Source organism: Bos mutus, chromosome 5 (assembly GCF_027580195.1).
Source record: "Bos mutus isolate GX-2022 chromosome 5, NWIPB_WYAK_1.1, whole genome shotgun sequence".
Classification (NCBI taxonomy): domain Eukaryota; kingdom Metazoa; phylum Chordata; class Mammalia; order Artiodactyla; family Bovidae; genus Bos; species Bos mutus.
Window position 1 is genome coordinate 44924361 of NC_091621.1, and position 69668 is coordinate 44994028.

General features: G+C 49.0%; 4 protein-coding genes across 4 annotated transcripts in view; all 4 read right to left on the reverse strand.

Annotated features, from left to right (window-relative positions):
• The window catches only part of KRT84 (keratin 84), a 6804-nt gene extending 3309 nt beyond the window's left edge, over nt 1-3495 (reverse strand). The window contains exons 1-4 of the mRNA XM_005906991.2: nt 2974-3495; nt 1560-1768; nt 896-956; nt 334-429 (exon numbers count right to left, since the gene is read on the reverse strand). Coding sequence (XP_005907053.2) covers nt 334-429; nt 896-956; nt 1560-1768; nt 2974-3495 — 888 coding nt within the window. The remainder of the gene's footprint in view (nt 1-333; nt 430-895; nt 957-1559; nt 1769-2973) is intronic.
• An 8884-nt stretch (nt 3496-12379) lies between these two features.
• Nucleotides 12380-24511, reverse strand: KRT82 (keratin 82). The gene is made up of 9 exons (XM_005906992.3): nt 24107-24511; nt 22253-22461; nt 19630-19690; nt 18967-19062; nt 18435-18599; nt 15800-15925; nt 13818-14038; nt 13577-13608; nt 12380-12609 (listed from the first exon to the last, which is right to left on the reverse strand). Exons 1-9 carry the CDS (start codon nt 24509-24511, stop codon nt 12380-12382), a joined length of 1545 nt encoding a protein of 514 aa, XP_005907054.2.
• A 4579-nt stretch (nt 24512-29090) lies between these two features.
• Nucleotides 29091-41690, reverse strand: LOC102267824 (keratin, type II cytoskeletal 5). Its single transcript, XM_005906993.3, has 9 exons — nt 41211-41690; nt 38660-38868; nt 35986-36046; nt 35060-35155; nt 32681-32845; nt 31779-31904; nt 31112-31332; nt 30475-30509; nt 29091-29293 (listed from the first exon to the last, which is right to left on the reverse strand). Exons 1-9 carry the CDS (start codon nt 41688-41690, stop codon nt 29091-29093), a joined length of 1596 nt encoding a protein of 531 aa, XP_005907055.1.
• A 2123-nt stretch (nt 41691-43813) lies between these two features.
• Nucleotides 43814-53549, reverse strand: LOC102268102 (keratin, type II cytoskeletal 75). Its single transcript, XM_005906994.3, has 9 exons — nt 53064-53549; nt 52316-52530; nt 51337-51397; nt 50890-50985; nt 49926-50090; nt 47863-47988; nt 47501-47721; nt 45918-45952; nt 43814-44040 (listed from the first exon to the last, which is right to left on the reverse strand). Exons 1-9 carry the CDS (start codon nt 53547-53549, stop codon nt 43814-43816), a joined length of 1632 nt encoding a protein of 543 aa, XP_005907056.2.
• Between the last annotated feature and the right edge of the window lie 16119 nt (nt 53550-69668).

The window sequence follows — 69668 nt, forward strand, 5'->3', positions numbered from 1 at the left end:
AGTTCATTTGACTAATTAGGTAACACATCTTACATGTCCCAGCAAGTCAGTTTTCCAGAGTCTTCTCATCAGAAGATAGAAGTGACATTCCTAGACCCAAACCTTTCCTGGCCATCAGTAGATTGGCCAAGAAGGAGTTGATTCATAGACCTGAGTCAGGCTCCCCTTACCTTCTCCACTTGTATATTTATCAGCATTTACAGAATATAGATTTGATGGGAAGAAAGATGTATGATACCAAATATTAGAAAATACACTAGTCCAATGAATCCCCCAGGGAGTCCAGGCCACACAATGATCTCCTTGGATGGCTCAGAGGGGATGAGCCCTTACCGCCTCATATAGGGTTTTCAGGAAGTCGATTTCCTGAATTAGGGTATCCACATTGGCCTCTAGATCAGCCTTGCTTAAGAACGCTGTATCCACATCCTGCATCAAAGAGAGAAGAATAAAACGCTCATTATCTGTGTACTGTTTAACCTCCCCACCTTGGCAGGGTCTGGAGATGGCTGGGAAGATCAGACTAATCTCCACAGGGGCAGGCCAAGTGGGAGAGGTGGGAGAGTCATGGGGTGGAAATACAGCTTAATGACTCTTGTTCTCCCTTGGGCAACGTCAAACCCCCAGGGATGCTGGACCTTTCTCGATGCTTATTTAGAGGCAAGAAGAATCTGGATAATCCAAGACTCCTCAAATGTCATCTCTTCAAACCTCTCTTCTCATGAAGACCTTAAGTCATTGGAGACCAAATCAGAACTTCGAAGGGAAGCAGTTGTGGCCTTCGGGGGTCCACTGTGTGTGAGTAGTCACAGGGCTGCCCGGGCAGCATCCTGGGATGTGGAAAACATTTGTCTGTCTGGAGGGAAAGTCTGCCTGTACCTGTTATTCTCCTTACCTTCTTCAGAGCCACGAACTCATTCTCAGCACTGGCCCGAAGACCCACTTCCTCTTCATACCTGAGTGGTAAAGATGAAGAGGGTGCGTTCTCCCCCTGAACCCAGAGCTGATTACTCCCAGCTCCCCAGTTATCACCTTTTATGACCTCTCTTGCCCCAGCCAGGAGCCTGGCTCCCTGTTTCCATCCTCATGTTCTCCACTCTGCCCCATCTTTAAGACCTTTTAGACTTTGGTTTCTCCAAATCCCTTTTACTTTCTCAAATTGGGTGTGGGATCTGAAAATCTGATCCTTGGCTGTGGTTCTCTGCTGGAAATGCCTTAGGGTCACTGCACTTGACCTTAGAGGAAGTAGCATCCTGCTTGTGGCTGGACCTGGGCACTGTTTACAGAACCAGAGGTTTCCTTTTTCTGGGGTCAACTCACCCATGTGCACAGGCAGGATTAGGGACAGACTGTGCCCAATCCCAGGTCTCTTTATTCCTCAGGACCCGAAGGGGCCTCACCCTCCCGTACATATCACTGCCCTGCTCCTGTCTCCAGGCTGGGAACTGAAACCAGCATTCAACTCTGATCCTTCCAGGGGCTCCAATCTGAGCTTGGCTGCTGCACTGGGGACCAGCCCTATGCCCGTCTTTGGTCCATATGGTCCAGATGCCACTCACTTCTTCTTGAAACCCTCAAGGACATCCTGCATGTGGTTCCTCTCAGCCTCCAACCGGGCCTGATCACTGTTCACTACATCCAGCTGCCTGCGTAGGTTGGTGATGTAGTTCTCGAAGAGGGGCTCCAGGTTGCTCTTGGCACATTTCTGCTCTTGGAGGAAGTTCCACTTTGTCTCTAGGAGCTTATTCTGCTGTTCCAGGAACCGCACCTAAATCCACAGAGGCAAGGACATGGCAATTGAGTGCTCAATATGATCACCTATGTATGGACTAGTTGCTCAGATGGTCAGAGGTGACAACCTCGTGGTGACCATTGTTCCCTTTTTTGTTTGACTTTCAGTCCTTCAAACTCAGAAGAATCTGGCAGAGCAGGTCTGGGACTCCTCCTCACACCAGGCTGAGCTACAAACAGAAGCTTTGAAACCAAAATCTTCAACCATTTCCCCTTTAACACTCAGAGAGGGGAGGGCCAGCTCACTGGGAATTCAGAAATCGATTCTACCTGAGCCGAGTTGGCCTACATCTGAAAACCAATGTCAGTTATCTCTGGCAGGGAATGAAGAACAGAGTAAAGTATATTTGGGCTGGGATGTGGCTTTAGGAGGTGGGAACTCTCAGGTCGTAGGTCATACCCATCACCCTAAATATTCCATCAGCTGAGACTTACAGAGCTGGAGGAGAATGCAGAGACCATTTACTCCAACCCCTCATTTCACATGAAATGAAGCTCACAGAGGTAAGTTTACAATCTCAGGCACAATCAGAGAATCCCCACTTCATGGAGACATAAATCCCCGCTTCTGGGATGTCAGTTCCACCTCTTTGTTCCTCTCATCAACCTGAAGATCAGTGACCACTAGTGATCATTCCCTACTCAATCTAGGCGACTTGGCTGAATCTGGATATCCCTCTTGGGGGGAGGGGTATGAATTCCTTGTTTTGTATAAATTTTGTACAAATTACTCAACTCCATTCTCCATTTCTTTAAGCCTGAACAGGTGTGACCACTCATCCTCAGAAACCATGAAAACTTCAAAGAGAGCATGAGGATATCAAAGGACAAAATCTTTTAAACCTGTCCCAGCCAACACCTGGCGGAGGTGTTCGTGTTTCTAACCTGTTTGGAAGATATTTCTAAATGACTAGGTTGTTCAGATCCCTTTAGGCATCTAGTCAGTGGCTGGATGTTCCACCACCACTGTCAATCTCTCCCTCCATGTAGTGCTTCCTCAGGCTCATCCTTGCTCTGCAGCAGAGTGACCCAGAAATCGTACTGCATACCTTTGGTTGATCCCAAAGGATGTGGGGTCAAGATCTGTGTCCTGGGTCTAGAGCAGTTCTTCCTGAGGGAAAGTAACCCCAGTGCATTTAGCTCTCATCATCCCAGACCCAGAGGCTGAGCTGTCTCAAGTACCTTGTCGATGAAGGAGGCAAATTTGTTGTTGAGGGTCTTGATTTGCTCCTTCTCATCCCTCTTCACTCTCTGGGCATTGGGGTCAATCTCCAGGTTGAGTGGGGTCAGGAGGCTCTGGTTAACAGTCACTGCTGTGATGGATGGGGCTGCTGGCCCTCCAATTCCTCCAACTCGGTAGCCAAAGCCAGGGTTGCAGAAGCCATAGCCAAGACCACTTCTGGCTCCAAACCCCAGGCCAACACAACTGCCGACCCCAAACCCTAGACCAGCACCACTCCCATCACCGAAGCCAACTCCATAGCAGGTGGGTCGAGGGCACACAGCTGCTATCCGGGGTGAGCATGATCCAAAGCTGATGACGCTCCGACTGCCAAAGCTGCTAAGACCCCGGAAGCTGGGCCCACTCCTGCAGGAGACAGAGCTGGCCCGGAAGCGGTTCAGGTTCTGAGGTGTCACTGCTGAGCAAGAGCTGAAGTTGCCCACAGAGCGACCAGAGCTGACTCTGTAGGAGCGGCAAGACATGATGGTGCCCTGGGCAAGAGCAGAGCAGCAACTGCAGAGCGGGGAGAGCTGGAGCTGAGAGTCCTCTGGGGCTAGTGGATCCCTCTCACCCCTTTTATGTGTGTGGGGATCTGAGGATTGGTCCCATAAAAGTGAAAAAAGCCATTTGGAAGCATTTATGAGCTTGGGTAGTTAGCAGAAACTCTCTATGCCTGTAACCTCCTTCACAGTGAACTAATCTCAGACACACCTATTCCCCTCAGAATCAGAGCCATAACGTCAAACCTATAAACATTAAAAACACATAAACACATAAACATTATTGTCCTATTTTTCCCGCAGGTCCACCATAATTGCCATTATGGGGACATTAATTTTCTTTGGTCTTAAATCCAATAGACTTTCCATTGCAAGTGCGGCTAACCACCAGAAAGTTAGACTGGTAACAACTCCAGCAAGAGGCTTGCAAGGAATGCAGCTGCACAGATAACCCCTAAATAGATGAGGAGTGTATAGAAGAGAGGCAGGGTCTTCATAGCTCCGAGTAAGAAATGATATGTGAGAATACAGTTTACTGCATCCCTGTAGATGGATTAAGCAGTCCAAAACCCTTTTGCAGTGTTTCATCTATCTTCTGTAATCTGATTTGACTGTTTACATAAGAATTGAATCATCAGTGAAGCTCATCTGGGTTAATGTAATACATGTCTGATTTGAGACTCTCAAAGGACATTCATTCATTCATTCAGCAATTACCAAATACTCTATCTCAGGTAATGTGCTTGGTGTGGAGGTATAGAGATAAAAAAGATGGTTTCTGTATTCCTGCTGGTGTGGGGAGATTATCTTGAAGACTTCCACCAACCAATAGTTTTGTGACATAATTTGAGGCCAAAACATGCCAATGATTTGGCCATGTATCTGTGTGGAAAGTTAACCACATGATTTTGAACCCCTAAAATACACATTAGGGATATCTGCAGTAGTACCTATGTGGATTCCTTGCATTATAGATGGAGAGACAAATGTTGACCTTTTCTGTTCTAGAAAGTGGCATGATTTGTCCTGCTTGTCTGGGTCTGGGGGAACTTGTGCTTGCTTGGATGCTTACTCGGGATTCTATCCATACTTTGGAAGGGAATATGAGCTTTTGACTAGAGGCATCCATCTCAGGTCTTCACTATTTCCTTCCTTCTGGTCTCTATACCTTTTATTTCTTTTTCTTGTCTTACTGTATTAGCTAGGATACCCAGTATGATGTTGAAAAGCAGTGGTGAGAGAGGGCATCTTTGCCTTATTCCTGATTTTTGGTGGAAAAGCTTCAAGTTTCTCACAGTTAAGTACAATGTTAGTTGTAGGTTTTCTGCATATATAAATTTTTTATCAAGTTGAAGATGTTTCCGTCTGTTTCTAGATTACCACTGTACTCCATAGATCCAGGTATCAGGTGCATGTCTCAAAGGGAGAAGTAGAAAATAATAATAACACAGTAGTTCTTGTGAAGATAGCCAGCAACCTCCATGTTGCTAAATTCAGTGGTCCATTCTCGGCTATTATTTAATTTAGCAGAATTTGACATAGTTGATCATTCTCTTTTCCTTGAAATAATTTCCTTTTTTGGTTTCCAGACACCCATTCTCTTGATTTTCTTTACATATTATTGACTGCTTCTTTTCATTTTTCTTGACCAGTTTAGCCTCATATCCCTGATCTGCACACATCACAGCATCCTTGGGCTCAGCTCTTGTACCTGTTCATGTCTTTACACTTGTCCCCTATGTGACATCATACAGCCTCATGACTTTAAATACTATCTGTCTGCTGATGGCTGCCAAGGTGTATCTCTATCCTGAACATCCCTTTGAATGTCCCTTCTGTGCCCCCATGCACGTATTTGGATCAACATCTCTATTTGGTTATCAACTATGTATCTCAAATTTAATCTGTCCAAAACTGTTCTCCCGATTGCTTGTTCCTGTGAAATTCATTCTACTTGCCAGGCTTGCTATCTCTGTACTGGCTCAGGCAAAAAACTTGGGGGCCATCCTTTGTTCATCAACTTTTTCCATATCCCACATTCAGCCCATTGACAAGTCCTACCTTCAAAATATACCTGGAGCCTTACTGCTGCTCACCACACCATTGCTCCCATATTGGTCCAAGTTCACCACTCCTCACAGGGTCTATTGAAGTATCCTTCCAGCTAGTCATCCTGCTTCCTCCTCTGCCCTCTCTGTCTTTCCTTAATACCCTGCTCAGAGTGGTCCTTTAGAAACAAAACATGTCAGATCATGCCATTTCTAAGTTCAAACATCCAGAGTAAATGCCATACAGGATTCTACATAGTCTGCCCTCCTCTTTCATTGACCTCCCTTCCATCTGTCTGTCCTTTGCTCACTCTGCTCCAGCCACTCTGTCTGCCTGTATGTCCATCAGACAGGTAGGAAAGCTCCTGCTCAGACACTTTTCGCATTTACTGTTTTTCATTTGTGCTGGGAAATCTTTTTTCCTCAAATGGCCGCATGGCTGGGTCCCTCAACTCTTCCAGGTCTTTGCTCATAGGTCCCTTCTCTTTAAATTCCCCTCCTCCACGTACTCTCCATCTCCTCTCCCTGCTTCCTCCTCTCCCTGCTTCCTCCTCTCCTTAGGAGTTCTCACCATCTGAGGTCCTTGCCTGCATGGGTTTGCTGTTTAACATCATCATCCCAGGCTGTAATGTAAGCTCCAGGAGGCAGGCACCCGTGTGTGTGTGTGTGTGTGTGTGTGTGTGTGTGTGTTTCTCCTCTTCATCCCTCCTTAGGAGAGTGGAGGCAGGTGGTAGGCAGGATGTGTGTTTTTGCTGAATGAATGGAGACACTGGAAAGATTAAAAGCAGGAGGAAAAGGGAGACAGGACAGGGGGTAAAATTTTATTATCACTGTGCAAACACTCGCCCTCCTTGGTACATAAATGACCTGGGGAAATTTTCTAACCTCTCTAGCCTCAGTTTCCTCATCTGTAACATGGAATTATACCTACTGCATAGTATGTGAAGGACACATGTGGAAATGTTTGGGCGGGGTGTACGTTGTGTGGAGCCTCGTGTGGTTATCCATTTCTCTCCTCTCTTCATCCCCTTCTTTTCATCTCTGCCTCTTTCCCCCTTTTTTGCCTCCCTTCACCTGTAAGCTGTCATTCCTGGTGTGGTCCAGAACCCCATCTCATTCCTGCTCCAGTGGTTATGGCATCATTACCCCACCAGTCATTACTGGGGCTGACCCGTGTCTCAGCTTCCTTCAACCCTAACAGCTGGGGCGGGATGGGGGTAATTGAGACCAGTCATGCTTGACCCCTGTTGTGAGATGAGCTGTCACCATTAGCAGTTTATAGTTCTGAGGTATTATTTCACCAGACGATGCAAAATACAGTCCTCAGCCATTTTTAAAGGGTAGCAGGTGGGGAGAGGGGAGGAGTAGCCCTGGAAACTCTGGGCTGGGGCTTTTGCTGCTCTGACAGTTTCTTCTTCCTGTTGAGAGTTGGTCTGGATGTAATCCTGAGATCTGCTGGCTGAGCTAGTGTAGATAGATTGCTGGCTCATCTTGATGCTAATTGCCCTGGGAGGAAGGGGAACTGCTGATGAGGGAGGGGGCCATGCTGGTTGGCTGGGCAGAGCCTGGGAACCTTGGCTGCTCTGTGTGTGTGTGCATGCCTGTGGGTGGGGAGGAGGGTGACAGGGAAATCCCAGAGGATGAGACGACTTTCTAAAGCCACCGCCTCCTTCAGAGTGTTTCCATTCTGCCTGGGGACAAGTCTGCACTGGAGAGAGGCACTCACTGGGATGTGTTCATGCTGAGACCTGCCCCAGTGGGAAGGGAGACTCAGGAATCTCCCTGCAGAAGGAGGGGGTGATGGGAAGGAGCCGAGGCCCTCTAGCCCTCTGTCCTGTCAGGTTAATGATGCTGAGATAGAATCTAAACACCTCTCAGGAGAGACAAAGCACCCCTCTTACTTGAGCCCATCCCCACCCTTTCAAGCAGCATGGCTTTTCTCTTTTTTTCAGGTTTAGCCCAAATTCCTCACTTGCCCACACAGTTTCAGGGTGAAATGATGCTCTTCATAGGCATGCAAGTCAGTTCACATCAAAAACCTTCACTGGGTGCTGATGTGAGCCTGGCATCGAGCTAGGTGTGGGGATGCCAGCCAGCTGGGTGCAACCCTCTTCCTTCTACCAGACACAGTGATCCTAGGTCCCCTCCTCCACTTACAGCTCCATTTCTGTGGCCATTTCCCCCAATTCAAGCCCCAGGAGGAGAGTGGCAGTAGTGAGTCTCCCTGGAACCCCTGATGGGACCAGGATGAGGAAGGGGTCCCAGGGGACCCAGAGTGTGGGGCAGAGCACAACTGAGGGAGAGGGCAGTGGGGCAAGGAAGGGTCTCCCGCGGGTAAGAGGAACAAGAAAATGGGAGACATTCTGGGGAGACAGAAACAAAAACAAGGAACCTCATTCCAGAACCTCCACCCAGGCCTCTTTGGGCTGTTCGCCACCTGTCCTTGCGGGGGCGCTCTGGGAAGGGCTGCGATTTGAACTCCGGAGACGGAGTGGAATGCAGGGAGGCTCTGGTTTCAGCAGACATCTCTCCCTTCCTCCGGGGGGTAGGGCGGGGGCCTAATCCTCCCTGTATCCCTGCACCTGGCGCAGGGCGGGTCCTGGGAGAAGCTCGGGAGGTGTTTGCCCAGCTGATGGAATGAAATTCTGGAGCACCAGCAGGAGGCACTTTCATCCCGCCTGCCTGGCGTCACCTCCTTTCTGGGGAGAAGAGGAGAGTGAGGGCGCAACTGCGCAGCGCTGAGGGGGCTGTCCTGGGGGATGCTCTGAAGGGGCATGCTGGCGCCTCTAGCTTACATCCAGGACAGGGCCACCCTGGGATGGGAATTCCCGCAGGGATGGTCACCGGGCCGGAGCCCACCTCTCTGTGAAGGTGGAGGGATCTTCCTTTCTCCTTTACCCCACTGGGGTGTTTCCTGGGCCCTGGATAGTCATCTGCGGGACAGAGGTGGCCTGTTGTCATCTCTGTTTTTGCTGACTCCAGGCTGGATTGTCTCTGTAGTTTTCAGAGCTTTGGGTTTTTAATCAGCAAGCAGCTTACTGGCTCTAGGGCAGGTCCAGGGTGGCAGGGCTTCAAGTGGAAATGGAAGCCGTAAGGCCCTTGTTGTCCCATCTTCTCTTTCCCTGGGTGTGGATGTGCGTCCCTGAAGTCCCCGGCTCTCGCCTGTCTGACTCTGCGTGTGCCCTGACTCAGGGTTGCTGATCCCTCAGCCTTGAACCTCACCCCCCGACCCTGCCGCCACGGGCTTCCTTGCCTCCTCTCAGTCTTGCTGGCTTTTGGGGTCCAGCTTAGCTGCCCCTCCTCATGCGACCTACCCGAGGCCTGTGACTAGGGTGGGAGCCTCAGTTCTGTCCTCTTTCACAACAAGCCTGACATCTATAATTTCATGTCTAAGTCTGTATCCTCAGGTAGGCTGTAAGCCCCAGAGGCCTGGATTGGAGCCAGGGCCCCATTTTTGAAAGACAGTTTTTTAAAGATGTAATTCATGGATCATATAATTCACTCATTTAAAATGTACACGTCAATGGTTTTAGTATATTCCCAGATAAGTGCAACCAACACTATAGTCCACTTTAGAATATTTTCATCACCTCCAAAGAAACCTTTAGAATATTTTCATCACCCTTACCCCATCCTCTCCTTCCTCCAGGCCTAGGCAACCACTAATCTGCCTTCTGTCTCTATAGGTTTTCCTAATCTGGAATTTCCTATGAACGGAATCAGACTATCCGGTTTCTGTGTCTGATTTCTTTATCTACCTTATGTTTCCGAGGTTCATCCATGTTGTAGCACACATTAGTACTTCACTCCTTTTTATGGCCAAATAATATTCCATTGTATGGATAGATCAAATTTTGATCACCCATTAGTCCATTGCTGGGCATTCAGGTTGTTTCACCTCTTGGGGATTGTGAATAGGGCTGCCGTGGAACATTCGTGGATGAGTTTTTATGTGGACATGTTTTTTTGTTTTTAAAATTTTTTTTTTTCTTTTTTTCTTTTTCTTTAAAGAAAGGCAGACTGCCACGTGCAGCGCCTCATTTGGATGTGTCTGGAGTCTTGGAAGCTTGACTACCCTACGTTCTCCTACAAATGGACCTTGAGAGCTTGTTTGGAGGTTCTAGCAGGGGAGCGCAGCTACTCGTATACCCTTGACCGAAGACCGGTCCTCCTCTAGCGGGGATGGTCGTCCTCTTCGACCGAGCGCGCAGCTTTGGGAGGGACGCACATGGAGCAGTGAGGGAGGAAGGGGACACCGGCCTAGCCAGCCAGATCAGCCGAATCAACACTGGCGATCAATGGGGTGACAGATGTTGCAACCAGATCGCCCTCACATCCTGTTTTTAAATTTTTATTGGCGTATAGTTGCTTTGCAGTGTCGTGTTAGTTTCTACTGTACAACAAAGAAATCAGCTAATGTGTACATATATCTCCTCTTTTTAAAATTTTGTTCTCATTTAGGTGACCACAGAGCATTGACTAGAGTTCCTTGTATACAGCAGGTTCTCCTTAGTTATCCGTTTTATACATAATATCAGTAGCGTGTGATGTCAGTCCCAGTCTCCCAGTTCATGCTGCCTCCCCTCTCCTCCCTTAGTGTCCATACATTTGTCCTGTATGTGTTTTCATTTCTCTTGGGTATCTACCTAGGCGTGGAATTGCTGGGTCACGTGGTTACTCTAACGTTTAACATTTTGAGGAATCGCCAGACTGTTTTCCATAGTTTACAGTCCCTACTGTGGGCTCTAGGTACCATGTCTTCTGCCCCTACAGGTAGGTGCCACATCTTCTGTCCCTAATGGGGCTGCCTGGTTCACCACTATGACACCAGTTGCTGGGTGGCCTGACCCACAGCAGGTGCTTGATAAATACATTCAGTGAATGAAAACTGAGTGGATGGGTCCTTTGGAATAAGATGCCCATAAATCAGTAACCCTTGTCTCTTCAAACCCTGTCCTTGCAGTCTTCTCTGTGAACCTCTCTCTGACACCCCTGCCCAGCATAATCATCAGTTGCTTTTTCTTGTCACTTCCATCCTCTCTGGCTGTCACTACTTATGACTCCTCTCTGAGGCCGAGTCCCTCCAGGGTTCCGAGGGTGTGTAGTCACCTCTCTTTCACCAGCTCCTAATGCAGGGCTTGGCGCAGAAGAGCTGCCCTGTGGGGCAGGGCTGTGCGGTAAGGGAGTGCTCAGGACACGGGAGCACAGGGGGGCATCTATGGTGGGGGGATTGTTACAGGGAAGCAACATGGAGGGTATCAGGGCCCCTCTGAGGGAGGAACTGCTGCCACCAAGTCTCAGCTCCAGGCCTTGGGGCTGTGGAGAGGGAGAGGCTCCTCGAGGATGCCCCTCCCTGGCCAGGCTGCTACCCAGCTTCCCTGTCAGCCCCAGGCCTGACTCTGTCCTGCATCGAAGGTGGATGTGGTACACGTAGTCTAGGCTGCGGAGGCAGAGTCCAGCCCTGGAGGCTGCTGAGTACAGACATGATATAAGGGGCCCCATGGGCTTTCTCTAGGACGTATGCAGGGGACCATGTGGTGAGGAGGCCTGTGGGGAATCAGACCATGGTTTTTAACATGGCAAGTGACTTCTAAACTCTTGTGGTATGATGCACAGGCTTTAAGTGTAATTTGTATGGCTCCACACTTACTCCACAGGCCACTTGCCAATCATTCACATGTAGTTTTCCCGTTTGTATAATAACCTCTGTTTCCACTCCCAATGCTCCCAACTGGCCCCCAGGCCCCCAAAGCTGTTCATTGGTTTCATTTCAACCTCATTGTCCTCAGAGCAGGGTGAACAGTCCTGATTCCTGTAGCCTGGGAACAGTTTATTGGGAATAGACAAGCCCAGAGGCTCATGGAAGAAACGTGGATCCCTGGGTGGGCAGGAGGCAGCACTACTGGGAGGGGGTGTGATCTGGGGAGGTGAGGCCAGTTCAGCACCTTCTCCTCCCTCACAGCCCCTGAGGCAGAGCCTCCAAACCTGCTGAGGCAGCGCCTTAGCACTGTAGCCAGGAAAACATGCTCACATCAGACCCAAAGCAAGAGGAACTCAAGGGAGAGGGAGCTGGCAGGGGGTGGCTATGTACAAGAGGTGCGGGCATGACTGATTCCCTGGAACGAATAATGTCAACTCTTGATTGTCCCTTTGTTTTAGGCATTTCTTTGCCATCAGCTGCCAATATCAGCTCAGGAAAGAGATGTATTTTTATAGTGCCAGTTCAACACAGCTGAGCTGGTAAATCTATTGCCCAAAGACCATCTCCTGATTCTGTGTGCTGAGAGCAGCGTTGACATATTCCCAGTGACTCTGAAATCCTGGCATTTGGCTTGGGAATTTGGGATGGGATTTTGGGGTGTCTCCTTTTGATATTTGCAATAATGCATGTATTAGGTGGGAGCTAGAAGGAGTTAACTTTTCTCATGCGGCAAGTTCCATGGGGTGATCCACAAAGCAGAACTGTGATGTGCCCCTTTGACCTCCTGGGGGAGAGAAGTGTTAGGGGGCCATTGCCATTTTCCTGGTCACACTAGAGCCTGACTGTCAGCAGTCCAGGGAGACGGGACATGTGTTTTCTTCCTTTGTACCTTACCCTCACCCGAGGGCCTCGCTCAGGGTCTGCACGCAGCTAAGTGAAAAGAGACTCTTGAAGATACCTGAGGGGCAGCTCCCAGTGAAAACCCAAGGGGAATCTTTGATCAGTAGAGAAAGGTGGGATCGTGGAACAGCCTTGTCTTGAACTCTGGTTGTGGGGGACAACATCCCAACCTGGAGCTTGTGCCCTGTCCCCTGGGCTACTAGCCTCTGGGGCTGTACTAACACTTGTGGCAGGAGGCGCTGCCCGCAGCCCCTAGCTTCACACCGGAGCTCCGCCTGCTCCCACAGACGAGGAGCCCCTGGGGCTCACAGGGGATGTAGATTTCACTAGTGCCCACGATGCCGCAGCCCCCACTGCTCTTGAGGACACCGGTGCTCCCTGGACAGTACACGGGTGTGCTGACCACACATGGCTCGTAGAGGATGGCACCTTTGGAGCTGCTCACAGCTGTGGGGACAGGAAGGGATGTTGAGGGCCCTGCCAGGCCAAGCCCTGTGCCCCCACTGGCCCCGCACCCTCACTGGCCCCGCACCTGCTGTCGTCATGTCTAAGGACACCCCCATCCCAGTTACCAACTTCCAAGTCTCCTATTGTTGTTTAGTTGCTCAGTCGTGTCCAACTCTTCTGTGACCCCTTGACTATAGCCTGCTAGGCTCCCCTGTCCATGGGGTTTTCCAGGCAAGAGTACTGGAGTGGGTTGCCATTTCCTTCTCCAGGGGATCTTCCTGACCCAGTGGTCGAGCCTTGTGTGAGGAGTCACTTGTGTCTCCTGCATTGGCAGGCAGATACTTTAGCACTGAGCCACCGGGAAGGCCCAAGTCTCCCATTCCAGTCACATGAAATGCGTAGCAGTCCCCGCGTGTCCTTCTTCTTGCCCCAGAGCCCTGTCTTCTGCTTTACCCTCTCTTTCTATTTGTCCGCATGTGTGCATGCATGCTAAGTTGCTTCAGTCGTGTCTGACTCTTTGTGCCCCGGTGGACTGTAGCCCACCAGGCTCCTCTGCCCGTGGAATTCTCCAGGCAAGAATACTGGAGTAGGTTGCCATGCCCTCCCCGAGGGGATCTTCCTGACCCAGGGATCAAAACTCTGTCTCAGGCGTCTCCTGACCTGGCAGGCGGGTTCTTTATCCCTATCACCACCTGGGAAGCTCCCTATTTGTCTGCTTCAAGTCTTGTTTCTCCAGGAAAACATCCTCTTGTCGAGATGGTGCCTGGCAGACCACGCTGGGTGTATGCTCCTGCTTCTGACTCCCATAGACCTGGGCAGCCCTGAGGGAGAAACTCTCCATCCACCAGGAGCTCTTTCCTTTAGGGTGAGGGAGGCAGGCTAAGGTTTGGGCAGGGGCAGTGTGGTCTATGTTTGGGTGGATCCGTTCCCAAGATCCCAGAGCCCCTGCAGAGTCCTCAGTACTCACAGATATTCACGGGTCCAACACCTTCACATAGCCTGGAGGTGAGAGGGAAAGGAGACACGAGAGACCTGCATCAGAGAACGAGAAGAACACAGCACCCCCTGCCCCTGCCCGCACCATGGACCTGCCAGTGAGGAGGGGCTGCAGACTGCATGCTGTCTCAGATTTCCTGTGGATGGGCTGAGAGGTGGGCAGTGGCTGTAGCAGCAATCAGAGGGCAGGAGAACAGACATCCCTGACCCACCTCTGCTCCTCGCCCTCCAGCAGGCGCCTGTAGGTGGCGATCTCGATGTCCAGGCCCAGCTTGGAGTTCATCACCTCCTGGTACTCCTTGAGCAGGCAGGCCATGTCCTGCTTGGCCTTCTGCAGGGCCTCCTCCAGCCCGGCCAGCTTGCACTTGGCATCACTGAGGGCTGCCTCGCCCTGCTGCTCCGCCTGGGTCACTGCAGCCTCCAGCTTGCAGCGCTGGGGGAGAAGCACAGAAAAGTATTACAGGGGCCCCGGGACCCTGGGCTGATTTTCAGAAGAACAGAGAGCAAGGTCATTGTGGGATAATTGAAAACAACATATATTGGTCTCTTCCCCCAGTTCCTGGCACAGGAACTTGTAGTTTAAGTGATGAGCACACCAGAGCATCCTTTGTCCTAACCTTTGGTCTTTGACCCTGTGTCTGATACAGAGTCCCAAAACCCCTTAGAATTTCCTGAGTATTGACAATGTCTTTTGTTTAAATAAGGTGATTCTAGGTGGGCTCCTGGGTGGGGGCTGGTCACCAGAAAAACTAAGCCTTGATTAGAAGCTGGGAATTTTCAGCCCACCCCACCATTCTCCTAAGAGGGGAGAGCAGCTGGGAATGGAGGTGATAAATGATGATGCCGATGTGAGGAAGCCTCCATAAAATCTCAATAGTAGAGGCTTCAGAGAGCCTTCAGGTTGTTGAACACGTGGAGGTACGGGGAGAATGGCATACCTGGAGTGGGCATGAGAGCTTCGTGCCCGTCCCACACACTTTACTTTATGCATCCCTTCCACCTGGGTATTCATTTATATTTCTTATCATATTCTTTTATAATAAACCAGTGTGTGCATGGGTGCTCAGTCATATCTGACTCTTTGTGACCCCATGGACTGTATCCTTCCAGGCTCCTCTATCCATGGGGATTTTCTAGGCAAGAATACTGGAGTGGGTTGCCGTTTCCTCCTTCAAGGTATCTTCAAGACTCAGGGATTGAACCCACATCTCCTGCATCTCCTGCCTTGGCAGATGGATTCTTTACTACTGTGCCAACTGGGAAGCCCATAATAAACCAAAAAAGTAAACTATTTTCCTGAGTTTTGTGAGCCACTCCAGCAAATTAATTGAATCCAAGGAGGATGGTCATGGAGCCCTCCAATGTACAACCACCTGGTCAGGAGCACAGCCTGGACGTGTGATTGGCATCTGAACTGGGGGCAGTCTTGTGGGACTTGGGGGGCAGCCCCTAACCTATGGGATCTGATGCTATCTCCAGGTAGGTAGTGTCAGAAGTGAGTTCAATTGTGGAACACCCAGCTGGTGTTGCAGAGCTGGTTGGTGTGGAAACACTCTTCCCCACTATCTGGTGTCAGAAGTGTTGTGAGTGTGACTGTGTGAGAATGAAGGAGGGACACAGAAGGAAGAATGAGTTCTTCCTACAGTCATGGTTATGTGCCAGGTTCATGTCTGCTGTGGGTTTCAGCCTAGAATTGTGACGTCTGGTTCCCCCAGGGGATGGAGGCCAGTGCTCCTGTCTGTGACACTTCAAGGAGATCTGAGAGTTTCCTCTTATGCCAAGCAATTACTTTGTGGTTAATACATTTTGAGCATCTGCCTGGTCTTCACTAGCCCAGGAGGAAAGGGTGGGTCTGATTTTATGGACTCTACAGCGTCACCTTGAATTTCAGGATCATAGAATTAGAGTCTTTGGTTGGAAGGGGGTGTGGAGGACATCTTTTCTATACCCCCATCTCGTGAAGTATTCTTGCTATTTCATCTTGATGAATATGGGCTGCCTAGTCTCTGTTGGGGGCCTCACTATTGCCTGACCCTGCTTATCCTGCTGTGGATCAGCTTTTCTGAACAAAGGGCTCGCTCCCTCTTGTGGGAAACAGTGCAAGTTTACTCCCTCCCCCTCAGGTCCCCCAGGGAGGATGAGCCTGCCCTGTACAACCAGGACCAGATGGTGGGTCAGCCTGTGATGGGCTCACCTGGGCTTTGACATTCTCAATGTCTTGCTGCAGCCGCTGGATCAACTTGTTTATTTCCAGGATCTCATTCTTGCGGTCGCGGAGGTTGTCACAGTGATTCCCGGCCGTCAGCTGAAGCTCCTCATACTGCCAGACAGGGAGGTCAGAACCTGGGCACCCACACCGTGGTGCCTCTCAGCCCTCATTCCCACTGTCCCCAGGCTCTGCTCTCCTGACCTCCTGCACTGGGTACTCTGGATTCTTATACTTGTTATGCTTCCCCAGCCCTTTTCCACTTCTGGTCCTTTTCTGGGCTGCTTCTCATTCCCTTTTCACCTCCCAGCCCCGAACCTTCAAGCTTATTAAATTCTCCCCTAAGCTCCAAGCTCCCTTCCTCTTTTTCATGGGTTCTGTGTCTCATCCTTTTCTCTATGCCCTGGAATTTCCCTCCCTTTTGCTCCGTCTGTGCTCTGGAACTTGGAGGGGATTTCTGCCCTCACGCTGGGGTACCTAACAGACCAAGAACTGAGAACGCAGTTCTCAGGGTAGATCTACCTCAGGGTAGATTTGCATGTTCTCCCTCAAAACAATTGAAAACAAAATTCAATGTTACTATCTCGGTTTAACACTTTTTTTTAAACCTCTGCACATAAAATCTAATTTCTTAATAGTGAATTATAGATGACATCAATAGATTTTTAAAAATTAGCCAACTATATGTTTTCTGCATATAAAAATGAGCCAACTGTATGTTTTCTGCATATAATGCATTTCCTATGCAAAACAAGATAAGCATAAGTCACTCTCTTTGGTTATTGTGAAATAAACTGGTAGTTGCCTAATCACTATCCATACTTCTTTTCCTCAGACAGAACCCCAGATAAAAGAATGTTTCTCAGCTTTCTCTACAGTGAGGTGTAGACTCTTGCAGGGTAGGGCTTCTAGGAAAGCTGTTTCAAGTCAGGGATGATTCACCTGGCATGTTCCTTTTGCCCTCTCTTCCTTCTGCTTGGAGTGGACATGGGATACTGGTGGTATTGCAGCCATCTTAGGGCATGAGGGTACCACGAGGATTAAGGTTCTTAACAGAATGGCAGAATAGCAAGCTCGAAGGAGCCTGTGTTTCTGATGGTAACTTGGGTTCGTCTAGGCAGTGTATTTCTGTACTTCAAGTTATTTGAGAAAAAAATAAAAAATAAAATTTGTTTTAACCATTATTACTTAAAATTTTGGATCTTCACAGCCAAGTACAATTGATAAATAATAGAATTATCGTTCTGGTTCTAACTTAGAAGGATGGGTAATTAAGATTGTTTTCCTTAAGGCCTGATGGGTGGCCCAGGAGAGCAATCAGAGGAGGAGCTCGCCGGAATGAGACCTGGCCATGGATGGGCCACAGACTGACTTACAGGGAGCTGACCCCAGGTTAGGGTTTGATACCTTGATTACCATGGATCTGAAGAAAAAGGACAGAACATTTCTTGGGACACTTTCTGAAAATTGGCCTTCAGAAAAATGTCTAGAGCCTTCAGGGAAGCTCTGCCGATTGCTGTGATCTAGCTGTGTCTCCAGCCCCATATCCTTCATGGTGCTTCACACTGGGGACACCTCCCCTTCATGCTTCTTGGACTGCTCCTGCTGGCTCTCAGCCAGACACCCTTACCATGCTCTGCTTATGGAAACCATACTTGGCTTCCAAGACCCAGATCAAAGGCCAGTGCTCCTGTCTTTCCAGACACAATCTGTCACTTCTGCATCATCATGCTGTACCCGGGCCTATGGCTAGACTTTGGTGGCCACGTCATGCCACCTCGTATCCTTCTGGCTGTTTATACCTCTCTCTCTCCCACGGACTGTGACTTCTTTGAGGATGGGGATGGTCTGACTCTTAGTATCCTCATGGTTCCATACAACCCAGTAAGGCCCTCCTTCCCTGGCCAACCATTTAAAAACCGAATTCCCGCCGCACTCCCTGTGCTTCACCCTAATTTATTTTTTTCCATAGCACGTGTCCATCTACTGTACATCCGCTGTACTTGTATGTCCTGTTTGGCTGTCCTGCCCCTGCCTCTGGAAAATGAAAGTGACATAGAGGCAGCTATTATTGTTCTGATTCCTGTTGGATCTCAAGCATCTAGAATGCTGCTTGGCACATGATGAATGTGCAATAAATGAATGAATAAATGAGTGAGTGAATGAATGAATGGTACCTTTCATAGATGGGGTAGGTGAGACTGAGATGATAGTATCTGTTAAGTCAGATTGCCCTTGGGGGACAACTGCCCTCCCAGCAAGCCCCTAATTACCTAAGTCTGGGGCCACCTTAATCACAGTTTCTGCTCCACCATTAGTAACCATTCCATGCCATTAGCCTCCTCCCACACCCGGAAACTCTGAGCCAATTTGCCATCACTGCCAATTAGTATTCCTTGAATGCTACTTAGGGAAGCACTTCCTGGGAGTCTATGAGTGTATAAAGCTGGGGAGCTCTGATGAACAGGTCTGGGCTGTCTGCGGGGTCTCTCCCACACTCATGGGGACCTGTCCTGAGGCTTGGTCAAAACAACAGAGGCTGGAGTGGCATGGCGTACATTTTCTCTCCTGATTCCTGGAGGAGAGTGGTTCTGGGGTCTCCCAGGCCCTGCCCAAGACTCACCCGGCTCTGGTACCAGGCCTCTGCTTCAGCTTTGCTGCGGTTGGCAATTTCGTCATACTGGGCCTTGATCTGGGCAATGATTCCATCGGTGTCCAGCTCCCGGCTATTGTCCATCTTCACAGTGACTGAGGTGTCCGAGATCTGAGACTGGAGCAGGTTCGTCTCCTGGGGGTGGGGGCCCCGGGTGAGAATGGGTGAGCTCTTTGAGGATAAAGTTGGTGAGGGAGAGGGGAAGAAATGAGGAGACCCAGCCCTGACATTCCTATGGCAGATTTGCCTGGCCATCCCAGCCTTCAGTCACCGACCTGCTCCAGCCCCCACCCTCCAGTTGCACTGAGACCGAAGACCCAAGGTGTGGGCCCTCTGACTTCTGGGAGTCTCTCTGCCTGACACCCAGCTGTTCCACAATGACTTCTTCACTTGCCCACTTTTAAGCCACAAAAGTACCCACAGGGCAGGAGCTTTCCCTGCCCACCATCCCTCCAGAACTGGCCCCTGGCCAACCACCTCTGGGCAGCATGGCTGCAGGTACCTCGGTATACAGGGTTTTCAGGAAGTTGATCTCGTGGATCAGAGCTTCCACATTGATCTCCAGGTCAGAATTTATCAGGAAGGCTGTGTCCACATCCTGCAGCCAGGAAAGTGACAGTCATAACCTGGGGCCACCCCTCTGCTAGCTGGGCCACCTCCCAGGCAAGCTGGTAGCAGGTGACAGGTGTGGGACCCACGTGGAAGTGAAGGGGGTGACAAAGCCAAGGACCTCATGCCTGGGCCTGGCATCCCACTGGGGAAGGATCTGAAGGGAATGGGATTAAAGGAGATGGGAGTCCATTCCTCAGAGCTGCTATGGACCCTGGGCAACAGAACACATAGCTGTCTATGTGAGGGGTTGTCAGGATGGTTTTTATCTCTGGGGATTTGAGTCAGAGCTTTTGTCTTTTGATTTGGCATTTGCCACATCTCCAGCTTCTTGGACAGATGTAAATACAACACTTAACACGAGTTGGGCAGTGGAGGCTCAGTCACTGCCCTTCTGGAGCAGGAGGCTGGGCCTTTCTCTCCCTTGGGGTCAGTGGGGCTGGTATCGGGGTCAGCAAGGTGGGCTGGCTGCAGGCCCGGTCCAGGGGTTGAGTGTCCCCAGGCCCACTAGGCCAGCTCAGAGCGCCTTCTCCCTCCATGGGCCACCCTCCCTCACCTTCTTCAAGGCAACAAACTCATTCTCAGCAGTGGGTCGCAGGGAGAGCTCCTCTTCATATCTGGTGGAAGGGGCAGGGGGAAAATGTTTTAGTCACGCTGGTGAGATTTGGAAGGGTGTGGGCATGGGGTCTGAGAGTAGGAGCCTCTGGGGACAAGTCACAGATTGAATGCCCTATGGAGGCACCAGGTCTGGCCCTGTCTCTGGTCACCTCTGGCCCCTTCAGCCACTCAACACAGATTTTTTTTTTTTTTTTTTTATCATAGCCTCTTATTAGCCACTTTGTAAGTTTATGTTCCACTCCAATGCCTGGTAGCCTTTTCCTGTAATGAATCATTCTCTGGGAAGACGTTCTTTTTTTTCAATTAAAAAAATTATTTACTGGCTGTGCTGGGTCTTAATTGCGAAATGTGGGTCCTTAGTTACATCATATGGGGATTTAGTTCCCTAACCAGGGGTCAAACCCAAGCCCCCTGCATTGGGACATGGAGTCTTAGCCACTGGATCACCAGGGAAGTCCCTGGGAAGTCCTTCTTAAAGCTACCTTTATTCTATCTTGCTGCTGAGGAAGCTTACTTCATCCAGTCATTTCCTCTGGGAAAATGGTGAAGAGTTGGCTGCCTGTTGCTGGCACACCTGTCTTTTCTTTTTGAAAAAATATCTGTTTATTTATTTGGCTGCGCCAGGTCTCAGTGGCAGCATGTGGTATCTTTCAGTCACAGCATGCGGAATCTAGTTTCCCGACCAGGGATTGAACCCAGGTCCCCTGCACTGGGAGCATGGCGTCCTAGCCACTGGGCCACCAGGGAAGTCCCACAACTGTCTTTTCTGAGTTGTTCTGAGAGTTGGCTGCGGTCACTGCAAGCCCAGCTGACCCGTGCCCCTCCTCGCCAGGAGAGCGCTGAGCCTGGCCTCTACCTGCAGCTCACTCGCAGAGGTAGCAATTACCCACTTTACCAGATCCTCAGAGAGAGCGGCCTATTTCCTCTAGGCTCCAGGGAGCTCTTCGCCCACTCACTGCACCCCAAGGCAACGGAATCAGGGTCAAGGGTTTAGTCTGGTCAGAATGACTCAGTTTGATGAGCGACATCAATCCATTAAAAGCTTCTCTGTGCTTCCTGACGCCCGAGCTTCCGTTTTCCTGCAGAACTCAGCCGCTGCACAGGTGCTGGATGCTGAGCCTGCTGCCTGGGTTTCAATCCCACTCTCCTGCACTTGTCATGTGACTTTGGGTGGGTGGCTTGGCCTTTCTTGGCCTCAGTTTCATCTGTAGAATGAGAATATCACTGGTCCTGTCTCACAATTACAAACATCACACAAGTTAATGTCTGCAGGACACCAGGTCAGTACCTGGAACAGGGTACAGTGTGCTTGCTATTGGTGTTAAAATACCACTTGGCCTCATCCTTCTCCAACAACCCCACTTTTAAAATTCAAAGTCCTAATCTTGAGCTGCGAAATATGTCTCCTGATCACCTTGTATCCATGAAGAAAGGCATCGCTCCTGCTGAAAGGGCTGATCTCGCCACACCCACAACCTTGCCACATCTCACCTACCAGTCTGCTTGAGTCGTCCCCTCCCACTTGCACACTCTGGTCCTTCCTTGTCACCTGCTTCTGTCTCATCTCCTTTTCTGTGGTCTAACTCTGAACTTCTCTTTTAGAAGAAGCAACTGGAATGAAACAAATCCTTCAAGGCCTTGAGCAAACTGACACCTCCCCTGGGAAGCCTTCCTGGGCTGCTTCTGCTCTCTCACTCTCTTGGGCTTCCTCTTCCCTCCTGCCTTGTACCATGCTGTAGCTGTTGGTGTGCATACCGGGGTATCTTGCTGACTCTACCAGGACATCTAGAGGGAAAGAGCCAGATTTTCCCAACTTTATCAAACCCAAACTGCCCAGCACAGCATCTGACTTGGACTAGACACATGCGTGACACCTGCAGCCTGTGTCCCCAACATGGCTCCACTCTAATGAACCCTCGTTCTTAGTGTATTCACACTGTCCTTGGAGACGTGTTTCTCTCGGCCCTCTCCCACCAACATGAGAGGCTCACCCAGGACCACGAGGCAGTTTATCTGGGCCTCAGCTTCTTGAAAGAATCACTGAATCTGTGAATTCTTGCAGATGATGATTTCGAGTTGGACCAGGAAGATGCGGGGTAGAATATATTAGCCCGGATGTTACAAAGAAATGCCGAGGTGGGACTTATCAGGAAGAAGGAACAGCAGGAGTCCAAGCTGGGAGGAAGGAGGGCTTGGGAATCTGTTTGGAGGCTAAGAAGTGTTCAAGATCTGTCAAGGGACTTATGGACGATGACGCACAACAGGTATGAGGGCAGAGCCCTGGAGCACTGGGAACAGCAGGAGAAAACTTGTTTTACATGAAGAGAAGTCGAGCGTGGTGGGAAGGGGGATTAATACACATCTAAAATCTCAGAGCTTGTATGATGTGCCTAATGGGTAGTAAGGATGCTCTGCCTACATTATCCCACGTGACTGTGGGACCCCCCCCGCAAAGGTCTACATTTTCAACTTCCCATTTTATAGATGGGGAAACCCAGTGCCCAGATTGTTTATGTCACTTGCCTCAGGCTCCCGGCTGGGTAGCAGTGGGGCAGACTCACTTTTTCTTGTAGCCCTCCAGCGTGTCATGGAGGCAGTGGAACTCTGACTCCAGCCGGTCTCGGTCCCCGGTCAAGAAGTCCAGCTGCCTCCGAAGGGTGGAGATGTAGCCCTCGAAAATGGGCTCAATGTTGCTCGAGCAGCACTTCTGCTGCTGCATGAAGTTCCACTTGGTCTCCAGAAGCTTGTTTTTCTGTTCCAAGAACCGGACCTGCAGCCAAGAATAGGATATCATGGGGTGGCAGGGACCCTGGGGACTACAGCTTGCGAGAGTAAGTGCTGGTGCAGGCAGTGGAATCCGTCTGTGCTCCGACCTCCATCACATTGCTGCTGTGTCTCTGTCTCTCCTGCCTGGGGCGGCTTAGGGGACCCCCAGCTTCCACCAGGGGTTGTGTTGTAGTGGAAACAGGGCTGCCCCAAGAGGCCTGGGGTGTTTCCTCCTTCCAGCCCTGCCTGCCTGCCACCAGCCTTGTAACCTGGGCCAAGCCACTCAGCCCCTCAAGCTTGTTTTGCTGCCTCAAACTCATACTTAGGATTGCATAGGGAGAGCTTTGTACATCTTCATGCTAATGGAAGCTGATGAGGCTACTGGAAATTGGGGTTTCTTTAATTACAGCCCAGGGGTGCTCAGGGAATAAAGCTCAAAGTTCGGTCCTGGCACTCATTGCTACTCTGCCCCATCTCCATCCTACATGGCCAAGTCCAAACCATGTCCCTGCCACGGTAACGCGGAGAGCTCCTGGCCTACTCTTCGTTTCCGTGGCTTGGAGATGGAGGTTAAGAGACACTGAGTGAGTTGGCCGTGGTCACCCAGCTAAGCTAGTCACTGGCTGGGCACACACTGTCTCCAGTCCTCACCCTGGGATTTTGCACCTGGTGCACTGTCTCTCAAGAAAACGATAGAGGAAGTCACATCATCTTCCTTCTGGTCAAAGGCTTGCTCAGCAGAAGGCCCCCAGCCTCCCAGATGGAGATGTGATGCAGCTGACGATCAGGGCTCACAGTGTTGGAATGAGTTTACAAGCGGTGCTTAATGAGCTTTCAAAATAAAACTGTAAGTTTAACATTTTCCATTTATTAAAACAAGTTCCTTTTGGGAGCACTTTTGTGAGTATTACCTTCTTTAATTCTCCCTCCATCTCTGCCCGCTTTCCTGGGGCTGGGAGTCAGGGTCCAGGTCTCATGACTGCCAGCCCAGGACTCTGACCTAAACTTGGGATCACCAGGAACACCAGCTTAGTCCTCGGTGTGTATCCTGATCCCAAGAGCTTCCCTGGAATATAGGGACAGGCCCAGAAGCAGCCAAGGTGACAGGCCAGTTCAGCGTCTTCCAAAGGCAGCACATCACCCTTCTCTCAAGGCTTTCAGAGCCATGACTTGGGGGTTGAAAGATGTGAGACTTGGTCATGGCCACTTTGTGTCCCTAGCTCTGACTGCTCCACCTTCTCTTCATCATAGACCTAAGTTGATGGCAAATTCCAGGGTCACAGTGCCAAGGGTCTCACCCCAGTTCATGTCATTGGAAGGAAGGTCTTTCATTAAAGCCTCATCAGAAAGGGCAGGTCTCTGCCTCTGATTGCCCCATTCAGTATCTATCATGGCTTTGGGAGTTCCTCTTATAGTCTGACCTCAGGGCCTCTTGATGAGTTTATCAGATAATACCCAGAGAGAAAGATAACATATTATAAAAAAAGACAGACAAGCAGAAATGTCCACTGCTGAGCCTGATCTAACCAGCTTTCAGCGACTAGGGGTCATGGAGCAGCCACACCAGCAGCCCCAGGTTGTGGCTCCTGGGACAGCCACAAAGTGCTGTCTGTCTCCCATGGCCCTGCACCCCGGCACCCACGTCCTACCTTGTTGATGAAGGATGCAAAGCGGTTATTGAGGCACTTGATCTGCTCCTTCTCGTCCCTCTTCACCCTCTGGACAGTCGGATCGACCTCCAGCTCGAGTGGGACCAGCAGGCTCTCATTGATGGTTACAGGGGCGATGCAGGCTGAAGACCCGCAAGTGGTGCCTGCTCGATACCCAAAGCCAGGCAGGCCACACCTGGAGGCCACCCAGGGCCGCCCGAAGCCCACGTTGCACAGGCTCCGGGAGCCGAGGCAGCCCAGGGCACGGAAGCTCCCACTGCCCCCAGTCCGGCATGGCCCCTGGCTCACTGCATAGTGAGTGACCACACGGGGGAGGACAGCTGAGCAGGAGCTGAAGCTCTGGCCGCCACATCTGAAGCCCTGCTGGAAGGAGCGGCACGACATGGTGGCTGTGAGAGGTGGAGAGACTGCGCCCTGGCAGGAGGACAGAGGTGAGAGTTATCAGGTGAGCTCAGCCTCCACCCTTTTATCTGGTCAAGGATGGAGGGCCGAGCTGGGCCGAACCCCAAATCACCATGAAATCAGGTTTATGAGCTTGGCATATTGGCAGCTGCTAAGTACCGAGGTGGATAATTAGGGTAGCAGAGAGCAAAGGGTAGGAGCCAATTGTCCATGCAGGTTGGACCCATAAAAATCCTACTTGTCCTCTTCCTTGGTGATGAAAGGGGACAACCAGACAGATGTTGGGTCGGCTAAAAAGTTTGCTTGGTTTTTTTCTATAAGATGGCTCTGGTAGCACTTAGTTGTCTTTAACTTCATTTGAAACCATTTTGTTCAATTGTATTGTGACAGCTGTCATATCAGCATGCGTTAAAAAAAACTTACCAAAACCAGTGAATTTTTGTGTAACTGTTTTAATATTGAAGATGGAAGGAAAAAGCAGCATTTTCGGCAAATTACCCTTTATTATTTCAAGAAAGGTAAATTCGCAACTGAAATGCACGAAAAGACTTGTGTAGTTTATGGAGAAGGGGCTGTGACTGACTGAACATGTCAAAAGTGGTCAAAAGTGGTTTGTGAAGTTTCGTTCTGGAGACTTCTCACTGAGTGTTGCTCCATGGCCAGGTAGACCAGTTGAAGTTGATAGTGATCAAATTGAGACATTAATTGAGAAAAATCAACATTACATCATGCAGGAGATAGTTCACATACTCAAAATAACAGATCAAGTGTTGAAAATCATTTGTACTGGCTTGGTTATGTTTGTTGCTTTGATGTTTGGGTTCCGTATAAGTTACGTGAAAAAACCTTTTTGACCATATTTCTGCATGTGTTTCTCTACTGAAATGTAATGAAATGTTCCTTTTTAAAGAAAATTGTGATGGGTGATGAAAAGTGGACACTGCACGGTAATGTAAAATGGAAGAGATCGTGGGCCAAGAGAAACGAACCACCACCAACCACGCCGAAGGCTAGTCTTCATCAAAGAAGATAATGATGTATATATGGTGGGATTGGACGGGAGTCCTCTGTTATGAGCTCCCTCTGGAAAACCAAATAATTAATTCCGACACATACTGCTCCCAGTTAGACCAGCTGAAGGCAGCACTCAGTGAAGAGCGTCCAGGGTCAGTCCAGAGAAAACACAAAATCTTTCATCAGGGTAGTGCAAGACCGTAGGTTTCTTGATGACCAGGCAAAGACTGTTACAGCTTGGACAGGAAGTTCTGATTCACCTGTTGCATTCACCAGCCATTACACCTTCAGATTTCCATTTACGTCAATCTTTACAGAATTCTCTTAATGGAAAAAAATGTCAATTCCCTGGAAGAATGAAAAAGACATCTGGAACAGTTCTTTGCTTAAAAAGATAAAAAATTTTGGGAAGATGGAATTATGATGTTGCCTGAAAAATTGGAGAAGGTAATGGAACAAAACGGTGAATATGCTGTTCAGTAAAGTTCTTGGTGAAAACAGAAAATGTGTTCTTTATTAATATTTTTACTTAAAAACCAAAGGAACTTTTTGGCCAGCCCTATATGTTGGTTTATTCAGTTGCTTGGCCTCAAGGAAAGTTAGAGTTGGGACTTTAGGCCCTTTTGTCGGGGTGGGGCAAAGGGTATGAATTATCTACCTGGCTGCTCTGGGATGCGGAGAAGGCAATGGCATCCCACTCCAGTACTCTTGCCTGGAAAATCCCATGGACAGAGGAGCCTGGTGGGCCGCAGTCCATGGGGTTTCGAAGAGTCAGACATGACTGAGCAACTTCACTTTCACTTTTCACTTTCATGCATTGGAGAAGGAAATGGCACCCACTCCAGTGTTCTTGCCTGGAGAATCCCAGGGACAGGGGAGCCTGGTGGGCTGCTGTCTATGGGGTCGCACAGAGTGGGACACGACTGAAGTGACTTAGCAGCAGCAGCAGCAGCTCTGGGATGGGCTTTCCTGATAGCTCAGTTGGTAAAGAATCTGCCTGCAACGCAGGAGACTTCGATTTGATTCCTGGGTCGGGAAAATCTGCAGGAGAAGGGATAGGCTACCCACTCCAGTATTCTTGGGCTTCCCTGGTGGCTCAGCTGCCTTCAATGTGGGAGACCTGGGTTCAATCCCTGGGTTGGGAAGATCCCCTGAAGAAGGGAAAGGCTACCCACTTCAGTGTTCTGGCCTGGGTCACAAAGAGTCAGACATGACTGAGCCACTTTCACTTTCACTGCTCTGGGATTAGAGGCCAAATTAGATGTACTTGAGGATCCTCTATTTCCCCAAAGTGGTTTCCATGTTTTTCTGCAGATGCTTCAGACCCAAGTACCCCCATGGGCTCCCAAGTGGTCCTAGAAGCTCCCTAGAAGAGGGAGGGAGGCTTTGGGCATGAGAGAAGCCTCCCTAAGCAGGCTGGGCCCTGGCCTTCTCAGGCCGGGTAGGGTCCTGACTCTGAATCAGCCACCCACCCCTCATCCCTCTAGGGCTCCTGAGATAGAAGGCTCCAGACACAGACTCTTGTCTCCAGGGGCCTGGTTACTCCAAAGGAGGCTTCAGGGGACTCAAGAGGGGGTGCCTTGTGCTTGAGGAGGGGAGAGGAATGGCCTCCCTAAGACTCTTTGAGCCCCAGATGGCTGTTAGCATAACTGACGGCATCTTGACGCTTACAGTTCCTCCTGTCCTTTCCCTGACCTGACCTAGGACAGTACTGTGTGGTAAATCACTCTTTGCCATCAGGGGCTTTGTGGTTAATAGATACTGCTTAATAATCATTAAGGCCAGGTGGCCCTATGCTCTGTTGATCCTCAAGCAGTGATGACAACCTTCCCTGAAATATTCTGGGGCCCACAAGACTAGTTACCCATTCATAAACCTTAGTATTGCATGTCCTGTTTCAAGCACCTACTCCTGAACCCCAAGTTAAATCTAACATTATCCCTGTGGCCACTTGGTGGTGTAGAGTGCAGTTGTGAAAGCTTCCGTATTGTCGGCCAGATCTTACCGTGTGAGTAAGTTACCCTGTAATAAACGGATCCATTGATGATGTGGAGCTGCTTGCCTTGTTTTTTTGGCTTCAAGATACCTTCTCAGTTAGGTGGGCATGTTTTGTTCCCTCCATCCCCCAACAGGCCCCCCAAGTATGTACTGATGTCAGTCATTAGGTCAGGGATCCTTTCCCTGTCTCTGCCCTCCCCATCCTGAGCCTCCCAAGGATGGATGCTCTGACCTGAGGACATTTCTGGGAAGGGTCGTTGCCCTCAGGAATTGTTCAGGTGGAAGCAGGTTACAGGCTTTCTCCCCAGCACCTAGGACACAGCTCTTTGCTGATGCCTGAAATGCCTTCTTTCCATCAGTCCCATCAGTGAAGCCACTGTAGCCACCTTGTCTTTCCCTTCCACACTGTGACCTTTTTCTAGGTTAAAATCAAGTCAACAACAATAATAGTAACATTTACTGGGTGCCTACTGTGTGTTGGAACCAAACTGAGCTCTACGTCCATTATCCCATTGAATTCTTATGATAACCATGATATAGTTTCTATTTTATGGACAAGGAAAGCGAGGAGCAGAGTGGTGGAGTAAAACTCCCGAGACACACAGACAGGCTGGGATGGGCGGGGATCCAGTCCCAGCATTTCTGATGTCACTGCGCTCTACTGCTCTGGTGGGGAGGAGCCTGGGTTAGGACTCAGGGATCTACTGTCAATATGCATTCTATCCTCTCTGTTTCTTGGCTTCCTCACCTCTGGATTAGGAGACTGAACTCAAACATTCTTGTGCTTGGCATTTCTTAGTCTAACTGTGACACTTCACACTGGCACCTTTTGCATTGTCTTGGCTTGGGTCCTGGAGCGCTGGCGAGGGAAGACTGGGGCTTGGGGAGGTAAGGGGTATAATGAGAGACTCTGGGAAATGGCAAGAGGCAGAGGCGGGTGGAGGTTGCAGGATGTCCGGGGGAGGGGATTCTCATTCTGCCCTGGAGTAAGCCCTGCAGGTGGATAGAACCTGCTCCCAGAGAACTCCATTTCCGAGGTCGTCCTCTGAGTGTGGGATAGGACACAGACTCAGTCAAGACCTAGAGAGCTCGGTGACATTTTTATTGAAGCAATTTGAGGGGATAGGCAGGCACCGGAAGCAGGAGAAGTGTTCTGTCTATGGTGGGAAACGCAGGCCTGGACTGTACTCAGCGTCTCTGGGGGCACCAAGATCAGCTCTAAGCAACCCCAAAAAAGGACTGTGGCTGCCAGGGATCTGGGTCAGACAGGAGGAAGCTTCTGAAGGAATGCCCCAGCCCAGATCTTGGCATATGGCAGCTGGAATGGATGCCTATGGGCCCTGGAGTGCTCTGGGATGAGAAGCAAGTGGGGTACCTTTGCGGGAACCTGTTTGGAGTCAGAGGGATGAACAGGCGAGCTGGGGACTCACAGGCTACTTCCCTGCTCCCGGTGCCTCTTGTGATTCAGTGCATGGGGGTCAGCAAAGCGGCGGGTCTTAGGCCTGGGGGCTGGGGGCCTTAGAGGGGAGGCAGAGGGGCAGGGGGCCCTTTAGCTCCTGTAACTCTTGCTGGACGAGGTCTTGGAGATGATGCGCATGCTGGAGCTGGTGCCACTCATGCCACGGCCGCTGGTGGAGCTGAAGCTACCGCCGCTGTTGCTGAAGCCGCTGCTGCCAAAGCCATAGCCGCCCCCGGTCATGCAGAGGCCGCCGCCCCCGCTGTAGCCCGAGCCCCCAGAGGAGGAGACCACGGCTGTGGAGAGAAGGCACAGGGCACACTGGCAGCCTTGTCCCTGGGTCTTGTGCCCAGGCGCCTCCCTCCCACAGGCTCCCCGGGGAGCCTCATGGTCCCCATCACCTGCTGCCTCAACGAACACAGGACATGGCAATTTTTATAGCTTGCCCAGCTGTGACCACAGATGTCTCTTCGACAGGCCTGAGAGGATGCCTTTACTATGATACCCCTACTTTTCAGTGGAAGAAACAGGTGCAAAGACACCAAGTGGCAGGCCCAAGGTCACACCTGCCGGAAAGCAGGGCTTGGGTCCCTGAGCCACGTTGGTCCCTCCTCTCTACCCGGGGCTTTCCCACTGGGTGAGACAAGAGGCCCCAGATATTGTGCAGGCATCACAGGTTCCCAGATGGGTGGGCCCGAAGGCTATCCAGGTGAACCTCCTCCAGACTGGAATCCCCTCTACTGCCTCCCTGAGAGGCGATCCTTTTGTTTCTGCTCAAATCCTTTCTGCAATGGGAAGCTCACTGTCTTGGAGTACAGCTCCCCACAGCTTGTTGAATGTTTGAAGATGCCTCTTCAACCTCCCCTCACAGTGTCTGATTCTCCAGGCAAGGCATCTCTGTTCCTTTAACTCACTAGTTTCTAGCTCTCTCTCATCCTCGTTTTCCAGCCTCCCCCGCAGGGCCGGACCCAAGGGGGCCCCAGGGAACTCTACATCCCATGCCCAGGACTCCACACTCTATGCACGCCGCTGGAGCCTGCTGAGTCCTTCTGCAGAATGAATCCCCCTGGCTTCCTTCCTGGGACCTGAGGGCAAACCTCTCTGCTTTCTGGTTCAGTTAATTTGCTTCAATTTTCAACACAGGTCTTTAGCTTTTTAATAGCCTCTTGTTTGAATTTCTGCCAGAAATAGCTGAGAAATCAGGTGTTTGGATGAGGGACCCATTGCTTTGTGAGTAGTCCTGTCCCATAACTGAGGTCCTCAGGGATTTGGGTGGAGTGGATTTATGACTCCACCATGAACCTCTCTTGACCCCACTGGGAGGAAGGGCCAAAGAAGAAAGGGGTCTCCACAGAGCCTCTCAGAGAATCTTAATGATATCCCTGCCCCTGCTCATTCACTATCTGTTCACCAAAAATGATGCTGTTAGCTTCTGTTTTGTCTCCCACTTTTCTGTCGTCCCAAGACATTTACTCACAGATATTCACGGGCCCGACACCTTCTCCGGTGAGTCTGTTGCAGGAGGGGAGAGAAAGACATGTTTCATTTGCTGAGAAGTTAGAGAACCCTGAGTTCTATGTATTTAAAGCTATCAGCACAGAGGGCTGGCTGTGCTCTCGGCACTGTGCTGAACAAGCCTTTGAATCATCCTGTTAGCTGTAGGAAGCTGATGCGACTCTGGGAGGGGACATTAGAAGAGAGATCAAATCCAAATATATGGCAAAATGGGGAGACAGACTGGTGCTCACTATGTTGGGAGGGACAGTCAGATGGGAGGCCTCTCTGGGCAAACAGAGCCCCTGGGCCTCGCTTTGTCCTGAGTGTGGCCTCCTTGATCACAGGGCCTGGGGAGAAACGACCCTGCCGCTGGCCTTCCAGGTAGTCATGGACCACCTCCTCCTGACACCTTCTATCCTGGCCCCTGCTCTGGGTCCCATCGGAGCTCTGGGAATGACTTCAGGATGCCTCGGGAGATCATCCGAGTTTTACATCTGTTTCTATTCTGAGCATTTCTATTTGGGGCCTGACACCGTGGGGATCTTGGCCGCTGTAGCATAGCTACAGTGCTCTGGTGGCATCTATCTGAACCACGGCAGGAGGAGGAGCTTGCCCACCTGCACTCCTCGCCCTCCAGCAGCTTCCTGTAGGTGGCAATCTCGATGTCCAGGGCCAGCTTGACGTTCATCAGCTCCTGGTATTCACGCAACTGCCGCGCCATGTCCTGCTTGGCCTTCTGCAGGGCATCCTCCAGCTCGGCCAGCTTGTGCTTGGCATCCTTGAGGGCCAGCTCCCCACGCTGCTCAGCATCGGCGATGGCAGCCTGGAGCGTGGCACACTGCCAGGAGGACACAGGAGTTTATGAAATTGTCCGCAAGGAAGGATGGAAGATATGGGCTTTAGGTTAAAAATGTGGAAGAATTTCCTGAAATGGATTTCATGCAAAGGAGGTTGGAGTATCATCTTTAAAAATAAGATTAATCTGTGTTCTCCTTGGATACTTTGTGACTTAGAATGGAGAAATGGTTTTCAGGGTCCTGTTCAATATGAACTTCTCTGAATAAGTAAAAAGTGAATCAGTTTTGCCATGTATGCCTCCAGAAGACAGCATCTTTCCAAGAGGAACTGATGTTGGACAGATCTCAGAAAGAAGGTCCTGGCCTCCCTGGTAGGGGCAGAAGATTACAAGTTTATATTACTGGACAATCATTCATCTGGGGAGAACTCTCTGCATGGGCTGAGGCAGGGGAATGGATGAGATGGCCAATGGTTGCTCAGCCCTACCTGCTTCTTCACGTTTTCAATCTCAGAGCGCAGCCTCTGTATCACTCGGTTCAACTCAGAGATCTCCATCCTGGTGGAGCGGAGGTCTTCCCCGTGCTGGCCGGCAGACCGCTGCAGCTCCTCGTACTAGGGGTCAGGAGAAGGAGGAGAAGGGGTGGTGAGGCCAGAAGGTGGTGGCTTCCCAGGGCCCAACAGGGCCTCTGAGGCGACGCTTAGAGGCACCTCCCTTTGCACGAGCTGTCTCCATCAAATCCATCGCACTGTCTCTTGGCCCTGCCCCTCACTCTCCATACCCAAAGTCTCCACTCCACAGGTGGACCTTCCTATACCCCAGCTTTGGTCCTTCGTCTTCATATTCAGGTGCCTCACCTCCACAAACTCAGCATCATTCGGGGGTGCTTGTCACTTTCTAATTTTAAAGCTCACTCATATTTGTTTTTCCTGGCACCAGGTCTTGTGTTCCCAGGGACTCCTCAGCTCTAATCTGGAAAATGTCATTGGGTAAGCCCTAACCAGCCTTTGCTCAGCCTCTCAGCCCCAGCTATTTCTACCTCTCATCTCCGGATGCAGGAAGCTAAACCTACCTCTTGCTCCACCCTCCCTCTCTTGTGCCTACTGGGACTAGTGGCGGGTACTGTCCAGCTGTCCCTTGCCTCTCCTCTACAAGGCATCAGAGGGGTGTTCATCCTCCTCGGGGCAGGACTGACCACCTTTTGCCTCTGTCTGGCTGTTCCCCCAGGTCCTGACGATGCATCCTGAGGAGTGCTCTGACAGAGTGAGCCCCAAGGTGAATTCAGATCTCTCCAAGTCCATCAGACTGGTAGGACAAGGCTTTTATCAAATCTGCCTTTGAAATCTCAGTTCTCTGAGACTGTTTCATGAAATTGACCTTGACACCTCACCTTGATCTGGTACCAGGACTCAGCCTCGGCCCGGCTGCGGTTGGCGATGTCCTCGTATTGGGCCTTGACCTCAGAGATGATGCTGTCCAGGTCTAGCTTGCGGTTGTTGTCCATGGACAAGACCACGGAAGTCTCAGAGATCTGGGCGTGAAGCTGAGCCAGCTCCTGCAAGGAGGTCCACATGGGAAAGCTGAAGCTGGGTGTGTTTGCCTGCTTGTGTGTGTGTACCTGCATGTGTGCTGGGTGTGCATGTGTGCACTTGTGCGTGTGTGCTGTGAAACTGTGCCCAGCACCCCAGAACAGACCCTGGCACTGAGGGCCTCCCTTGCACCACAGGACAGAACAGTCTATTGAAGACTGAAAGGGCTGGGGGGACAGTAGGCCGGTCACTGGGATAACACCTGTTCCCTATCTGCACAGAAGGAGCAGTAGCTCAGGTAGCTGTAGCCAAGATTCTCCAGAAGTCACTCCCACTGTCAAGGGCACGCACCTTGTTATAACCTGTCAGTTCTGCGATGTCTCATGTTCTGAGAAAATGCAACCTTTCATTCCAAATAAAGTAATTATCTTGGGAAAGAAAGCTGAGTCAGAAAGAGCCGGAAAGCTGGGCTGTCCCAGCCCCATTTCCTAACCTTGCTCCTCCCTGCTCCCCGGGGAAGGGAAACGGAAACCACCTGGAAACAGCAGAAAGACCTGAAAAATTCAAGCCTAGGATCTGCCAAGCAGGTTAGGTGGCACCTCTGAGCCTCAGAGAGACTACTGCCTCCTATGATTTCTGTGAGCGTTAAATGCATTCATGTTTGTTTGTATGGGGCTTCCCTGGTGACGCGGATGGTAAAGAATCCTCCTGAAAGGCAGGAGACCTGGGTTCGATCCCTGGGTCGGGAACATCCTCTGAAGAAGGGAATGGCTACCCACTCCAGTATTCTTGCCTGGAGAATTCCATGGACAGAGGAGCCTGGTGGGCTATGGCTATGGAGTCGCAAAGAGTCAGACACGACAGAACAACTAACACTTGTATAAGATGGGTTTTGAAGCAGAAAATCCACAAGTAATTTGTTAATGATGACTTTACAGAATCATCTAAAACAGTGGGTCCCAAAATGTGATCCTCAGACTAACAGTATCACCTACTGAATCAGAATTGGTGTTCTCACAAGATTTTTAGGAGATTCTAATGAGCTGTAAAATTTAAGCATCACTGATCCAAAGCCCAAATCTTTAAGAACAATATCAATTGTTAATTAATTGTTAATTCCTTTCTTTATTAACAATTGGTTCATGCATTTCCTGATTCAAGAAGTTATTCTTTTGTTGCTGTTAGGTTGTAATTTGCGTTTCCAAAATCGTTTTTCCTGATAGCTGACCTAGCTAGGGGAGTCTCAGCCCACAGGATTGCTGTTCAGCACTGGGGGCCAACATCACCCTGGTTTTCAGCATTGAAGTGAATAAGCAAAGAAAATGATGGGGTCTTTTTTTGCCCCCAAGTGGGTGGTCATTGAAGTCACCTGAAGACCCAGAGCCCATGTTCCTGCTCCTGGAACATGACCAGATTGTGTTGGGCATCACACACATGCAATCCCATGAGTGGATTACCTGTTGTTACCAGGCCTACCTGCGATGCACACTGCACCCTGCATCCCTACCTCCACATCACTAACCTCATCTCAGCTGCTCCCCACTCATTCATTCTACACTGCTCACATGGGCCTCCTTCTGGCTTTTCTGGATCCTCAGTTCCTTCAGGTTATCACCCACCATCTGCCTGCCCCTGCTCCCTGTTGTCTATTTCTCCATCACCCCTGAAATGGGGTAGTTATTTGCTTCTCTCCATGCTACCCATCTCCTGGAAGCTCCAAGAACTTAGGGCCTTGATTGCGTTTGCCCAGCGCTGTATCTTGCAGCCTTGAGCTCTGTGTTGGGCTTATAGAAGCACCCAGCAAAACGCCTCTTCAGGGGAGCCAGTTCAATATTTTGTGTGCTTCTAGAAGCACCTGAGGGTTCACTAGTTGCCACTTGATCTGCATAATTACATCATCCTGCAGTTGCCATAGGAAAAGTAACAGGTAAATCTGAACTGGGCTGGGTGAGCTGGGTTGCTCAGATCATTCTATGGAAACTGCAAGTAATTTGCTGACAGGCAGCTCTTTTGTCTGACCAACAGAACATTCTTGAATTTCTCACCTTATCTGATCACCAGCTGCCCTGGGAAAACTCACATTCTCCCTTGGTAGGGGAAGCAACATCTACTCCATCAATTCCAACTCAGGCATGGGGTGAGGAGCAGAGGGGTGACCAGGGAAGGGGCCAGCAGCCTCTGTGCTCAGCCGCCACCCCCAGCCTCCAGCCCTTTGGAGGGGAGCCCCCGGCCATGCTTACCGCTTCATAGAAAGACCTCAGGAAGTTAATCTCGTCCATTAAGGCTTCCACCTTGGCCTCCAGTTCCACTTTGTTCATGTAGGCAGCATCCACGTCCTGGGCACAGAACATGCAGTCACTCTAGTCCCACCCTTCTTGGGTTAGCCAGCCCCTCTGTCTGTGAGTTAGGTTGGAGGCCTTCAGCTCCTGGGGACAAGAGCATTTCTCTCTCCCAGGCTATGGATAGAGTGGAACTTACAGGGGGATCCAAATTGCATGTGGACCAGGTTCCTGGGGATCGCCCATCTGCTCATCAGCTGGTGCTACGTGGAGAAACCTCTCATGTCACCTCCATGCAGTGAGGACAGCCTGAATCATCCTGGGCCCTTGGGCCTCTGCTGCCTGTGGCCTCACCTTCTCCCTGAGGCTTCCTTCCTCTCTGCACTCTGTCCCTGCCTCCCCTTCCCACATTGCTGCTCCCGCTCTTCCTCCCTCTCCGGATTAGCTTCAGGGCTGGATCTCCCCCTCCTTCTGCCCATCCACACTGAGCAGAAAGGTTCACAGTTTTTGGAGCTGGTCCCCATCCTATGCCCATTTTTGAGCCTGACTTGAGGTCTCACAGACTCAGCTCAGCACAGGGCCCGTTTTGCTTCTCCTTTGCCTGCATAAGATCCATGTTGGAGAGGGGACTGGTGTTAAGATTTATAGCTCGGACTTGGGTGTCCTGGATCCTGACTCGCTTCTGATTATCTGGGTAACCTGGGGCAACTTATTTAACCTCCATGCACCTGACTTTTCTCACTTCTAAAGTAAAACGTGCTTCCAGGATTGGTTATGCAAATTAAATAAAGCCTCATATACAGGGCCGCAGACTTATGTGGCAGCCGTCACTCCTGGGAGGGGTTCCCTGGGCCCGGAGTCAGATCAGAGCACCCCTGTCTCCTCACCTTCTTGAGCACCACAAACTCGTTCTCAGCTGCTGTGCGCCTGTTGATTTCCTCTTCGTACCTGTGGGGAGAGGGAAGTGGGTGGATGTTCAGAGCGGGGCTTCTAGGAGTGAGGTCCAGCGTGGGGATGTAGGTGGGAAATCAGAGCAGACTTGGAAAGCATGCTGCTGAAGTGTTGCTCTCCTATTACACATGTTACCCAACCCCCAATCCATCGCACAACCAGCCCTGTCCAAACAAAACCCACACTTAAAACAACACAAAACAGAACTGCCCCTCATTCTTTCTGAGGTCTTTCTCATAGCTGTATTCTCAGAGGTCCCATGAAGGGGCGCGATGCTTCCTTTTACCCCATGGTCTCGCCTAAGCCAAGAGGAGGGACAGAGATCGGTAGGGGGGGGCAGTCTGGGCCAGGCCGGCGCCTGCACCCCATGGTGCCCTCATGTTGCCTCACCGTTCCATTCTCAGCTGCTGACCTGCTGCCTGGGAAGCAGAGTCTTTAGGCTAATAAGAGACCTCCCTTTTATCCCCTCCACCAAGTTTTCTCATATTCAATTTGCCCCTGAGTAGCAACCCCACTCTCCCTAGCCCCGCCCCCCGCCACTGATCTCTGGGAAGGAAGTCTCAAGTCTGCTCTAGGTAACATTCCCCACCCTACCTCTTAAGCATCAGCCAATCCCACCTTCTCAGAGGCTTGGGATGGCTGGGCTGTGGAAGGGGCTTCATCCCTTCTCCCTACTGGCTGAATAACCCAGGGCAGGTCCCTTAACATCTCAGAGGCTCTTTCCCATCCACGAGTCAGCTTGTTGTTAGCTCTATACAAACCCACAGGATGGATACCACCAGACTCTCCCCCACTTTTCTATTGCACCTTTTGTCTACAGAATCTTCAGTCCTGTGCCTTCTTCCAAGTTCTCTGGGAAAATGAATCTGATTTTCCTTGTTGTTTCCCAAAACTGTCTTTTCATTAAACATGGTCATCTTTGCTTCACCCAACTCCACGCAATTGTCTTTCTCTGTTTCCCAGCTCACGGTCCCTCTGGCCAGAGGGCAAGCCTCAGGTGGTCCTGCACAGGCCTCTTAGACACCTACCACAGGAACGCTGCTGTCCTCTAACCAGCAGCACACTCTCCAGCAGATCCCCCATATCCCTCCAGTGTGCATCTTCTCTTCGCACCCTTGAGTTTTTTGTCTCTTCCTCCTGGAAGCCTTCTTGGATTGAAATACTGTTATCCCATATTTGCATGATATTATAAATTATCTGTCAGCACTTGCTTCTCTTGTCTATGTTTGCATCACTACATACATTGTACTTAGTCGTCAATATAATAAAAATAGCTAACACATGTTAACAGCTTACTATGTACCAGGCACTAGATACCCTATTGAGTACTTTACAAGCAAGTGTTGCTTTAATATTCTCAGTCTCCCTGTGAGGTGGGTACTATTAATATCCCCTTTAACAGACAAAAGAACTAGGACTTAGAGAGTTTCGCTTTCTTTAGATATTGAGTCAGTAAATGATTAAGCCAAGATTGTAAATCTGAGGATTTTGCTAGTGGTCTGGTGGCTAAGATTCTACACTCCCAGTGTGGAGGGATCCGGGTTCAATCCCTGGCTGGGGAACTAGATCCCACATGCCTCAACTAAGACCTGATGTAGCCAAATAAATAAATATTTTTAAAAATCTTAAAGAAAACTGATTGTCAACCTGACTAGGTTCTCTAGCACTGTTTAGCAGAACTTTCGCCTCGATAGAAATGCTCTATACTTGCCTGTATTATGGGACCCATTAGTCATTTGTGGTGACTGAGCATTTGAAATGTGGCTAGTGTCCTCGAGGGCCTGAATTTTAAATTGAATTTAATTTTAATTTAAATTGTCTCATGTGGCTTGTGGTTAACATGTTAGAGCAACACTAAAATCTGGGCTCTCATGACCTTATACAAATGGTAACAAAAACTGATTTGTTTGGCCCAAGAACAAACATTAAAACCAAATTAAAACCGTAGAAATAAGAAATTATTTGTATCTTTAGATGTGAGCATACCATTATGTTTAGCAGAGTGTGTGTGTGGTTCCAGGGAAAAGGCAGTTGTCACACCTCCTTGTTCTTCACACCCCAGCCTTGGCCAGGGCTGGGGTGGATACATGAACGTTGTGTAAGTCAGCAATCAGATTGAGGTGAACAAATGTGAGCATGAGGTTCTATGGGTTCAGCTCCTCACTAATGCGTTGCTACTTCGGTAACCTTGGATGGGTCAGTTGCTATCTCTGAGCCTCACTTTCCTCATTTCCAGAGTTTGCAGGGTTATATGAATCATGCTCTGTGTGCCCATATGAGTTATCATTTCTAAGCCCAGATCCTCCCCCAAACCTCAACATTCTTTTTTTTTGCATGCATGTGTGGCATGCAAGATCTTAGTTTCCCAATCAGGGATCGAACCCCTGCCCCCTGCATTGGGAGCATGTACACAGAGTGGGACATGACTGAAGTGACTTGGCAGCAGCAACAGTCTTAACCACTGGACCCGTAGGGAAGTCCCTAAGAGTCCCAGTTCTTTTCCTGGGTCCACCTCTGTGTCCTGAGTGTGTGCCCTATTCCCCATTGGCTTGGGCACTTCAGGAGAGCCCAGGGCCTCCCCTGGAGCCTCAGGGCTGAGCTACCACTCACTTGTTCTTGAAGTCCTCCACCACATCCTGCATGCTCTTCAGCTCCACCTCCAGCCTCGAGCGCTCTCCCCCCAGGCTGTCCAGCTGCCGCCTCAGGTTGTTGATGTAGCCTTCAAACATGGGCTCGAGGTTGGCTCTGGTTGCTTTATGCTCCTGCAGGAGGCTCCATTTGGTCTCCAGGACCTTGTTCTGCTGCTCCAGGAACCGCACCTGCCGCCACCAGAGGTGAGAACCCATGAGCATGTCTTTACAGCCATTGCCTCGCAGAGGGCTCTGGGATACAGGACCCCCGACAGTGTAGCGGGGAGCCCTGCAAGATCTCAGAGTCCAGGTGGCAGGCTCCTCCTCCTTGTTCTCAGGCTGGCAGGAGCCTGGGATGTATTTAGCCAAGCCCATGTTGGTGCGATGGGGCTGGGAGACTGGCTAGTGGCTGGGTTTGGAGGTGAGAGTAGGCAGGAGGGCCAGAGGGCCAGGAAACCATCTGAATACATCACACCATGCTGACGTGTGATAGCTGAAGAAAAGAACACTCTACCATGTTACTGAGTGAGATCTTTGGTTCCCAATAAATGGGCAAGAGGTTCCTGGCAGAAAATTCACCCATTTGCTTTCAACATGATTTCTCTAGATCTAGAATCTGGACTCAGTTGCCACCACAATCCAGGAATGCTGGAGTAGATCACTCTGGAGTCACCTTAGGGGGACCTGGATACAGTTTCAGCCATGTCCCTCATGAGCCGTGTGGCCTTGCACAAGCCTCTTCTTGTCTCTATTCTCTCAGACCTCAGGTTCCTGTGGTCCTGTGCTACTAATCTGGTTTTCCTGAATTGCACTCAGCTGCTCCTCAGGCTGGGAGACAGCCTCGGGAACATGTAAAACCTTTTTCTCTAAACCAGTCCTTCTGTTGGGAGCAGCTGGAGTGACACACAGCCTCAGAGAATGAAGGAACAGAGACTCCAAGGCTTTGGAATTGGCAGTGTGCCTACAGAGGGTCTTTAACAAATGCGTCCCACTCCTGCTTTCTCTTCCCTCCTCCTGGCTCCAAGTCCTCCCTAGACACATGCCCTCATTCCCCAAGACCCCTCCAGATGAATTGTGGAAAAGCAGGGCCCACATCCTTCCCCTCAGAATGGGGTTTCTGGAAATCTCCCATCTGTTGGAACAAACATCACATCAAGTGGAGGACATGAGTGATAAAAGCTTCAGCAGTCCCTGTGGTTAGGTTTATCCATTCAAAGGTCTGAGTCCATATGATGAGGCATTTCATAGCCTGTTAGACCTGCAAGAGGACCTTGGAGTCCATCTGTTCAACCCAACTGAGACCTAAGAAGTTGGGGATTCTCCCAGCAGGAGAGCTGACGGTAGGAGCTGGTTGCCCCTCAGTTTAGCACTCTATCTTTCAGAATCCAGGATTGGAGCCTGAATGATCTAGATTCTTGAGCTGGTTCTTCCCAGATGAAAGCAATTAGCTCCAGTGTGAACTGGCAGTAGTGCACACCAGAACTGGGGAAACCCCTAGGGTTCCAGGCCAACAGCAGGGGAGACTCAGGGCTGAAGTCACAGCTTTACTCTCACCAAAAGGAAAGTCTGAAACCCTGAGTGCCTCCCTTGCCAATCAAATCAATAGTGAGGCTGCCACAGGACTTGCCCCTGTTGACTGGCAGGGAAAAGTGACCTCAGCCTGTGAGCTGAACTTGTAACCTTCCATTTCTTGATCCTCTGCTCTCTGAACCAATCCCTTCTGCTGTCTAATTTTAAGCCATGTTCATGGCTATCCATCAAGAGAGCAATACAATACACTGTTGGTGGGAATGCAAACTAGTACAGCCACTATGGAGAACAGTGTGGAGAGTCCTTAAAAAACTGGAAATAGAACTGCCTTATGACCCAGCAATCCCACTGCTGGGCATACACACTGAGGAAACCAGAATTGAAAGAGACACGTGTACCCCAATGTTCATCGCAGCACTGTTTATAATAGCCAGGACATGGAAGCAACCTAGATGTCCATCAGCAGATGAATGGATAAGAAAGCTGTGGTACATATACACAATGGAGTATTACTCAGCCATTAAAAAGAATACATTTGAATCAGTTCTAATGAGGTGGATGAAACTGGAGCCTATTATACAGAGTGAAGTAAGCCAGAAAGAAAAACACCAATACAGTATACTAATGCATATATATGGAATTTAGAAAGATGGTAACGATAACCCTGTATGTGAAACAGCAAAAGAGACACAGATGTATAGAACAGTCTTTTGGACTCTGTGGGAGAGGGAGTGGGGGGATGATTTGGGAGAATGGCATTAAAACATGTATAATATCATATTAAAAAAATAATATGAGTGTAAAAAAAAAAAGAGAGAGTAATATTCTCGCAGTGGGTCAGACAGCTCTGGTGCCCCAAAATGGACATTTTTCTCATCTCAACAAGGTAGGAAACCGCTTCCTCCACACCCCTGGCCCCCAGGACCTCAGAGAAGAACAGAAAGCTGAGATACTCCTGGGTGCCACATGCTTTCCTGGCGGGAACCCCATCGCCCTCTCACCTTGTCGATGAAGGAGGCGAACTTGTTGTTAAGGGTCTTGATCTGCTCCTTCTCCTCCTTCCGTACCCGCTGGAGGGATGGATCGATCTCCAGGTGAAGGGGGGTGAGGAGGCTCTGGTTGACGGTGACCTCATGGATACCTCCAGCGCCAGACATCATCCCACCTCCAAATCCACAGCCACTGCCAACTCCTCCCACTCTGTACCCTATGCCCCCAAGACCCAACCCATAGCCAGCACCCCCGAAGCCGGTCCGGTTGGAGCGGTAGCCACTGCTGATGGAGATTCTCTTGTTACCCCCAAAGCTGTGGAGGCTCCTGGTTCCAAATCCACCTCCAAAGCCACCCCCGAAGCTCTTCCCACTCTGGATCATGGAGATGGAACTGAAGCTGGGCCTGCAGCCTGGGAGGAGGTTGGCTGAGGAAGCACTGAAGTTCCGAGAACCCCCTGACTTGATGGTGATAGAGGATCGTTGGGTCATGGTGGGAGCCGGTGTCAGCGGGTCAGAGGAGTGAAACCGTCACAGGGATGAACAGCCTTCCAAGTCTAGCTCTCTACAACTCTCCTTGACTTTTATCCCTTTTGAGAACTGGGTTTGGCCAGAGAAGATCAAAGACCACTCTGTTGAGTTCATCTCAATGGTATGTCTGGCCATGACCCATCTTCCTGCACTGCTCATCATCACAGGGAACACCCCACCCAGGGCAGGACCAGGCCTGGGAATTGGGACCTGGGGCAGGCCTGGTCCCAAGCCCCCCCACCCCCAATCATCCCACGTTCTCAGCCATATGCTGCAGATATTCCCATGGCTTTTCTTCTCCTCCCCTTTTCTTGAGTCTTGGACTCTGAAACCATACACTTGATTACGGTCTTCCCATCATGGTCACTTATGAGGGAAAAAATTTTTTATTGAGGATTTCATCTGTGCCAGACCACAGGCAGGTCAGTTATAAGCATTGTTATTTGATTCTCATTGTGAGGTTGGACAACAAGAATAATAATTGCCAATATTTATGGAGCAGCAATTATAAGTAGTGCTTTACACCTGTTTCTCACTTGAACTTCACACAGCAGGAAGGGGTAACTCTTATTATTCTTGCTTCACACATGAAGCAGTTGAGGTGTAGAGTAGTTCCGAGACTTAGGACCAGCAGTCTGACTGCAGGTCACCAGCTCTGCATCACTATTCTCGTACCGATGGCGAGCTGGCTTGTTCGAGGGAAGGAGCAAATTCAGGATTTCACTCCGAATTCCTGTGCCCTCTACCCCTCATCCCAGCGTCTCATCCCGTGGTCACCCCGAGGACCAGGGACATATTCTCAGTGTCATTTCTCTCCTTCCTTCCGTCCTCTCCCTCCAAACCTTCCAAATTTTAGCCCCTGGTTTTACATTCATCTTTTCTCATCCTAGTTCATGGCCCCTTCCTTCCCTTCCATTTAACTTCTTGCTCTTTCACCCTGGACAGCTGTGTTTGAGATCCCTGGTTCCAAGAGCCCACCAATGTGGTCCTGAGCACTGACCCCATCCCTCCAAGCCCACTCGGGCTGCCTCAATTCTGGGTGATGCCAGGGGCTGAGGTCTGATGGGAGGTTTCCAGAGGCTGTACACTCAGGAATGTGGGAGCTGCCTGCAATTATGGGCCTAAATGGCCCTTCTGTTGGGTGAAAGCACTGCCCCCAGGGCTGACTTCTAACTCCTCTCCTGGCCTGTTATTTTCCTGCTCACATCTGCAAGTTGGAAGCTGTCAGGAAACAATCAGCCCTTTGCTGGCAGAGGGCTGGGCTGCCCACCCTACGTCAGTGTCCTTGGAACTCAGTCTGGTTCGGGGAGGGGAGGGCATTGCCCTGCATGACATACAGAGTGGGGAGTCTGAGCAGAGCTTCCGCCCAGGGGCTTGGGCTTCTCAAAGAAGGCATCCTGACGGGAGGAGGGGGTAGGTGGGCAGAAGGAGGGAGGGAGGGAATCTGGCCAGTGCTTGGCCCTCCTGCCCCTCCCATCTTCTCAGCCCAGTCTTCTTAGCTCTGAGGGAAAGGGAGGGAGGTCAGATGCGCTGAGCCCTCCCTGTGCCAGGACCCCATGCTGAGAGGAGGTTTGGATGGGGAGAAGGATCACTCTGTGCTCCATCACCATTCCAAATAGAGGGCTGGACACCAGACACATTATACATGCATTTAATAGACACGGTCCTGGGAGGAAAGAGAGAGAGGCTTCACTCTCATCCAGCAGGCAGCTCGTAAGCATCGTGAGACAGGTGGGCTGACACTGAGATGGTCTGGGAGATACAGACTGCATTTGGAGGAAGGGAGGAGGGAGGCAGAGCTGATGGGGAGTCTCTGAAAGACAATCTGACAGTGAATTTTGAAAGACAGCGGGTTTGGCACAGAGTGGGTTCTAGGAGCAGTCTGGGGACTGAGGGAGGGCAGAGGCTGGCTTAGGCTGGGGAATGGGATTTAGACAGGATGCCAGGCTTCCTGGCAGCACAGGTGGACCTCGAGGACATGAGACAAGGAAAAGCACCTAGGTGAGCAGGGATGAGTGCAGACAGGCCAGGTGAGCGGGCGGAGCTGGCTTCAGGGTAGGGGTGAGGGAGCAGGGTGACTGTGTTTAGTGCTTATAGCTCTTCCGGCTGGAGGACGTGGTGGAGACAAACTTGAAGCTGGAGCCACTGCCCCCGAGGCCCCGGCTGCTGCTGTTGCTGAAGCTGGAGCCGCCCAGGCTGTGCCCACCACTGGTCGTGAAGGAGCAGCCGCTGCCCCCACTGAGGCCCAGGCTTCCACTGCCAATACTGCTGCCACCTCCGTAGCCACTGGAGACGGTGGAGGTGACCACAGCTGCCGGAAGAGAGGAGATGTGGTCAGAACCAAGGGCAGGAGAGAAGACACCTGGGGCATCATGGACAGCTCCCCAAAATCCACGGGGTGGGGACGGGTGGTTTGCCTCTTTCCAGTTTCCTGCCCACTTCGTGAGCTCACTGTCCCGTGGCTCAGTCTAGTTTCAGCTGCCCCACAGCACCAGGTGTCCTCCCAGTCCGAATGGCTTCCTGCCTCTCCCCTGCTACTTGGTGCCTCTCTTCTCCTTCCAGAACTTACTGGGATGCCCGTCCTCTGGGAAGCTCTTTTACCCGCCTGCCTTCCCTTTGATTCCCCTGCTGTTTTGTCGCCACCTCCCCCTGGTCTTGGTGTCTCCCTTCCTTCTGGAAGCTCACAGCTGGTTGTGGGTACATTTCCCTTTGTGCCCTCCAGTCCACGCTCTCTGAATCCCAAGGCAGGGCTGGAATACTCTTGATAGACCAAGTGACAGATGACCCCCTGGCTGGCTAACTCTGTCCCTTTTCTCCTCCCGAACTGCTCTCTCCCTAACTTTCAAACCACCCATCATCTTAAACATCTAGTACCTTACTTCGGGCCCTTCTGAAGGAAAGCTGAAATAAAATATAGACTCTGTTATTGGATGAACTGTATGCTCCCCAAAATGTGTTGAATACCTGTAAAGTGTCTTTACTTGGAAATAGGACCTTGTAGTTGTAATCAGGTTAGGATAAAATCATTAAGGTGGGCCCTGGTCCATTATGATTAGTGTCCTTTTAAGACGAGGCAAGATGTCCAAGTGAAGACAGACACACCGAAATGGCCACATGATCATAGAGACAGAGGCTGGAGTGAGGCAAGCAACACCAAGGCTGGACAGCTACCACCAGAAGCCAGGAAGAGGCAAGGAAGGTCCTCCCTACAGGTTTAGGGACACACGGCCCTGCTGACACCTCTGTTTGTAATCTCTAGCCTCCAGAACCACGAGACAGTATATTTCTGTTGTTTCTCACCACCCAGTCTGTGGTACTATGTTATGGTAACCTTAGGAAATAAGCACAGACTTTAGGTGCTTTCAAGAAAGGAAACTTTAGACGTCATGCCAGCCAGTCCCCAAATTAGCTTTGAGGGTCTCTGGAGCCACTGGACAAGGACCTTAGGGAAGGAGGACCTCTGGGTGGTTCAGAGGGATCTGCCTCATTGAGTCATTGGTTAATATCATCAATCGCTAAGGTGACTGTCACGTCAAGAAAACTGAACTCACTTGCAGAGTGTAAGTTGTAAGAATCGTCTCTTGGCCTCACGATGCCAGCACTGAGCTCTGTAAACGGTGACTTCTGTGCTTACCAGTGCGGGCTGTGCAAGCTTGCTAACGAATGCCTCTCCTGCTTCTGGGAAGTGGCGCCCAACTGCCAGGCCTCTTAGAACTCTCACTGCCTTGAAACCCCTTGGTAGCTTTCTGTGTTACACTCCATAGAGTTAAGCCGAGCAGTGGGGCTTCTCCAAGACTGTTCTGGAAGAGGCTGCCTAACTGGCAATGCCCTAGTGCCCAGCATGAAGGCTCTCTCTAATGCTTGAGAGCAGACAGTATCTCTCTAGTGTGATCCAGTCTGGGCAGGGGAAGGTGTGGCCTGAGGATCCTGCAACCCATGTAGAAGGATGAGCACAAACTTCCCGTTACTCCCTTCGTGGTGCCCTCTCACTTGCAAAGAGGTAAAGTCGATGACTGTAAGGTCTCTCCTAATAGAAACTCAGAATCTCAAACCTTCTCAAAATGAACCTCCCATAGGTAGGATCCCCTCCAATGCCCCATACATCCCTGGCACCCTCTGACATGCCCACCATCTCCCCAGTCCCCAGCCACATACATTCCAGATGACATGAAAGGATGTCATACTCACAGATATTAACTGGAGAAACGCCCTCTCCACTCAGCCTGATGGGGAGGAGGGGGGAGAAGGAAGGTTACTGTGGTGTCCAGCAGCTTGTGGTCATTTGAAATGACATTTGTGCAATTGTTTTAAATTCACTGAGAAAGCCTTCAATTATTTTTATTGCAGAAGTAATGGAGGTTGAAATTATTTAAATACCAGTAGTATTAAAAAAATAATAATAATCTAATGAATGAAATAATGCAGAGTTGGGGTTCATAGGAGTCAAATCTGTAATCTCAGAATTTTTAGTGTAAACGAGATAAACACCTTAAGAAAATTAAAATTAAAGCGAATCATATGTTAGAGTCAGCTGGAAAGGCAGGGCTGTCATAGAACAATAAGATCGCTCTTTCAACAATGGCCTATTGTCAGGTACGGAGGTTATTACAGGTGTGGAGAGGAGTCTGAGTCATAAATGTAACAATAGCAATCATCGGCCTAGCCTTGTTGTAACAACTAGAGTAGTTTTGCTTTAGCATTTTGAGGACAGAAGTGGCATTCATCATAAATGCAGACCTAGCCCTTGAAAAGGGCTACCTACCTATTACCCACATTATGCCACTTAATTCTCTCAACAACCCCTAAGTAGGTATTACAATCTCGGTTTTACAGATGGGGAAATTGAAGATCAGAGAGGTTAACTAACTTGCTCATGATCACAAAGCTGGATTTGAGGCCAAATTAATTTGACTCCAAAGCTCACATCTTTGGCCATTAAAATCAGGGGGAGCTAATCATTTGCCGTGTCCCATCCATTGTTCTGAGAACTTCACTGGTAGCCCCTCACTTTAGCCCTCTTAATAACATAGAAGATAGAAACTCTGGCTGTCCCATTTTACAGATGAGGACTGGAGAAATCACACAGCTGGTCACACAAGTGGTACTGGAGTACAAAGCCCCCACTGTGCTTTGGGGATCATGTGACCTGGCCTCTTTATTCCATCACTAAAGACATAGAAAGCGGGAGTGGGGAGCATTGGTGGGAGGAAGATGCTGAATTTCCTAAGCTTATGTAGCTAGTTTGGAGAAGGCAATGGCAAGCCACTCCAGTACTCTTGCCTGGAGAATCCCAGGGAGTGCAGAAACTGGTGGGCTGCTGTCTATGGGGTCGCACAGAGTCGGACATGACTGAAGCAACTTAGCAGCAGCAGCAGCAGCATGTAGCTATTAGTGGTAGACCTGTTGGCCCAAATCCTAGGACAATTTATTCTCAATTCAGAGTCATTCATACTACATATCCAGACCCATTGTGTGACCAAATTTCTCCTTTGATTTGATTTTACCTAGATCCAATCAGCTTCTAGATTTCTATAGGGTGCTAAAAGCAGTTGCACCTCAAATTTGGGATTGTTGATTATGATTTCCCTGGAAAGAAACTGCACCTGTATTCTTTGTCAGAGTCCAGTTCTACCAGCATTTTGCTCCCTTTTCCAGGCAAGGAAGGGCCTGTATCAACCTGCGTGCATGCATGCATGCTAAGTCCCTTCAGTCATGTCCAACCTGAGCCCCTAGGAATGCCCAGGTTGGTGGGATGGGTGATCTGCCCTCACCTGCACTCCTCGCCCTCTAGCAGCTTCCTGTAGGTGGCAATCTCCACATCCAGGGCCAGTTTGATGTTCATGAGCTCTTGGTACTCGCGCAGCAGCCGGGCCATGTCCTGCTTGGACTTTTGCAGGGCCTCCTCCAGGTCCACCAGCTTGGCCCGTGCATCCTTGAGGGCCAGCTCCCCGTGCTGTTCTGCATCGGCGATGGCTGTTTGCAGGCTGGCACACTGTAAGGAAAGGAGGAAGCCATGAACCTTACTGATAACCCCTGGAAATCTGGTGCTTCTTGGGTAGGAGTCCTGTAAGTGAGGCAGAATGACCTGGAAGACATAAGTGTGTGGGGAGCTCTGGGTCCTGCCAGAATGTACCTGCTTCTTGACGTTGTCTATCTCAGCTCTCAGCCTCTGGATCATCCGATTTGTCTCGGAGATCTCTTGTTTGGTGTTGCGGAGATCATCACCGTGCCGGCCGGCTGTGACCTGCAGCTCCTCATACTGACAGAACCAGAGCAGAGTCAGTCACCCCATCAAACCCTGGCCTGGGCACTACCTGCATGCCCAGCCTGGCCCTCGGTGCTCTGAGCAAGCCCATCCATGCACTCATCATTCACCCATCCCCTTGCTTGTTACTTGACCACATCTACTCACCAGGCATGTCCTGGGCTCTGGGAATATCATGAAGAGAACAATCAGACTCCTGCCTACAATTTTTTTGTTTTGAGATGGAAAATAATTGAACCAGGCTGGCATTTGATACCAGCAGTTATCAGTAAGACTCATGGTTTACTCCTTTCCTTACCAGCCTGCATATTATTGAATTTATAGCTTCAAATTGAGATGAGTGTCCCTTAGGAAATAAACTGAGTCCTATGGGGCTGTGATAAAGGAATCTGACTTAGATATGGAAGTGAGGGATGGGGTAGGGAATGGACAGGGATGTCCCTCTAGAGATGGAGATATTGACACTGGGCACTGAAGGCTGGGAAGGATTGACTGGCTCAGGGGAGAATATTCCAGACAAGGGAAACAACCTGTACATGAAGCCCCCAGAGCATGCAGAGCATGAGGAGGGAGAGATGATTTGGCACTGTCCTTGGGGAGTTCTTGGTTATGGGGCATACGTCAAAGACCAACTGTGACCATGAAGTTTGGTGGCCCTCCTGATGCCAATGCTGGGGAAATGGAGGCACTGCAGAGAAACACCATTGGAAGGAGCTCAGGCTATAGAGGACCCCGTTCTGAAGACTTTGTAACAGAATCCTCCATCTCAGGTGGCTCTCTGTCTAATGGTGTGGGTCTAGGACACCATCATTTAGGAGAAACAAACGCACCCTGTGTCCTCCAGCAGACTGGAGGAAACTCACACCTTGCCCAGTGGAAGAGCCCATGCCTGAGCGAAGATCTGTCCAATTTAGAAAGTGCTGAATGGTTCGGCTTCTTCGTTTCTGGACACACATGGTTAAAGGCAACAACAGTCTTCGCCAACTCTACACATTGCAACCACCCGACTTGGAGTTAAGTGCATCCCACCTCCACTCACTACCAAGGAGCTACCTCCACTCTTGTACCCCTGGCACCTGACACCTGCTTCTTTTCTACCACTTGCAGTGGCAGCGACTAATGCAGTGCAAAGACCAAGGCAAGGAATGAGAGCCAGCTTGTAGGTGAGCAGCTGCCCTGGAAAAGCATCTGCATTTGGCCGATAACTGATCTCATGGGTTGGACCATTCAAGCTGCTACACCCCTCCAAACCCAAACCTTCTGTCCATCTGCACCTTTGGACAATAGTTCTCTGCAGTCATGCCAACCCCCCTCTTCCCAGGGCAAGCTCTCTTGTTCAGCAAAGTGCTCATTTCTGCCCCCCAACCCCCCAGGACTGCTTGCTCAGCCTTTCAGGCCCTCCCTGCTCCTTGGCAATCTTTTGTTTCCCACCACTTCCAAAACAGACTAAAGCCCACCTCTTCTTGGAAGTGTTTTATTAATGCTTTTCCCCTTCTATGACTGTTCACTCATCTCATGCCCTCCCCAGACCTTGGATTCCTTTTGTATTTTGTTCATTTATAACTTTGTAATCTTGCTTGGCATACAGTAGGAGTTCTGTAAATAAACAAGCCCTTTGGAAACAGTTTTATGAGCATTTCTTGTTTGTTTGAGTCTCATCCAGCTCCCTGTCAGTTGGTAAGTGGTGGGGGTACTGTGGCTGTCCTTCTGAGCATCCAGCATTGCCTGACCGCTTATCAGCATATGGGTGTATTGGGATTTCCACATCCATTTCAAGCTAAGTTTTCATAGCCTCCAAGACACTTCTGCCAAGTTGAAAGAAACGGGAATGCTCACATGGCTCCTGAGGCTTGTGGCTAGTAGTTAAACAATGATCTAAGGCTTCAGAGAACACTAGACCCACAGCCTATCACGGAGGTGCCCATGCTCACCTTGGTCTGGTACCAGGACTCAGCCTCCGCCCGGCTGCGGTTGGCGATCTCCTCGTACTGAGCTTTGACCTCAGCAATGATACTATCCAGGTCCAGGCTGCGGTTGTTGTCCATGGACAGGACCACGGACGTGTCGCTGACCCGCGTCTGCATCTGACACAATTCCTGCAGAGCCAGTTAACTCAGCGTCACCGCCACAAAAAAAGAAGGAGTCTCGAAATTATGCAATTGACCACCCATCTAAGTCAGGAATCCTTCTTTGGCATCCCCAGCAGGGAGTGCCCAGCTCTTGCTATGCCAGCCGACCCCTGAGGAGTTTCTGGGTCATAGATCAGTGGAATGGGAGTGTGTCCTCAGTATCCATTCTCAAAGCTCCCCTCTGTGCTTTTTCTCTGAATATGAAGGATTAGCAAGTGTTCTCTGAATCCAAATTAGATCACGTTGAATATGACATATGTGATTCATATGCCAGCATTAAAGGTTTCTTCAGGATGGGGTGATTTTTAGGACCCCTCCCCGCCACACAGTGTGACTTCATTGCTCTCTACCTCTCTGTCCCCTTCCACAGGCCCAGGTGTCTGCCATCAGAGTGGAGATGCCCAGAAAGAGGCATCTTCAGGGGCCAGGAAGCACCCTGACCAATGGGCTGAGAGGCAGCTTGCTTTCTGAATTTCTCTGAGACGGGGAAGAGAGAGATGGGTCTTGATTCCTTGGGGATGTTACCCAGTGACATGCGAGTTTAGGAATCAACACTTGCTCCTTGCTCGGCCATGGGATTGCAGGGAGAATACTCAGAGCTGGGGTAGGGTTAAGTGTGGCAGGATTTCAAGCAATTCTTCCCAATCTCCATGACCTCTCCAACCCTCCATCCCAGGGAGAGACACTATATGGATAACACTCTGCAACATCCTTCTCTGTCAGGCTTTAGACATAGCGGGGGACAAACACACATGCATGATCTTACTGCCTCAAAGAGCATCTGGAGGAAGTTGATCTCATCGGTCAGAGAGTTGGCCTTGGCCTCCAGGTCCACCTTGTTCAAGTAGGCAGCATCCACATCCTGAAAGGACAGCACAAGATGCTCCTCTGAGACCCTGGCCCCAGGCAACAAGCCCAGAAGAAGCTGGGTAGACTCCCTGACCCTTCTAGTTTGGATTTTAGCAAACTCTGTATCTGGGGTTTGGGGCTGGGGATGGGTAATTGCTGGGAACTGTGGCTTGAATCTCCTGGGCTAACAGAAAACCAGCAAGGTCATTGGAGCCATAAACATGGAGGGAGAATTTTGGCAGGTTTGAGCTCTCTAGATATCCCAAGGGCTGAAGTCACTTTTCTTGGGTGGCCCAAGGGTCTGTCACCCCACACTCCCAGATTTGGTTTTGAATCTTCTCCCCTGAGAGACATTTCCACTCACCTTCTTTAGAGCCACAAACTCATTCTCAGCAGCTGTGCGCTTGTTAATTTCATCCTCATACCTGTAAGTACAGAGGAGAGGGGGCGAGCGGTGAGTGAGGGTTTGATTGAACTCTTCTCAGGCTGGGGTGGACTACTTGTGTAGCAAGAGACCTCTGTGTGACTTCAGGTGATTCACTTAACCTCTATTTCTCCCCCTATAAAAGGAGAATAATTTCTTCTGCCAGTTTCTTTTTCCTTTTTTTGCTTTTGTAAGACTGGAAAGTGGGCATGGAGCTGACAGGGATAGTAAAACATATTTATGCAACTCCATCCTCGTAGAGATGCACAATTTCAATCTTGAAAAACTTTTTGCTGTCTTAAGTGCCTGCTGGAACTGTGGGATAAACTTTGTTCAGGACACTGCTTCGGTTGATTTTGATGTATTTCCACTGAACCTCAGGGTAGCCATTTAAATAGTGTGTTTTTCTTAGTAAGTAGGTGTTGCTTTAAAATAGAAACCAAGGGTGAGCCACCTAAGGGGTTGGCGAGGACCATCTTTTCTGTTGGATACCTCACCTGTTGCAGCCCGGGTGATGGCAAGTCAAAATTGACTCCCTCAGGAGGATCAGATTGCCTGGTTCATACTCTAGGGTACACCTTGGCAATGCAGGCATCTCAATAATAGAGCCCATGTCCAGTGTAATTAAATAATAAACTGTAAAATAGTATATTGCTTTCAGAACTATAATGTTTTGTTAGATGACACAGATGTCCCTTTGCAGCCATGGACACATATAAGAGTCAGCTTCTTGTTGGTAGTGATGCATGAGATGAGAGTCCCTTTGTTACTCTATACCTTGCTCTCTTCTTCTCATGAGATGATGACCACAGGTCCAAACCTCTCTGACACGGGCATCTGCTCCTTTGTTCTCCTCTGGCCCTCATCAAGAGGAGTTTTGGGATGACTGCATGTGATCAGAAGGGTCTCTCACTCTCACCTGACTTTGAAATCCTCCACGACATCCTGCATGGTTCTCAGTTCAGCATCCAGCCTGCCTCGCTCGGTGGTGATGCTGTCCAACTGCCGCCGGAGGTCGGTGATGTAGGCTTCGAAGAAGGGCTCCAGGCTCTGCCTCACAGTCCTGGTGCCCTGCTCCTGCAGGAGGCTCCATTTGGTCTCCAGGACCTTGTTCTGCTGCTCCAAGAACCGCACCTGGATGGGAGAAGAAGAGAAGAAATTCTGGAGAAACTGGGGAGGCAGAGCCAGACACCACCCCAATGAATATAGGAGAGGAAAAGTACTTTCCACCTGATACCCGTCTGCCAATGATATAACTGACAACCCCTGTCGAAATGGAAAAGCCCATCAAGTTACCCTGACATTCTCTGGGGCTCCAGAGAACTAGTGTAGTGGCTCCTTGATGGGGAGCCGCCATTCTTAGGGTGTCTCTACCAGCCCTGCTCTGGGTTAGGTTGGTTTTCTCAGGGAACTTAAGAACTTCACATTTCCCTCTGTGTTGACTGAACCAGCCAGCATGGCTCCCAAGGAGAATGAAGGGAAATACCCACAAGTCCTGTGGGGCAAGCTGGCCCCACCTGCAAATACTTCTGCCCCTGAGGGGTGCTTGCTGAGTGAATGTGCTTTCCCGCAGAGAAGCTGTTGGGCCATGGCTGCTCTCTGGACTGGGGCCTCCCCAAGAGTTCCTGGCACCCAACCCCGTGGACCAGAGGCAGCTCCCAACTCACCTTGTCGATGAAGGAGGCGAACTTGTTGTTGAGGGTCTTGATCTGCTCCCGCTCCTCTTTCCGCACCCGTTGGATGTTGGGGTCGATTTGCAGGTTGAGGGGAGTCAGGAGACTCTGGTTGACGGTGACCTCTTGGATGCCTCCAGGGGGACAGACGGAGAAGCCGCAACCCCCGTGGCCCCCTCCAATTCCACCCCCATAGCTGAATCCACCGCTGACCCCAAACCCGCTGCTGGCCCTTCCACCAAAGCCACTTCGGAAGTTGCTGCCACACCCACTGATGGAGACCCGCTTGGTTCCCCCCAGGTTGTAGAGGCTACGGCTGCCGAAGCCGCTGATCCTTCCCAGTCCTCCACTGCCCACCGGGGAGTGGGTCACGGACGCGGAGCTGAAGCGAGAGCGGCTGGTGGCTGGGGTGGTGGCTGAGGCTGTGCTGAAACCCCTGCGGCTGCTGGTCTGGAAGGTGATAGTGGACTGTCTGGACATGGTGTCTGGGAGAGGCCGGTGAGGAGCGCTCCTGCTGTGGGTACGTGTGGAGGGGGATGGAGAAGACAGGGCGTCTGGGGTGCCCCGGCCCCCTGGGCTTTTATGGGCTCCGGGAGGGGGGCGGGGCACGCTCCTGCAGGCCTCTGATGGCATTTTCTCGGCATCCACCAACCCTGAGCCCACACTCGGCTCCCCTCCGAAAAAGGTGTAAAAGCCACGCGCTTGTTCCCTGGCATCCCTCCCCCACATGGAAACTCCTTTCCAGTTGCAACTTGATCAGCAGACGAATGAGAAGCACATTAATTGCCTTCAGTCATGTCCTAATCATGCATTTTAAAATGGACTCAGAAAACACTGCCTCATTTCCAAACCGCTCTCTTGGGCCTGGGACCAACTCCCTCCTGTGCAAACATCTTGTGTCAGCCCCAGTGATGGTGGTTCACTGTTCCCTGTTCCTTCTTACCCTTAGGTGTGCGTCTTACTCCTGAACTCTTTCTAGGCTATTAACTCTCAGAGCCCCCTCTCCCAACCCCAACCCTGGCCCAAGCAGTCCCTCCAGATCTTGAAAATCCTGCTCTCCACCCATCTTTCTCAGGAATCCACCCCATTTTCATGGCCCCTTTGCTTTACTCTAAAGCTGCCATCTGTATTGTGCGGGTCACACTGACATTCTGGGGTGTGAGTGTGTGTTCGTGTGAGCACATATGTCCTGTCCACTCCAGTGTAACGTGACCCTTAAGGTCAGGTCCTCTGCCTATGTGGAGAGAAGCTGCAAGAATAGGAAGATGGGTTTGAATCCCAGCCCTGCCACTGCCTAAAGGTGAGACATGGGCCCAGTCATGAAACATCTCCAGGCCTCAATTTGAGTGTCTGTAAAGTGGGGTTTGTGATGACTATTCATGGGAAAATGGATTTTGTAATGCCAAGGACATGCAGATGCTGAGCCAACTCAACAGAGTCTTCTCTCCTGATATAATCACATGTTTGTGAAGGAAATGCCAGCAAGGTGCCCATCCTGAGACAAGTACTCAGTATTTGAAAGCAGCACAATACACATTCTTTTTTCTTTATTAACAGGCTTATGGTCCTGTTGGGAAGACTAAATTGAGACACATTGAGGAACTTATAAAACGGTGATGCTCCATAAAACACTGACTCTTGTCTCTGTTTGAAGCCGCCTCATCCCTGAAGTGGAGAAGGCAATGGCAACCCACTCCAGTACTTTTGCCTGGAAAATCCCATGGACGGAGGAGCCTGGGAGGCTGCAGCCCAGGGGGTAGTGAAGAGTTGGACACGACTGAGCGACTTCACTTTCACTTTTCACTTTCATGTGTTGGAGAAGGAAATGGCAACCCACTCCAGTGTTCTTGCCTGGAGAATCCCAGGGACGGGGGAGCCTGGTGGGCTGCCGTCTATAGGGTCGCACAGAGTCGGACATGACTGAAGCGACTTAGCAGCAGCAGCAGCAGCATCCCAGAAGTCTCCTTGACCAGCCACTCCTCCTGTTGATGGCCAAGGATCCTGATTCTTTAATCCTTCATCAGAAAGTCCCATGGCTACACTGAATAGAGGGCTTGTTTATTTTCCCCCGTTAGTCTTAACATTTTTTTAAATTGAAAACTTTTATACAATTTTAAAAGGTTGCTTTGCATTTGCACTTATGACAAAATATTGGCTATATTCCTCACGTTGTACAACACATCCTTGTAGCCTATCTTACACGCAATAGTTTGTACCTCCCACTTCCCAACAGCTATATTGCCTCTTCCCACTGGTGGTCACTGGTTTGTTTTCTGTATGTGTGAGTCAGTTTCTTTTTTTTTTTTTCATAGCCACTAGTTTGTTGAGTTTTTTATATTCCACATATAAGTGGTATCGTATGGTATTTGTCTTTCTCTGTCTGACTTATTTCAGTTCAGCATAGTGTCCTCCAAGTCCATAAGTATTGCTGCAAATGGCAGAATTCTGTTCTTCTTTATGGCTGAGTAGTATTCCATTGTGTATATATATACATTCTTTATCTTCCACATCTTCTTTATTCATTAATCTGTTGATGTACACTTAGATTGCTTTCATATCTTGGCATTTGGAGATAGTGCTATGAGCATAAACATGTGGAGCCTAAACAATATGTTACTAAACAAAAAGCAATCAATGGATCATGGAAAAAATTAAAGAGGAAATCAAAAAATTCCTAGAGTTGAATGAAAATGAAAATAAGCTGATTCAAACCCTTTGGGATGCAGTAAAAGTAGTTTTTTTACATGCTTTAAAAATTGCAGTAGAGTTGATTTACAGTGTTTCAGATGTATAGCAAAGTGATTCAGTTTTGTAACTGCAAAAGCAGTTATAAGGGGGCAGTTTATAGCATCCCCGCTGGTCTTGTTGACTGTGTCTCCAACCTCCATAAATTTCAATTGATAAGAAAGCTCCTGGTTCCCTTTCTTCTGCATCTCATCTCCCCATGGAGGGTGGAGGTGAAGTCAGACAAAAATTGTTAGATCTTCTTTTGTCTTGCTGACTTCTTGCCTCTTGCAGTGGCTTTAAAGGATGGGAGAGGGAGAGAGGAGCTGAAATGTATTCTGTTTGTGTTTTGTGCATGAGAAGCCAAGTCCCCATGTGGTAAATGAAAGAGATCAGCATTGTCTAGCTAGAGAGAAGCAGAGCCACATTCTGTGGTCTCTCCATGCAGGGGTCCTTTCAGAGGTGCAGCCTGTGGCTTGGCAGATTCTCCCCAGCCTGAAATGGCAACTTGGCACTCGGAGCAGTGGTTCTCTGTTCTCTGTACTATTTCCTTATTGGGGCTGAGGCCAGGGAGTGGGCCTCTCCTCTATTGAGAGAGTGTTTGAGAGTCTCAGTTTCCACGGGGAACCGGTGAATCATAGCTTTTGTTGATACAGGCCAGGAGGAGTGCAGGAGTTTTCTCGCTTGGTTGCCAAAGTGTCCAGGTCCCAGCTGGGGTGGTGCATGTGTCTGTGGAAGAAAGAAAAAAAATGTCTTTGTTTTCTGTACTCATGGCATGATAATCTTTCTCCCAAAAGAAAGGATACTTGTTTTCTGAGCCATGCTGAGTAAGCTCTTCAGAGCTTTCCATGGAATAAAAGCTGGTAAAGGGTCAAGGCTGGAAGGGCTTTCACTGACCCATGCTGAGTAAGCTCTTCAGAGCTTTCCATGGAATAAAAGCTGGTAAAGGGTCAAGGCTGGAAGGGCTTTCACTGACCCATCCATGAGAATGGGGTCACCACAGCCCTTGCCCATTGAGCTTTCCATCTGGAAGCTGCTCCAGGCTGCCTGCCTCCTGGGTCATGCCTTTACTGGCCAAACCCTCTCCTGGGAGCCTATTCCAGGTGTTGCTATTCATCCCATTTCCAATCTTGTTTCCCTTGGCCATCACCTCTTGTCTGGGGTTGCCCACTTCCTTCCTTCCCTCCTTTCTCTCTCTAATTCTCCCACCTGGACCATTGTTTCCAAAGCTAGTTTGTCTTAGGTGCTGACTTTGGTGAAGAAAATGGAAATAGATGAGACTTACCCCTCTTCCTCCTCATTCCCTCTCCTGTAACCATTGACCTCCACTGTGACCTTAACTCTGATGGACAATGTCTATATGAATGCGTAGGACACCCTGGCCCCACAACAGCCTGTGCAAACTTCAGAACTTAGAGACTACTAACACCTCTGCTTTCCTTCCTGCCAATGAGTTTTTTTTGTTTTGGTTTTTAACCTCCTTTATAATTCTGCTTTGAACCTTCCCCCGAGAAGACTTCCTAGTAAACTGCGCCCAAGGACTGCCCCTTCACACCTGTTCCCAGAGCAGGCCTGTGCTTGTGCTTGGCTTGCACATTGGCATGTTTTTCGCTTGCTTTGGCTTCCTGGTGGTCTCTGGAGGGGTGGGGTGTGTCCCCTTCCCTTGCCCTGTCTCCTAGCCCCCTACAGGGAATTGTGACTGCAGTTCACTTGAGGTAGGTTATCTAGTTTTTTTTTTTTTTTTTTTTATCCCGCCCGCCCCCGACCACCGGGACGGGCCTGCGCGCTCCGGTTCGGGCGACAAGGAGCCGCCGCCCGGTTATCTAGTTTTAAAAAAGAGCTTTAAGGAACACATTCCTTTCTGTTCCCTGAAACTCCTGAATCTCTCCAACCCTGTGTTGTTGGGTTTGTCTGGGAGGAGTTCTCTTGAGGTTTGGGGAGGGGTGGATTCAAAAGATATGGTATGGGCTCTGGTGCCTGAGGCTGGGGGCGACAAACTCCTCTACTCCCTGGTTCCTGCACCTCTGCTCAGGGTGGTCTCTCCTATCCTCAGAGGGATGCTGTCACTCTTGGCTGTGGTAGATTTCAAGGAGACTGACCTGTAGTGGCAACAGGGCTTGAGGCTGGTGGAGCAGGGGAGGAAGGCATGGAGGCATGACTCCCAATGCTATGGGAGTATAGAACACAGCAAGGAGCTTGGGCTTCCATCCAGGCCAGAGCCAGAGGAGGGCAGGCTGGAGGGGGCAGAGGGGATTGGGCCATTCTCTAGAGCAGGCTGCCTGGTGCTTAGAGCCCAGGGTCCTTGGGCACAGTGTCTCCTGGGACTGAGAGTAGGGAAGATAATTCTGTTGGATGGTACCTGAGATATCCCAATGGAAACACTCTTCAACCTTGACTGTTCTTGCCTGTGCAGCTGACTTCCTCCGCCTCTGGCACCACCCAGCTTCCCTTTACAGGTGTCAAACCCTCCAGTGCATGGCACCTTTGCTCTCACATTCTGTGGAAACAATGCAAGGATGAAACTTGCCAGTTGACTTCAAGAAACTACCAAGATTCAGGGCTTGAAACATGTACTTGTGCACAGCCAGACCTCACCTGATCTGTTCCCCTCCACTGCCCACATAACCAGGCTTTCACTTGGGCCCAGATTTGATGGGCAGGTAGAGTCTAGTGTAAGTAAGCAGGTGGCCCTCAAGGTCCCTTCACCAATTTTTAGCACAAATTAAGGTGTTTTCCCATTCAAACTTGTGCTTAACAGAGGCAAGATGGAGCAGTCCCTTCCCTCTTTGATCAAGTGCTTCAGACACACCCAACAGATGTGCCTGTACAAGGCACAGATGGACACAAAGATACTCACGTCCTAAGAACATCCACAAAACAATGATCTACACATGATGTAGTGTATACTGAGTGTGTCAGGATCAAGAGGTGAAGCAAAGGAACAGAGGCAATGTTTAGAGCTGCAGAAGACTTAGGGAGGAGGAAACCAAGGGCAGGAACCATCAAAGGCCACACAGCCATCTGGTAGACCAGCCAGAGCTCCTGCTCCCTTCTGATGCCACATTTGGCCTGAGCCTCCTTCATATCACAGTGCCTGTGAGAAAAGCTCCCTGTTGCCTGGGCCACAGAGCGGGGGTTCTTCCTGGAGGAAGGGGGTGGTATGACACCAGTGTCTCAAGGGCTGTTGCAGTGCAAGCCTATAGGAAGCCTCTGGAAGGATTCCCATGTGTCTTGGCCATCTGCCCCGACCACACTAATGGCCGCCCTTGTCCCCAGGAGGGGGCCCTTCACCAAGTCTCTCTGGTTGGTGCTGAGGAGGAGCTGCCAAACAAGGGCCCTGTTGTGAGAGGAAAGTGGTGGGGGAGAGCCCCTGTAGCTTTTCCTGGGCTCTCTGTGAAGAGAGAAACATACTACGTAGGACGGCACTTTGGCGAGGGAATCATGGCTCGTTGCCATGGCCTGTGGGCACAAGCTGGGTGGGCTGGGTGATACTTGAGCACCAAGGGAGACTCTTTACACCATCCCTTTGCCTCATTACGGGGCTTGGGGCTTGCTGTCGAGGGTGGGTGTGTGTGTCACCAGCTGGGAAGTGATAGCCAAAAGTGTCAGCCTTACCCCGCACTGAGTTCGCTACCACCTCAGTGTCTTGTGAACTTGAACATCACAGAAACACTCTCCTCCTTCCTGCTTTCTAGCCTCATCCTCTCAGCCCCAGTTATTCTGAAGTGAGCCATCAGACAAGGTGTAGTTGTTCATTTATTTATTCATTCAACAAATATTTGTGGAACTTACAATGTACTCAGCACTGGGATATGAGAGTGAAGAGGGTCCCATCACTCACACTGCATCCAGGGGACAGACCACTATGATAGTGTCACTGTATGGACAGGAGAAGGCACAGGACATGTCTGGGGAGCTCTGACAGACCTGCCAGGTGTCTAGGAGGCCAAGTCACGTCCCTGGGGTATAGACCCCAGGCCCCTGATGTTTGCCTGGGACCCAGAAAACTTCACAAGGTATGGTTACAGAGGTCCCTATTTTATGGATGAGGGGAGTGGGGCCAACATCCCATTGGAAGCTGAGAGTAAATCTGGAGCTGGCACTCTTGTCCCCTGTCCCTTAGCATAGGGTTTGTGCCCCTGCCACCCTAACCCAAGCTGGATAAGAAGTTCTGCATGATTCCTACCCCCAGGTGCTTACTGGGCTGTGAGGAAGATAAAATTGGTGTATGCATATGAAACAATAAAAGTCATACAAAGTGGCACATAGAATTTAAAAAGATGCAATTCTGAGCAGCATGGCTGAAGGCAGGCTGGATGCTGAGGGATGCAGAGGAGCCTCCTGAGCACTCGAGGGGAGGCTGGGGGAGCTGCCTTGACTTAACATTTCTCACAAAGAAATTGTAGAGTGAATCCATCCATGGATCCTCGAGATGGGATTGCAACGATCTGCTGAACGCATACCCACCTGGTCTGTAAAGCTGTGTTCCTGTCTGAGACATCTCGGTGTCCCATTATTTACCTGGATATTGCCATGAGCAGGAGCTTCTGGATGTGGGGCTGTGTATTCACCATCCCCTGGAGGGCTGGGTACGTGGACATCCAGACTGGGCCTTGGAGTCTCTGCCTCATTCTGAACTCTCTGATACCCAACTGACTTGCTGGCACTGAGTGAGTACACCCTGATGATGAGGATGGCATTGGGAAACCAAGAGCCATTAAACTAGGAGCGACTGCCTCCAGGTAACAGGGGAACAGGTAGCTCTCCGTGCTCTGCCTAAAGATAGTAAATTTCCGAAAACCCAGACACAAAGGGATGAAATATAGGACCTGTGATTTGTTACTGCAAAACAAGTTTTCTTTTTGAAGGACTCAGCAGAAGACACCGCCAGCTGGTCGGCTCTCCCCGTGTACACCCAAAGTGTGATTGGTTGATACACAACCACCCAGGAGGGCTTCTAGGAAAAAGCCCACTGCAAAACCCCATGTTTTTCTGGAATATGATGGGATGAAATAGTTTCCACAGAACATACCAGCACCATATTTGTGATACAAGTTTCACTGAGTGCCCAGAACATCGCTCTCACCTCCCTCCCTGGAAAAGGGCTAAAATGGTGTGTGACCCCACTGGCAGATGCCCCAGCACCCTCTGTGATTCTCCCTGGGGGATATTCTGAATATGCTCCCATCAGGCCAATGAGAGACACTCATTCCTTTTAAAGGAAGGCTTCAAAGTGCTTTCCATTTGCCCCAGGCACTGGTTTGTTAAGCAAGAGTTGGCCAACCTGGAGTGAGCCCAGAGACCAACGCACATGATGAAAGTGTTGGGAAATAGGAGTTGTGAGGAGAGGGAAAAGGCAGGATGTGAGGAGGCCGTCTGCTTCTTGGACTCTGTTAGAGCCACCAGGGAATACACTTCAACTCAACAGGACGAATTCAACTCAGAATCAAAGGGCTTCTATGATCTAATGGTAAACACAGACATCCTCTCTCCAGAGAAATCGTGCGATTTCCGGAGATTGTTTCAGGAATGATTGAGAGGGTGTGATTCTATAATAAATGGAGTTCTTTTTGTTTGCTTGTTTTGTTTTTCTGGACATTAGTCTCTTTGACATCAGTACCTATATGCTTCACCTTGATAAGGTTGTTTAGATATTGTGGCATTTTATGGATTTAGTTCTAAAATGTAGCCTATCATTATTTTTAAAAACTTGCCCTTCACTCGAAGGAATTGACACTCATGCAGCCTCTCAGAAGCTGGACCCGCCATTGTTCATGTACCTTCATATTTTGCATTCACCACTTTTGCCTTTTAGTTCTCATGTTGTATAGTATATGTGTGTGTTTATGGGTATAGTTCTGGCTCTGCCAGATGAGAGGGTTTTTTTTTCAAGAGTAGGCACATAATTCAGTTGAATCCAACATATATTTAATAATGAACTTGCATGTGTGTGCTAAGTCACTTCAGATGTGTCCCACTCTTCATGACCTCATGAACTGTAGCTTACCAGGCTTCTCTGTCCGTGGGATTCTCCAGGCAAGAATATAGGAGGGGCTTGCCACGCCCTCCTTCAGGGGATCTTCCCAACCCAGGGATCTAGCCCATGTCTCCTGGGGCTCTTGCATTGCAGGTGAATTCTTTACCACTGAGCCACTAGGGAAGTCTAACAATGCGCTTCCCTGCCTTTAAATTATCTATAGCGTCCAGAAGCTAGCTCAACCACAGGTAACCTTACACTGTACTGCTGAGTGACTTTGCTGGGTTGCTGAGTGACACAGAGCATTTATGAGAAAATAATGAGGTTTCAAAAACATGTTTTGAGATAAGGGTAATACAGGCTAAAGATAGTCACACTGCAGTCATCACTGCCCCATCACTGAAGAATAAGTGAGAAGTCAAAGTGGAGAAAATAGGCTGCAGAAACTGCTAAGGCTCTCAGGAGGAGGAAAGACAAAATAAAGCTTGGATGAAGTTCATATCCAGGGGAGGAGCGAGCAGGGCATTGTGCCAGCTTGGGCAAAAGCAGTCATTCCTCATCTTGCCAGTGTGGGCTGGCAGTCTCAGGCTCAAGGGCAATCCAGCTTGGTTTTTGCTGTCGGGGTGGGGTATGTCACCAGCTGATGTCATGAGCCAGCAGACATCGCATTGAGGTGAGGAGCCCACTCCCGGGTCTGCTCTTAGCACCCCAACTAAGCAATGGCAGCAAGCAAAGTCAGGAGGGGCTGGAGCCGTGGGAAGGAAGTCCCTCCTAGTCCACACCTGCACCTCTCCCCACAGCCAGAGGGGGCACTGATGGAGCCAGAGTCCGTGGGCAAGACTGCACCACCCTAGCACTGGGGAAGAGCACAGTTTATGCCAAGGGACAGGTCAGTTCTTGGATCCTGGCTCTGTCTCTTTCTTGCACGTCATCATTAGAACTGGGGAAAAGTTTAGCAAGGTGGTCGGGTACAGGAATTAGTAACTCTCATTCACTACCTTCCAGTGATTAGAAAACATGACGGAAAAGAAGAGGTTCTAATTCACAACTGTGAAAGGAACTGACGCTCGCGCAGCCTCTCTGAAGTTGGACCTGCCATTGTTCATGTACATTCATACTTTGTATGCACAACCTTTGCCTTTTAATTCCTATGTTGTGTGAGTGTGTGTGTGTGTGTGTGTTTATGGGTGTAGTTCTGGCTCTGCCAGGTGAAAAGGTTTTTTTTTTCCAAGAGAAGGCACATAATTCAGTTGAATCCAATATGTGCTTGGACTCAAGCACGCACGCACATAAGTGTGTTGTTAGAAACTGTAAAATCCCTAGGGAAACTTATTAGCAACAGCAACCACGAAACAAAACACATAATAATTACAAAAAGAACAGTGAAAGCAAGCAATGAGTAGAAATCAGTGTATCAAAAGCCATCGTGGAATAGAAAGCCTTAGTAACGACAATGGTGTGATTGCACAAAGAGGTAAATGGGACACTACAGAAAAAGTATGAATTCAACATGTAATAAAAGTAGTATTTCAGTGTAGTAAAGGAGCATATATATATACACATATATATAATAATGTAGCAAGAAAGTTCAAAAAGGAAAAGACCATTTACTCAAATTTCTACTCATTGGAATCTATCACTATCAATATTTTGACTTATGTTTGCCTTCACCCTTTATCCTCATTAACATCATTTAATAAATCACATACATAGTAAATAAGCACAACATCCTTTAGAAAAATCTATGGCTACAGTTCTGGCTAAAATGGCCAAACAGCTGGCTGTTTCCCTCCTCCAGGATCAAGTCTAAGCAATTACAGAAACAAATGGAAGTCCTGATGCTAGGGATCACCAATGGTGACACATAACCGTGAGAAACCCAGGAAAGCCCAAGGCTGTTTGAACTGATCTGTGTGGGAGTTTGGTCTTTACCTATTGTCTGTCTCTTCCCAGTGGGAATTTGGAGCAGCAGCTCAACCACCTGTGTCCTTGTCTGTGGTTCAATATGTCTGTAGTTCACAGGTAGGATTGCCCTATTTAATAAATAAAAATAAAAGATACGCAGTTCAATTTTAAGTTCAGAGAAACAGCAAATTATTTTTTTAGTATAGGTAAGTTCTGTACAATATTGAGGACATGTGTGCATGTGTGCTAAGCTGCTTCAGTCATGTATGACTCTGCGACCCCATGGACCGTAGCCTGCCAGTCTTCTCTGTCTATGGGATTCTCCAGGCAAGAATACTGGAGCGGATTGCCATACTCTCCTCCAGGGGATCTCCCCGACCTAGGGATTGAACCTGTCTCTTATGTCTCCTGCATTGGCAGGCAGGTTCTTTACCACTAGAGCCATCTGGGAAGCCCCACTGCGGACAAACTTATGCTAAAATGTTTTTGTTGTTTGTATGAAATTCAGGTTTCACCAGGCAGCCTCTGTTTTGTCTGGTGGCCCTATTCACAGCTGACAGGGATAGTGATGCTACCCCCAGTGGCAAGCTGCTGGTATGTAGTTGGCTTCCCCAGAACTGGGGACATACCTGACCCTCATTCCAGGGTGGTGAGGAAGGCCTGTAAGTTAACTGCTGTCACGGAGAGCTTCACGTGGGGAGGGGAAGCAGAGTCTGTGCCTGGCTCATTAGTAAGTTTCCCCACCAGCTTTTGGGATTTTATGCTGCTTGGAAGTTCCTAACCTCTACTTCCATCCCTTGACTCAAACCCTACAGCTGCATTTTGGCAGGGTAAAGAGGTCACTAATCCTCAGAAGTGTTAATTTAAAAAAATTCCACACACACAAAAAATAAAAAAATAAAATTGCACAACGTGAGCTGTGAGTTAAGTTTTATTTGGGGGCAAAATGAGGACTATAGCCCAGGAGACAGCACCTCAGCTGAGAAACTGTTCCAAAGAAGCAGGGTGGAAGGCCAGTATATATGTGATTTTGGTCAAGGGGGAATAATATGTGCAATCAAACACATATTTTTCCAGAAGGTTTCTCTAGTCTCATGAAGCTTTCTGCTCATCATGAGAAACAGTCATCACTGTGAAGGATTTTAGTGCTTTTCTAGATATGAGGAGATACAGTAATTGGGCGCATAAAATCAGCTCCTGAAAATATTTAACTCCCTGATGACCTGCCCTGCCAGTTTCTCCCCAAGCACAGGGTGCCTTGTTTCTGCTCTCCACCCTAAACTCCTTTCAGGGAGTGTTGAAGGTCAGCAGCACACGACTTAACCCTTGTAGAGGTAGATGGCAAGTGCCCATGGCAAGTGCCAATTTGCAGTTGACAAGAAGTCCCCCCTTGCTCCAAAGTTTCTGCCTAGTGACCTGCTCAGCTGAAAGACCCTTGCCCACCTGTAGACAACCACAGAACAAGGCTAGATTGCCACTTGATCCATGACCCAGGGCAGAGGGTTCCTGCCGTGGCTTCAAAGTAGCAAATTATTGTAACAGAATTGGCTCTTGTTGTTCTTAGGGAATTTTCCTTTATTTTTTATTCTTTTGCATATAGATAGGACCTGGTTGAAAAGCCTGACTAGCCAAATTCTAGAATAAGCTTGTGTAAACTTGGCTGTTTCTGTTTAAAAGTAAAAAATCATAACCTCCAAAGAAGACATACAGATGGCTAACAAACACATGAAAAGATGCTCAACATCACTCATTATCAGAGAAATGCAAATCAAAACCACTATGAGGTACCATTTCACACCAGTCAGAATGGCTGCGATCCAAAAGTCTACAAGCAATAAATCCTGGAGAGGGTGTGGAGAAAAGGGAACCCTCTTACACTGTTGGTGGGAATGCAAACTAGTACAGCCACTATGGAGAACAGTGTGGAGATTCCTTAAAAAACTGGAAATAGAACTGCCTTATGATCCAGCAATCCCACTGCTGGGCATACACACTGAGGAAACCAGAAGGGAAAGAGACACGTGTACCCCAATGTTCATCGCAGCACTGTTTATAATAGCCAGGACATGGAAGCAACCTAGATGTCCATCAGCAGATGAATGGATAAGAAAGCTGTGGTACATATACACAATGGAGTATTACTCAGCCATTAAAAAGAATACATTTGAATCAGTTCTAATGAGGTGGATGAAACTGGAGCCTATTATACAGAGTGAAGTAAGCCAGAAAGAAAAACACCAATACAGTATACTAACGCATATATATGGAATTTAGAAAGATGGTAACAATAACCCTGTGTACGAGACAGCAAAAGAGACACTGATGTATAGAACAGTCTTATGGACTCTGTTGGAGAAGGAGAGGGTGGGGAGATTTGGGAGAATGGCATTGAAACATGTATAATATCATGTATGAAACGAGTCGCCAGTCCAGGTTTGATGCACGATACTGGATGCTTGGGGCTGGTGCACTGGGACGATCCAGAGGAGGGTATGGGGAGGGAGGAGGGAGGAGGGTTCAGGATGGGGAACACAGGTATACCTGTGGTGGATTCATTTCGATATTTGGCAAAACTAATACAATATTGTAAAGTTTAAAAATAAAATAAAATTAAAAAAAAAGAAAACGTTAAATTAACTTTTCAAAAAAAAAATCATAACCTTGACACAGATATATGGGAAGATCTGAATAAACCTCTAACACTGATCTTGCTTGTAAAGAATTTTACGGTGAAAATGGTTTTTGGATATCCTGTCACAAAAGGAAAATGTTCCCAACCAGAACCACCTTCATGCTAATCTGATGTCATCTGTCACCTTGGACCGTTTTTCAATCTCTTTTTTCTTTTTTTCGCCAATAGCATTTCAAAGCAAAGTCTCTAAACAACACTGTTCAGAGGTTTTATTAATTTATTTCATTGATTTTTTTGATAGCATCATTTTATTTCAACATTATGGAGATATAATTTACAGACAGTCAAATTCACTGTACCCCTCAGGGTACAGTTTTATGAATTTTAACCAGCATTTGTTGAAAGTTCTTCAGTTGATACCAAATATCTTTGGGTGAAAGGAAATCCATTCCAACTCATTAAGCACCACATGGTTTTAAGCCCATCCACCAAGATCTGGAATATTCCTTTTCTGTACCCATCAGCTTGACTGATGCATATTAGATGTTGTAACAAAGTGATAGCTTTATGGCAAAAATTGGTATTATCACAGAGAGGGATCAAACATTTCACCTTCCTACCAACTATCCTCTGTTCCACTGGATCAGTGCAGAGATTTTCCAGTGATGGGTGGGGGCTGTGAAGGGTATCTCTGAGAAAGTCTCAGAGATCAGATGGGGACCAAGTGGAGATGGAAAAACAAACATCTCAGTTAGCAGATCATGCTGATCCAGTTTGCAGGAACCCAGCTAATGTATTTTCAAAGACTTCATTTTAAAACTTATTTTTTACTGAAATATAGTTAAATTACAAGTTCTGTTAATTACTGCTACACAGCACTGATTTGGCTTTGTATGCATACGTATACATTCTTTTGCATATTCTTCTCCATTATGGCTTATCACAGGATATTGAATATACTTCCCTGTGCTACACAGTAGACCCTTGTTATTGTTGTTGTTGTTCAGTCACTCAGTCGTGTCCGGCTCTTTGTGACCCCATGGACTGCAGCACGCCAGGCCTCCCTGTCCTTCACCATCTCCCAGAGCTTGCTCAAACTCATGTTCATTGAGTCAGTGATGCCATCCAAGCATCTTGTCCTCTGTCATTCCCTTCTCCTCCTGTCTTCAATCTTTCCCAGCATCTGGGTATTTTCTAATCAGTCAGCTCTTTGTATCAGGTGGCCAAAGTATTGGAGCTTCAGCTTCAGCATCAGTCCTTCCAATGAATATTCAGGGTTGATTTTCTTTAGGATTGACTGGTTTGATCTTCTTACAGTCCAAGGGATTTTCAAGAGTCTTCTTCAACACCACAGTTCAAAAGCATCAATTATTTGGTGCTCAGGCTTCTTCATGGTCCAACTCTCACATCTATATGTGACTACTGGCAAAACCATAGCTTTGACTATATGGGCCTTTGTTGGCTAAGTAATGTCTCTGCTTTTTAGGATTGCTGTCTAGGTTTGTCATAGCTTTTCTTCCAAGGAACAAGCGTTTTTTAATTTCATGGCTGCAGTCACCATCTGCAGTGATTTTGGAGCCTAAGAAAATAAAGTCTGTCATTGTTTCCATTGTTTCCCCATCTATTTGCCATGAAGTTTGCATTTACTAATCCCAAACTCCCACTCCTACCCTCTGCCACCACCCACCCACCCTCTTGGCAACCACCAGTCTATTCTGTATGTCCCTGATTTTGCTTCTGTTTCAAAGATAAGTTCATTTTTTAGATTCATATTTTAGATATTAATATTTCTAAAATATTTAGTCATATTTTAGATTCCACATACAAGTGACATCATATGGGGTTTGGCTTTGTCTTTCTGACTTATTTCACTCAGTATGATAATCTCTAGTTGCATGCATGTTGCTGCAAATGGCATTATTTTATTATTTTTTATGACTGAGTGGTATTCCATTATGTATATGTACCACATCTTCTTTATCCATTCATTTGTTGTTGGACATTGAGATTGCTTCCATGTTTTGGCTATTGTGAATAGTGCCACTATGAATGTAGGGATGTACATATCTTTTTTAAGTATAGTTTTGTCTGGATATATGCCTGGGAGTTGGATTGCTGGGTCATATGGTAATTCTATTTTTAGTTTTCTGAGGAACCTCCATACTGTTTTCCATGGTGGTTGAACCACCAACAGTGTAGGGAGGGTTCCCTTTTTCCACTCCCTCTCCAGCATTTGTTATTTGTAGACTTTTTAATGATGACCATTTGGACCATTCTGAGGTGGTACCTCATTGTACTGATAACTTTGATTCGCATTTCTCTAACTATTAGTGATGCTGATCTTTTCATTTGCCTATGGGCCATCTCTATTTCTTCCTTGGAGAAATGTTTCTTTGGGTCTTCTCTCATTTTCCGATTGGACTGTTTTTGTTGTTTTTTTTGTATGAGCTGTTTGTATATTTTGAAAACTAAGCCCTTGTCAGACACAGCATTTGCAAATATTTTCTCTCATTTGGTAGATTTTCTTTATATTTTGTTTATGGCTTCCTTTGCTGTACAAAAGCTTATAAGTCTGATTAGGTTCCTTTTGTTTTTGTTTCTATTGCCTTGGGAGACTGACCCAAGAAAATATTAGTACTATTTATGTCAGAGGATGTTTTGCCTGTGTTCTCTTTTAGGGGCTTTATGATGTCATGTCCTGTGTTTCAGTCTTCAAGCTATTTTGAGTGTATTTTTGTGTATGGTGAGAGGGCATGTTCTAAATTCATTGATTTACACATAGGTGTCCAACTTTGTCAACACCACTTGCTGAAGAGACTGCTTCAAAAACTCCATTTTGAGAAAAAGCTGAATGGCAGAGAGCCAAATATTTGGCAGAGAGCCAAATACCCTGTGGGTGGATACTCATCCACCCACAGGACTGAGTATCACATGATGTTAACCAACAGAGCTGGGTATGAGACAGGTTAAGTCATCAGTGGGGCTAAGAGGTGGTTCTACAAAGATGAGGATCTCTGAGTGGGATAAGAAAATTTCAGGACCAGTACATGAGCATAAATACAGTCTAACACAGAATCTTTTTATTATAAATCTGCTTTCTTCAACACAACAAAAGAAAGCAAAGAGAGCAAAGCATCGCAGGGATATCTGAGAGGGTGGCGTCAATACCATGTAGAGACACTGCAGAAGAAAATAACTTATTCATTCTTGTGAGGAACTCTTGAGTCTTGTTAGAATGGATAGGATAATTAAAATTAAAGGGAAGAGTCCCTGCTCTGATAGCACGATGTAGATTGAGTTTCAGTTTTCAAGGCGGGCGTAAGTCATTTTCTTCCCAGAATCATGGTAGACTGACGAAAAT

What these genes read in the sequence shown, in the direction of transcription:
- KRT82 (XM_005906992.3), bottom strand. Translation starts at nt 24,511, where the DNA reads ATGTCGTGCCGCTCCTTCCAGCAGGGCTTCAGATGTGGCGGCCAGAGC. An exon ending in AGGCCTGGTACCAGAGCCGG is followed by an intron (nt 15,926 to 18,434) that starts GTGAGTCTTGGG and finishes CCTGTCTGGCAG; the next exon opens with TATGAGGAGCTTCAGCTGAC. An exon ending in CTGGAGGGCGAGGAGCAGAG is followed by an intron (nt 13,609 to 13,817) that starts GTGGGTCAGGGA and finishes TCTCACCTCCAG; the next exon opens with GCTATGTGAAGGTGTTGGAC.
- LOC102267824 (XM_005906993.3), bottom strand. Translation starts at nt 41,690, where the DNA reads ATGACCCAACGATCCTCTATCACCATCAAGTCAGGGGGTTCTCGGAAC. An exon ending in AGTTTGTGGTGCTCAAGAAG is followed by an intron (nt 35,156 to 35,985) that starts GTGAGGAGACAG and finishes TTCTGTGCCCAG; the next exon opens with GACGTGGATGCTGCCTACAT. An exon ending in AGTCCTGGTACCAGATCAAG is followed by an intron (nt 31,905 to 32,680) that starts GTGAGGTGTCAA and finishes CCTGACCCCTAG; the next exon opens with TACGAGGAGCTGCAGCGGTC.
- LOC102268102 (XM_005906994.3), bottom strand. Translation starts at nt 53,549, where the DNA reads ATGTCCAGACAGTCCACTATCACCTTCCAGACCAGCAGCCGCAGGGGT. An exon ending in TCGCCTCCTTCATCGACAAG is followed by an intron (nt 52,531 to 53,063) that starts GTGAGTTGGGAG and finishes TCTCCCATCCAG; the next exon opens with GTGCGGTTCTTGGAGCAGCA. An exon ending in CTAGAGGGCGAGGAGTGCAG is followed by an intron (nt 45,953 to 47,500) that starts GTGAGGGCAGAT and finishes CCTCCCCATCAG; the next exon opens with GCTGAGTGGAGAGGGCGTTT.